Below are 60948 nucleotides of genomic sequence, written 5' to 3' on the forward strand. Positions count from 1 at the left end.
TGAAAATTAAAATTAAGTTGGCAGAGACTAGCAAGCAAATGTGTGCCTTTGTATGTATGCGTGTATGATGTTGGGGTTTAATTGATGCAGAGGAAAATAATGAAAGCAGGATTTCTTTCTCCTTGATTCTCAGATGGGGGAGAATGTAATTTTGTATGGGATGACATGACCAGGAAGGTAATGTTTGAGCAAAGACCTACAGGAGAAGCACAGTTTGTACAGATTACATGGGTTGGGGGAGGGCAGTACTCCAGAAAAAGGGAACAGCAAAAATACTAAGTCAGAAGCATGTGAAGGGGAATCAAAGAAAAACATTGAATGAAAATGAGTGAGCAAAGAATGACAGATAGTAGTAGAAACTTAGACTAGAAAAAAATAAAAGTATAGGTCTTGGAGGACTTCAGCTAATTTTAAAGATTGTTTTTGCTCTAGTTAATATTAGACACTAGGTTGCAGGAAGTAAAGGTTAGAATTTTGAGATCAATAAAGAGGCTATTGTAATAACTCACAAGAGAAATGATACAGGTTTGGACTAAAATGATAGTTTGGGATGTAGTTAGTCATGGTCAGATTCTGGCTATATCTTGAAGAAAGTTCATTTGTTAACTGTATTAATTTGTTGTCACATTGCTATAAAGATACTACTTGAGATTGGTAATTTATAAACAAAAAAGGGTTTAATTGACTCAGTTCTGCGTGGCTGAAGAGGTCTTAGGGAACTTACAATCATGGCAAAAGGCAAAGGGGATGCAAGAACTTTCTTCACATAGTGGCAGGAAAGAGTGTGTGCAGGGGAAACTGCCTCTTTTAAGCCATCAGATCTCATGAGAACACCCTCACTATCATGAGCACAGCATGGGGGAACAAACTTCATGATCCCAACATGTCCCACCAAGTCTATTCCTTGACACATGGGGATTACAATTCCAGATGAGATTTTGGTGAGGACACAGAGCCATACCATATCATTCTGCTCCTGGCCACTCCAACATCTCATGTCCTTTTCACATTTTAAAATCAATCATGCCTTCCCAACAGTCCACCAAAGTCTTAACTTATTCTAGAATTAACTCAAAAGCCCAAGTACAAAGTCTCATCTGAGACAAGGCAAGTCCATTCTGACTATGAACCTGTAAAAACAAATCAAGTTACTTACTTTCAACATAAAATGGGGTTACAGGCATTGGGTAAATGTTTCCATTCCAAATGGGAAAATTTGGCCTAAACAAAGGGGCCACAGGCTCCATGAAAGTCAAAAACCAGGCTGGGCAGTCATTAAATCTTAAAGCTCCAAAGTATCCCTTGACTCTGTGTCTCACATCCAGGACATGCTGATGCAAGGAGTGGGCTCCTACAGCCTGGGAAGCTTCAGCCCTGTAGCTCTGCACAGTACAGTTCCTGTGGCTGTTTTCATGGGCAGGCATTGAGGGTCTGCATCTTCTTCAGGTGCGTGGTGCAAGCTGTCAGTGGATCTAACTTTCTGGGTCTGGAGGATGGTGTCCTCTTCTCACAGCTCCACTAGGCAGTGCCCTAGTAAAAACTCTGTGTGGGGGCTCCAATCCCACATTTTCTCTCTGGATTCCCCTAGTCGAGGTTCTCCATGAGGTCTCCACTCCTGCAGCTGACTTCTGCCTGGACTTTCAGGTATTTTCATACATTCTCTGAAATCTAGTCAGAGGCTCCCAAAGCTCAACTCTTGTATTCTGCACACCCACAGGCCCAACACCATGTGAAAGCCACCAAGGCTTCAGGCTTTCACCCTATAAAATCAATGGCCCAAGCTGTACCTTTTCCTTCTTTAGCAACAGCTGGAGCTGGAGTGGCTGGGGTGAAGGGTGCAATGTCACAAGACTGAACAGTTCAATGGGGCCCTGGGCCCAGCCCCAAAACCATTTTTTTCTCCTAGGCCTCTAGGCTGTGATGGTGGGGGTGGGTGCTGCTGTAAAGGTGCCTGACATGCCCTGGAGACATTTTCCCCATTGTCTTGGCTATTAACATTCGGTTACTCTTAACTTTTGCAAATTTCTGCAGCCAGCTTGAATTCCTCCCCAGAAAATTGGTTTTTCTTTTCTACCACATGGTCAGGCTGCAAATTTCCAAAGTTTTCTGCTGTACTTTCTTTTTATACATAATATCCAATTTCAGACCATCTCTTTGTTCACAATAATATGAGCATACATTTTTAGAAACAGCCAGGCTACATCTTTAATGTTTTGCTGCTTAGAAATTTCTTCCTCCAGATACCCTAAATCATCTCTCTCAAGTAAACAGTTACATAGATCTTTAGAGCATTGGCAAAATCCCATCAATCACTTTACTAAAGCATAGCCAGAGTAGCTTTTTATCCAGTTCCCAATTAGTTTCTTGTCTCCATCTGAGACCACCTCAGTCTGGACTTCATTTTCCATATCACTATCAGCATTATGGTCAAAACCATGCAACAAGTGTCTAGGAAGTTTCAAATACTTTCACATCTTCCTGTCTTCTTCTGAGCCATCCAAAATGTTCCAACCTCTACCTGTTACCCAACTGCAAAGTCACTTCTACATTTTCAGGTTACTTTTATAGCAGTGCACCACTCTTGGTACCAATTTTTCCTGTATTACCCTGTTTTCACACTGCTATAAAGATGTTACCCAATGCTGAGTAATTTATACACAGAAGAAGTTTAATTGACTCACAGTTTCCCACGACTGGAGAGGCCTCAGAAAACTTACGATAATGGCAGCAGACAAAGGGGAAGCAAGGACATTCTTCACATAGTGGCAGGAAAGAGAGAGAACACAGTGGAAACTTCCATTTTTAAACCATCAGATTTTGTGAGAACTCTCTCACTATCAGTAGAACAACATGGGAAATACCACCCACATGACCCCATCATCCTCCACCAGGTCCCTCCCTTGACACATGGGAATTACAATTCCAGATGAGATTTTAGTGGGGACACAGAACAAAGCCATATTAACTGACTGATATTGATAATTATATTTTTTGAAAGAAATCTGCTAAATTTCTAAATAAATTAGATTTCTATTTAGGGAAATATAAGCAAAATTTAATTTATAGTTTTCTGTAGTCATCTCTGGGTTATATATTCATATGCAGATAAAAATTGAGGTAAATAGACCAGAATTGTAGTGTTATTAAATTCTTAGGATCAACATAAAAATATGTCAATTAAAACAACATATATTAGTTGCTACAGTATGTATTAAGGCATTAATAGTTTCAAAACTGAAGTATCATGACAAAATATTTAAATTTTAATTTAAAAACACAGTTAAATCTTATTTTAAAGGTTTTAAACTTTCATGATCATCTTCCTGTAAGGTATTTGGATACTTTGTTTATTATGAGTATATTCCTAATCCACAAAATTTGAACAGATTAACATTTACTTAAATACATTTACTTAAATACATTTTTCTCACTATGGATAAAAAAAAATTTAAGGATACTGCTAAGTAGACTATAACCATTGTTATGCAGAAGACTTATTGTAGAGGCAAAACAATAGGTAGACAAAACTGTTGCTTCTAAAATATCTTTCATGTCATCAATAGCAAGTTCACATCTACCCTTAAGAATGTCACTATTTATACAAGAGATAAGTTGTAAAAATAACGAATACATTTGTAATATTTACCGGATTTCATGAAGGACCTACCTTTTTGACTATGAAATAATATTTATACCAACACAATTAGAGCAAATAAGTGACCAGTATATTAAATACTTGAATGTTAGAGTGAAAATGACACCCAGTATCAAGTATTTAAATCAAATATTGATTTGAAATTTTAGTCAGTAATTTTTACAAAATTCAATTAGATTTGGTAAAAGAATAATCAATTCACACTTTGTATAATATCAGGAATTTTCCAATAATAAATTATGTAATATCAAATTATTACCCTTGTGTTTATTTAAATATTGAAATTGATCACTGTGTTGATCAATATGTTGACTACATTGTGATCAATTTGTGCATATTTTATCACTGCACTGAATCTGATTCAACTATAGATGGCTGTAAATGTGAAACAATTATCATCTTAATTATTACTTACAGAACTCCTTTTTCATATAATCAGGACACAATTCAAGCATAGAAATATAAATAATGAAAAAACAATTTAATTTTTGTTCTATTTGTGTTTAACATGTATCAGAAATTATAGATACTTAGCCAATAATTACAAAAATAATAATAGAATTGCAATTGTGATGGGTGCAAGAATGTAAAAATCCAGTGGCCTGAATACCTTATTTTGAGCATGGATGTTGAATAGCTTATGAGTTCTGAGGTTAAAGAAGATTTACATAAGAAAGTGTCAGATATAAAATCAGATATAAAAGCTGATTTACCCAGGTAAAAGAGAGAAGAGTGTAGCAGGAATATGGCAAAGCACAGTAACAAAGTTAGTTTAGTAATGGGTCTTGAGATAAGGATATGAACAATCTTGATTTTCATTATGAGGGTAAAGAAATCTCTCTATTAGATTTCAAGTCAGGAGATGAAAAAATCTGCTATTCAGTAAATGGTGCTGGGAAAACTGGCTAGGCATATGCAGAAAACTGAAATTGGAGGCCTTCATTACACCTTGTACAAAAATTAACTCAAGATGGATTAAAGACTTAAATGTAAAACCCAGAACCATAAAAATGCTAGAAGAAAACGTAGGCAATACCATTCAGGACATAGGCATGGGCAAGTATTTCATGACTAAAATGCCAAAAGCAATTGCAATAAAAGCCAAAATTGACAAATGGCATCTAATTAAACTAAAGGGCTTCTGCATAGCAAAAGAAACTATCATTAGCGTGAACAGGTACCCAATAGAATCAGAGAAAATTTTATAATCTACCCATCTAACAAAGGTCTAATATCCAGAATCTACAAGGAACTTACACAAGTTTACAATAAAAAAAAAACCTCATCAAAAAGTGAGTGAAGGATATGAACAGCCACTTCTCAAAAAAAGACATTTATGTGGCCAACAAACCTACGAACACAAGCTCATTATTAATGGTCAATAGAGAAATGCAAATCAAAACCACAATGAGATACCTGTTAGAATGGCGATTATTAAAAAGTCAGGAAACAACAGATGATGGAGAGGATGTAGAGAAACAGGAAGACTTTTACACTGTTGATGGGAGTGTAAATTACTTCAACCATCGTGGAAGATAATGTGGTGATTCTTCAAGGATCTAGAACCAGAAATACCATTTGACCCAGGAATCCCATTACTGGGTATATACCCAAAGGATTATAAATCATTCTGTTATAAAGACACATGCACACATATGTTTAATGCAGCACTATTTACAATAGCAAAGACTTGGAACCAACCCAAATGCCCATCAATGATAGACTGGATAAAGAAAATGTTGCACATATACACCATGGAATAATATGCAGTCATAAAAAAGAATGAGGACATGGGTGAAGCTGGAAATCATAATTCTCAGCAAACTAACACAGGAACAGAAAACCAAACACTGAATGTTCTCACTCATAAGTGGGATCTGAACAATGAGAACACGTGGACACAGGGAGAGGAACATCACACACTGAGGCCTGTTTGTGGGGGGTGGCAAGGGGAGGGAGAGCATTTGAACAAATGCCTAATAAATGTGGGGCTTAAAACCTAGATGACAGGTTGATAGGTGCAGCAAACCACCATGGCCCATGTATACCTATGTAACAAACCTGCACGTTCTGCACATGTATCTCAGAACTTAAAGTAAAATTAAAAAAAAATTACTCAGAAGGCAAAAGTGACTGTGATTCAGACACCTGTGAAGAAATTAACTATTGAAAAAAGGTGATTCTTCTCATTAAAACGGAAGTATAAAAATGGGAAGAGGATGTTTGTATGCACTTCTTCTAGCCATTTCGGTACATTTTCAATTAGTGATATTACTTTTTTGTTTTGGATGCTGCTTTTTTCCCTGTGTTTTTGAAAAAGCCCAAAGTAACTCTATCGTAAGAATATTTCAAGTTGATAATTTCAGTTGAGAAGGTAAATGGACAATCTTTCTTATGTCATATTGTAGATAGTTTCATACACTCCTGATACTAAATTTATGCAAAACTGTCTAATTAAAAAATACATAGATATGTCTTCATTTTCCTATATGTTGATGTCAAAATGTTGGAGTGTATTAAGAAGTTAAAGACAGACAATCTTTTCTCAATAAATTTGAAAATTCTACCAACAGTTTTCACTGCTTCTCAAAAACTTTAAAAGTAAGTTTTCTAAGCTGAATTTCTGAGCTAAGAAATACAGGTCTCATAATTTTTACAGGTATATATATTTGTAATTTCTGATGCCTTTCTCATGCCTTAACATGCTCAAAAGATCATTTTGTGAGAGATAGTCAACCTGATAAGCAGCAACAATGTCCTAAATCTCCACTACAGAATAAGCCATTCAAAAATTAAAAAATAACATTTACATTTTAAAGTTTCCTTTGTTGGGAGGCAGAGCAAGATGGCAGAATAGAAAGCTCCACCCAGTGTTTCCCATGCAAGGACACAAAGTGAACAACTATCTACAGAAAAAATAAAACAGCTTCATAAGAATCAAAAATTAGGTGAGCACTCATAATAGGTGATTGTAACTGAAAGAGGCACTGAAAAAATTGTTAAAAAACAGTCTTGAATCACTGATGCATCCCCCTCCCATCCCGCAGCAGCAGTAGCAGCACAGTGCAGAGAGTCTATCTGGACTCTAGGGGAGGGAGAACACAGCAACCGTGAGACATTGAACTAACTGCTGTCCTATTAGAGCCCATAGAGGGAGCATTAAAAACCATCCTTAGCCAGAGGGGAATCACCAGTGCCAGCGGTCCAAACTTGAGTGCCTCCAAACCTTGCCACCAAGGGATACAGCAGTTTGAGTCTCCAAGCAAACTTGAAAGGCAATCTAGGCATAAGACCTGCAACTCTTAGACAAGTTCTAGAGACAGTGCACTGGGGGTGGGGACATGAAATATTGAGACACCACCTGGGCAGCAAAGGGGGTGCTGGTACCACCCTCCTCTAACCTCAGGCTGCACCACTCATGGCTCTCAAAGAGACCCCTATCTTCCACTTGAGAAGAGGACAAGGAAGAGCGGGAAGGAATTTTTCTTGCATCTAGGATACCAGCTCAGCCACAGCAGGATAGGGCACCGATCAGAGACATGAGGCCCCTGTTCCAGGGTCTATCTGCCAGATGAAATTTGTAGACACACCTGGGCCAAAAGGAAACCCACTGCCTTAAAGGAAAGGACCCAGTCCTGGCAGCATCTATCATTTGGTAACTGAAGAGCCCCTGGACCCTGAATAATGACAACAATACCCAGGTACTACATTGAGGGCATTGGATGAGCCTCTGAGATTTTCTGGCTTCAGGTTAGACTTGGCACATTACCAGCCTCAATGGCAATGGGGCAAAACTCCTTCTGCTTGAGAGAAGCAGAGAAAAATGTAAAGGAATCTTTGTCTTGCATCTTAGGTACCATCAGAGCCACAGGGTGTAGAGCACCAAGCAGGCTCTTGGGATCCACAATTCTACGACATGACTCTTAGACAGCATTTCTTAGCATGCCCTGGGGCATAGGGGATCCCACTGCCCTGAAGGGTGAGTCCTGGGGCAAGCAGCATTCAGGACAAGCTCACTTAAGAGACTTAGAGCCTTAAGCAAACATTGGTGGTAGTCTGGAAATACTTTCTATGACCTGTGGTGGTGATGGCTGTTGGGTGAGTCTCCTCTGCCTTTGGAAAGGGGAGAGAAGAGTGGAAAAGACAGAGTCTGATGCCTACAATCAGCAGGCATCAGAGCCAACTCAGTCCCAATACACAGAATATCAGGTAGACTTCTAAGGTTTTTGACTCTAGTCCCTGACTTCCAGAGGGCACTTCTGGGCCCACTGAGGACATTTGAGACCTTGCTGTTCTGAAAGCAAGGTCACAGGCCTGGCTGGCTCTAATGCCTGCTGATTGTAGAGTCCCATAGCCTTCAGCAAACATAGACAGTTGCCAGAGAGCAGTTATAAAAGGCCTTGTGGAAGTCCCAGTGCTGTGCTGGCTTCAAGTCTGACCTAGCTCAGTCACAGTAGTGGTAGCCACAGGGGTGCTATTGTCACTCCACTACCAGATTTAGGTGACAGAGAGAGAGAGAGAGAGAGAGAGAGAGAGAGAGAGACTCTGTATGTTTGGAAGGATGTAAGGGAGGAGAACAAGAATCTCTACCCAATAATCCAGATAATTATCTGAGAGAACAAGAATCTCTACCCAATAATCCAGATAATTATCTGAGATCTGGTCCAAGACCATCAAGGTGGTACTTCTACAAGTCTACAGAAATCACAGCATTACTGCACTTCAGGTGCTCATTAAAGCAGATGCAGCTTAGATCACCACACCTATGTCCTTTCAAATAGTTGAAAAGCCTTCCCAATGAGAATGAGTAGAAATAAGCTCAGACAGTGAAGACTACAATAAATATCAAACTCATTAATGTCCAGACACCAAAGAATATCTACCAGCATCAACATCATCCAGGAAAAGATGACCTCACCAAATGAACTAAATAAGCCACCAGGATGCAATCCTAGAGAAACAGAGATATTCAAAATAGCTATTCAAACAGAGAAGAGAATTCAAAATAGCTATGTTGAGGGAATCCACCCAAAATCAAAATAACACAGAGATGAACTTCAGGATTGTATCATAAATTTAACATAGAGATTAAAATAATGAAAAAATCAGGAAGAAATTCTAGAGCTGAAAAATGCATCAGAGTTCTTTAATGGCAGAATTGATCAAGCAGAATAAAGGATTAGTGAGCTTAAAGACAGGCTATTTGAAAATACAGCCAGAAGGGGGGAAAAAAAAAACAAAGAATAAGAAACAGGCATGTATACAGAATCTAGAAAATAGCCTCAATGGGGCAAATCTAAGAGTTATTGGCTTTAAAGAGGGAGCAGAGAAAGAAGTAGAGGTAGAAAGTGTATTCAAAGAGATAACAACAGAGAACTTCCAAACCTAAAAAAAGATATTATCCAAGTACAAAAAGGTTATGGAATAAGAAGCAGATTTAACACAAAGAAGACTAGATATTTAACAATCAAACTCCTAACAGGTAAGGATTTAAAAAAAAAAGACTCTAAAAGCAGTAAGAGAAAAGAAACAAATACTATACAATGGAGCTCCAATATGTCTGGCAGTAGAGTGTTCAGTGGAAATCTTACAGGTCAGGTCAGAGTGGCATGACATGTTTAAAAAAAAGAAAAAAATAGCATAGAATATTATATCTGGCAAAAAAAAATGCTTCAAGCAAGAACAAGAAACAAAGATAGTCCCAAACAAAAAAATGAGGGATTTTATCACTATCAGACCTGTCCTACAGGAAATGCTAAAGATAGTACTTTGATGAGAAAGAAAAGGATATTAATGAGCAATAAATAATCACTCAAAGGGTACAAAATTCTCTGGTAATAGTATGTACACAAAAAAACAGAATATTATAACACTGAAACTGTGTTGTGCAAATTATTCTTATCTTAAGTAGAAAGACTAAAGGATAAAACAATCAAAATAACTACAACAAGTTTCCAAGACATAGTTGGTATTAAAAGATATAAAGAGAAACAACAAAAAGTTATACAGTGGGGTGGCAAAGTTAAGGTATAGAGTTTTCATTAGTTTTCTTTTTGCTTGTTTGCCAGTCTATTTATGTAAATAAACTTGTGTTTGTTATTAGGTAAAAATAATAGATTATAAAATAGTATTTGCAATCCTCATGGTAACCTCAAACCAAAAATATACAATAGATACACGTAAAATAAGCAATAACTTAATCATATCACCCAGAGAAAATCACCTTCACCAAAGGAAGACTAGAAAGAGAGAAGAGATTGTAAAACAACCAGAAATGCCATAAAAAAAAGGCAAAAGTAAACCTTTACTTACTGATAATAACGTTGAATTAAATTCTCCAATAGAAAGACATTGGCTTGCTGAATTATTAAAAAAGACCTCTGGATCTGTTGCCTACAAGAAACACTCTTAACCTATAAAGCCATACATAGACTATAAATAAAGAGATGGAAATAGATATTGCATGCCAACCAAAACCAAAAAGAAAAGGAGTCACTATCTTTATATCTGATGAGATAGATTTCAAGACAAAAACTATAAGACAAAAAGAAAGTCATTATATAATGATAGAGGGAGTCTTTTCTGCAAGAGGATAAAACAGTTTTAAATATTTATGCAGCCAGCATTGGTACACTGAGATATATAAAGCAAATATTATTAGAGCAAAGAGAAAGATAGGCCCCAACACAATAATAGCTGCAGATTTCAACATCCCACTTTCAGCATTGGACAGATCTTCCAGACAAAAAATCAACAAAGAAACATCAAACTTCACCTCTAGGGGTCTGCCTGGCTTTAGTCTAGTTATGGGTCTAGAAGCAAAAAGGAGCCTTGGGGCTCCTGATGAGAATCAACATTATCTTGCCTGGCAACTACCCTAGAGGAGGCCATCACTCTTGCCTCAGGCAGTGCAGGGTTTTTCTCCTCAGACAAAGGTAGAAAGCCTAATGGCAGCATGGGTCAGGGAGAGGATGTTGCCACTACTGGGGATGGGGAAGCAGTTTCTTCTGGCAAAAAAGTTTCATCAGAGTTCACAAGCTCATTTTCTCCAGCTTCATCAAGGTCCTCCCACACATCTCTATTCCAAGTTGCAGGGTCTCATTCTTTTCCAATCAGTGCCCTCACATTAACAGTAGACACCTGGCAAGACTGTGCATGCACCTTTTGTTGAAGTTCAGCCACTCACATAAGAGCTTGTGCCAGTTTTTCCACAATTTTAGCTCTTTCTCTACAGGAGATAAGACTCTCACTCAGGGCAATATTAGCAGATTTGAGGCCCACTGTCTGCTCTTGAAGCCAGGTGTTAGAATCTCTGAGTTCATCATTTTCTTTCATCACTTTGTCCAGTGAACTTAGAAGCAAATACCCAACTTCGTTGTGTTCCTTGGTCTCCACATATGGTCAAAGGTATTATGTGTAGACTCACTAAACTCCTTGGCTCTCATAAGCAGTAAATCAGGAGTGTCAAATGCATTTATTTTACATAACTCTCAAAACAGTTCACATCAAGAACTATCAATGTTCTTCATACTATTAGAAGTAGAGTCCTTAGCATTTTGAGGTCTAGTCATATTAAGCAGCCAACTTCAGAAGCCCCAAGACCAATGAAAGAACTCCATCTTTAATATTCTGCTTCTCTAGAACCACTCCTGGTAATGGTACCAAAAATCCGTATTAGTCAGGTAGTCAGGATTATCTAGAGGGACAGAACTAATTTTATATATATATATATATATATATATATATATAGAGAGAGAGAGAGAGAGAGAGAGAGAGAGAGAGAGACAGAGAGAGAGAGAGAGAGAGATTGAGAGAGAGAGAAAGAGAGAGAGAGTTATTAAGTAGTATTAACTTCCACGATCACAAGATTCAATAATAGGCTGTCTGCAAGCTGAGGAGCAAGAAAGCCAAAGCCAATCCAAGTCCCAAAGCTGAAGAACTTGGAGTTCTATGTTCAAGGGTAGGAAACATCCAGCACAGGAAAAATATGTAGGCTGGTGGGGGGCTAAACCAGTCTAGCCTTCTCACATTTTTCTACCTGCTTTATATTCTGGTCATGCTGGCAGCTGATTAGATGGTGCCCACCCAGATTAAGGGTGGGTCTGTCTTTCCCAGGCCAATGACTCAAATGTTAATTTCCTTTGGCAACACCCTCACAGACACACCCAGGATCAACAGTTTGCATCCTTCAATCCAATCAGGTTGACACTCCGTATACAATCACAATATCAATCCTATTTAAACTATTAAAAATATATGCAGGAGTATGAAATACTTTCAAACTCATTTTACTAGGACAGTATTACCCAGATACCAAAACTGGACAAAGACACTTCAAAAAAAAGACTACACACTAATTTATCTGATGAATATTGATGCAAAAATACTCAACAAAATAGCTAGCAAACCGAATTCAACAATACATTAGAAAGATCATTCATCATGACCAAGTGGAATTTATGCTGGTGATATGGTTAGGTTTTTTGTCCCCTTCCAAATTTCATCTTAAATTGTAACCCCCAGATGTTGAAGGAGAGACCTGATAGGAGGTGATAGGATTAGGGAGGCTGTTTCCCCTATGCTGTTCTTTTGATAATGAGTTCTCTTGAGTTTTGATGGTTTTATAAATATTAGTTTTCCTGCACTGTTCTCTGTCTTTCCTGTCACCTTGTGAAGAATGTGCCTGCTTCTCCTTCTGCCATTATTGCAAGTTTCCTGAGACCTCTCAAGCCATGTGTAATTGTGAGTCAATTAAACCTCCTTTTTCTTATAAATTACCATGTCTCGGATAGTATTTTTATAGCATTGTGAAAATGGACTAATACACCCTGGGTTTGAAGGAGGGCTCAGCATATGTTAATCAATTATTGTGATGTATCATATTAATATAATGAAGAATAAAAGCTGTACAATCCTTTCAATTGATGCTGAAAAAACATTTGTTGAAATTCAACACCACTTTCATGATAAAAACCCTCAAGAAACTAGAGATGGAAGGAACATACCCCAGCATAATAAAAGTCATATATGACAGACCCACAGCTAGTATCATACTGAAGGGGGAAAAACTAAAAGCCTTTTCTTTAAGATCTGGAAAGCAACATAGATGCCCACTGTCACCTCTGTTATTCAACATACCACTGGAAGTCCTAGCTAGAGGAATCTGACAAAGAAAGATATAAAAGACATTCAAATTGGAAAAGAATAAGTCAAATTATACTTGTTTACAGATGATAGGATCTTATATTTGGAAATATCTAAGGATTCCATAAGAAAACTATTAGAACTGATAAACAAATTCAGTAAAGTTGCATGATACAAAATCAATATAAAAAATCAGTAGCATTTCTATATGCTAACAATAAACAATGTGAAAAAGAAATGTAAAAATAATCACATTTACAATAGCCACACCTAAAATTAAAGCCCTATGGATTAACCAAAGAAGTGAAAAATCTCTATAATAAAAACTAAAAAAACACTGATGAGATAAATTGAAGAGGACACCAAACATGGAAAATATTCCATGTTCATTGATTAAAAGAATCAATAATTTAAAACATCCTTATTGCATAAAGCAATCTATGATTCAATGCAAACCTTATCAAAATACCAAGGACATTCTTCACAGAAATAGAAAAAACAATCCTACAATTTATATGGAACCACAAAAGACCCAGATTACGCAAAGCTATTTTAACCAAGGCAAGAACATCAGGAAGAATATCGAATGGACACTAGGCTTAAAACTTAGATGAAGGGATGATCTGTGCAGCAAACCACCATTGCACACATTTGCTTATGTAACAAACTGCACTTCCTGCACATGTAACCCTGAACTTAAAATAAAAGTTAAAAAAGAAAAAAAAAGAACAAAACTACAGGAATCACAATACCTGACTTCAAATTATACTACACAGCTGTAGTAACCAAAACAGCAAGGTACTGGCATAAAAACAGACACATAGACCAAGCAATGGAATAGGGGAACCCAGAAACAAATCCACAGATATACAGTGAACTTATTTCTGATATAGTTACTAAGAACATATAGTGGAGAATAGACAGGCTCCTCAATAAATGGGTTTGTTAACTAGATATCCATATGCAGAAGAATGAAACTAGACCACTATCTCTTGCCATATACAAAAATCAAATTAAAATAGATTAAAGACTTAAATCTAAGACCTCAAACTATGAAACTACTATAAGAAAATTTTGGGGAGATGCTCCTGGACATTGGTGTGGGCAAAGAGTTCTTGAGCAATACACCACCTGCACAGTCAATCAAAGCAAAACTTGACAAATGGAATCAAATTGGGTTACAAACCTTCTGCATAGCAAAGGATACAGTCAATAAAGTGTAGAGACAACCCACAGAATGATAGAAAATGTTTGCAAACTACTCATCTGACAATGGATTAATATACAGAATATATAAGAAGCTCAAACAACTCTATAAGAAAAAATCTAATAATCTGGTCAAAGAAATGGGCAAAAGATTTGAACAGACATTCCTCAAAGAAAGACAAACAAATGGAAAACAGACATAAAAAAGTGCTTAATATCAATGATGATCAGAGAAATGCATATCGAAACAATGAGATATCATCTCACATCTCACCCCAGTTAAAATGGCTTATATCCAAAAGACAGGCAATAACAAATGCTGAAGAAGATGTGGAGCAAAGGAACCCTTATACACTGTTGGTGGTAATGCAAATTAGTACAGTCACTATGGAGAGCAGTTTGAGACTTCCTCAATAAACTAAGAATTGAACTACCATACAATCCAGCAATCCCACTGCCGGGTATATACACAAAAGAAAGAAAATCAGTGTATAGAAGAGATTTCTGCACTCCTATGTTTGTTGCACTGTTCACAATGTTTAAGATTTGAAAGCTACCTAAGTGTTCATTAGGAGATTACTGGATAAAGAAAATATGGTATATATACAAAATGGAGCACTATTCAGCCAAAAAAATAATGATAACCAGTCATTTGCAACAGCATGGATGGAACTGGAAATCATGATCTCAAGTGAAATAAGCCAGGTACGGAAAGGCAAACCTCACATTTTCACCTTTTGTTTGATCTCATGGACAGTGAGCATAGAAGGATGGTTACCAGCATCTTTGAAGGGTAGTGGGAGGCTGGGGAAAAGGTGAGGATGATTATGGGTACAAAATAAAAAGTGGAAAGAATGAATAAGACCTACTATTTGATAGCACATCAGGGTGACTATAGTCAATAATAATTGTGTATTTTAAAATAAAAAATAAGAGAAAATGGGCAAAATTTTCTTTGTGTATTTAGATAACTTGACGTCACATAGCTCCTTTTGCCTTAAGGAGATCAGCAGATTCACTATGATTGTCACCATTTGTATGCTTTGCTGATGACCTGAAAACAGTAGATACACTCAGAAACCAGAAATAGCTTTTCATTGGTAAATACTACATGTTTTTTTGTAGATTATGACTGAAGAACATGTACAAATATTTTTTTAAAAAATGGATAGAATAGATATACTGCAAATGGTTTACTTTTACTGGGATTCTGTTCCTGTCTCTGTGTCCATATGCCCTTTCTTAGTGAAGACTCACAAAATGGCAAATACCAATATAATGGTGAAGACAAATTCACCCAAGAATAGAACTGACCTTAATGCACTGACAAATTACTGATGTAGATATGTGAACAGACTCCGTTCCTAATTAAAAAGCCATGACTTTTGACTCCCAGGAACAAATACAACGTTTGGTTGGATGATACTTTCCTCCACCTTACATTCTTCTTCACTTTTTCTAGGTTCACCGTGGAATAGAAAGTCTGAGTGGCAACTTGCTTATTTGGTTTATGATCATAGCTGCATGTATGGAAACTTAAGAATTCTGGTACAGGTTAATAATTTGGCACCTTTTCTTAGTAATATTTTTAATATTTGTCCAACATTTGCTTAGCAAAGACTAGGAAAAACTCATTATATATCAATAATTACATATTGCTTTATATTAAAATAAGGATTTACTACATGCACTGAATGGAACACATAATTAAGTAAAATTGTTATATTTCTTGTCAGCTTTGTATCATTCCTAGGTGGCATTCCTAAGTAGCATTACTCTCTTGCCTAGAAAAGACATAATCTAGATAGATCTGTTTAGAGTCTGATGTTTAAAAAGTGGTTAATATTTTATTTTCTGACTTTCATGTTACTGAAATAGCACCTTTCTAAATTTACTGTTTCTGCTGACGGCAACTATCAATTTTAGTTGAATGTGAACTGATGCTTTTAGGATTATTGCCATTTCCTTTATTTCAAACCAATGAAAACTTAAAAGAAGTATCATCTCTCTCCTTCTTAGAGTATTCTGGGCCAATTGACTTATCCCCTTAGCTCTGTTCTTATAAATACATTTACTTATTAACATCCACAATTGATGTCTCCCAGATATCTCAAATTTTACATGCACAAAGTAGATACTTGATTTCAAAATTTCACCAAACCTCACTTTTACTAATTTCCATCTCTGTCAATTTTACATTTTCTACATTTTCAATCAAACAATAGATCTAGAAGACAACTCTAATTCATCTGCTTTACTATTATTTAATGCATCAAATTCATCTGTAAGCCCTGGAATTCTACATCAACAATGCTTCTTTACTGCGTTTTTTTTTTTATTTTGTATTATACTTAAGTTCTAGGATACACGTGCACAATGTGCAGGTTTGTTACATATGTATACGTGTGCCATGTTGGTGTGCTGCACCCATTAACTCTTCATTTACATTGGGTATATCTCCTAATGCTTTCCCTCTCTCCTCTCCCCACCCCACAACATGCCCCAGTGTGTGATGTTCCCCTTCCTGTGTCCAAGTGTTCTCATTGTTCAATTCCCACCTATGAGTGAGAACATGTGGTGTTTGGTTTTTTGTTCTTGCTATAGTTTGCTGAGAATGATGGTTTCCAGCTTCATCCATGTCCCTACAAAGGACATAAAATCATCCTTTCTTATGGCTGCATAGTATTCCATGGTGTATATGTGCCACATTTTCTTAATCCAGTCTATCACTGATGGACATTTTGCTGGTTCCAAGTCTTTGCTATTGTGAATAGTGCTGCAGTAAACATACGGGTGCATGTGCCTTCATAGCAGCATGATTTATAACCCTTTGGGTATATATCCAGTAATGGGATGGCTGGGTCAAATGGTATTTCTAGTTCTAGATCTCTGAGGAATTGCCACGCTGTCTTCCACAATGGTTGAACTAGTTTACAGTCCCACCAACAGTGTAAAAGTGTTCCTATTTCTCCACATCCTCTCCAGCACCTGTTGTTTCCAGACTTTTTAATGATCACCATTCTAACTGGTGTGAGATGGTTATCTCATTGTGGTTTTGATTTGCATTTCTCTGATGGCCAGTGATGATGAGCATTTTTTCATGTGTCTGTTGGCTGCACAAAGGTCTTCTTTTGAGAAATGTCTGTTCATGTCCTTTGACCACTTTTTGATGGGGTTGTTTGTTTTTTTCTTGTAAATTTGTTTGAGTTCATTGTAGATTCTGGATGTTAGCCCTTTGTCAGATGAGTAGGTTGCAAAAATTTTCTCCCATTTTGTAGGTTGCCTGTTCACTCTGATGGTAGTTTCTTTTGCTGTGCAGAAGCTCTCTAGTTTGATTAGATCCCATTTGTCAATTTTGGCTTTTGTTGCCATTGCTTTGGTATTTTAGACATGAAGTGCTTGCCCATGTCTATGTCCTGAATGTTATTGCCTAGGTTTTCTTCTAGGGTTTTTATGGGTTTAGATCTAACATTTAAGTCTTTAATCTACCTTGAATTAATTTTTGTTTAAGATGTAAAGAAGGGATCCAGTTTCAGCTTTCTACATATGGCTAGCCAGTTTTCCCAGCACCACTTATTAAATAGGGAATCCTTTCCTCATTTCTTGTTTTTGTCAGGTTTGTCAAAGATCAGATGGTTGTAGATGTGTGGTATTATTTCTGAGGGCTCTGTTCTGTGTCATTGGTCTATATCTCTGTTTTGGTACCAGTACCATGCTGTTTTGGTTACTGTAGCTTTGCAGTATAGTTTGAAGTCAGGTAGCGTGATGCCTCCAGCTTGGTTCTTTTGGCTTAGGATTCACTTGGCAATGGAAGCTCTTTTTTGGTTCCACATGAACTTTAAAGTAGTTTTTTCAATTCTGTGAAGAAAGTCATTGGTAGCTTGATGGGGATGGCATTGAATCTATAAATTACCTTGGGCAGTATGGCCATTTTCATGATATTGATTCTTCCTATCAATGAGCATGGAATGTTCTTCCATTTGTTTGCATCCTCTTTTATTTCATTGAGCAGTGGTTTGTAGTTCTCCTTGAAGAGGTCCTTCACATCCCTTGTAAGTTGGATTTATTTTCACATCCACTGCTATCCTATTTCACTCTACTATCGTCTCTGAACCAGATAAAATGATGTTTTTGTACCTTTCTTAAAATTAATATCTATTACAGAAATACTTGCTTACACCTAATCAATGGTCTTTTAGGCCTTGTATTATCATACCCTACCTATTTCCTCTACCTGGTTCCAAGGTATTTTCTCCCTTGCACATTCCACTCGAGCCATACTTTATCTAAACAAATTAAGTTCTTTTTTCCTTTAGAAAGTCCAGGAAGGAGGAATGGTGTTTATTGTGTTCACTGCTTTGCATATGGCTTAGCAAAGTTAAGTCAATTTCAAGAATATTAAGCAGAAATAATTACAGCTACTACTAGGTGTTCTAGTGTGTAATCTTGCTTTTGTTCCACTGCAAAGGCAAAGCGTGTAACCAGGAATTGTTTGTAGGTTGTTTATTTAGGAGGTCATCCCAATAAGTAGTAGTGAGAGAGTTAGATGTGTTGGAGAAGTGAATAAAAAAGCCAAAAAATAGATGTATTAAATAACTGGTTCTTTTTGTGGGCAACTGCTCAGGACTTCTGAGTAACTACAAAATGTGCTCAGAATTTTTACTATAAATGAAGACTGGCCCATTTATGTGCTAACTCTTATCCTTCTTTGTGTGCAGATAGGTCCAGAGGGCTTTATTTTTATGCATTTTTAGACCACACATGCAGGTAGGTTTAGCAAGCTTCCACGGTTTCAGAAAGAGCATCCGGCCAAAAAAAAAAAAAAAAAAAAAAAAGAAAGAAAGAAAGAAATACCAACCATGCAAACAAACAAAAGCAAAGAGCGTTGAAAGGCACTTGAGATGAGATATGCCCACTTGCTCAAATACTGCCCACCAGAGTTTGACTTAAATCAGAACAGCCCTGAGGGAATGTCACATGTGGCACCAAAAGAACGTTCTATAATGTACCCTTTGCACCAACAAAATATGTCCACTGTTTCTTCAAGTTTACTCTGGCTCTCACTCTCCAAACTGGTGTTCACCTGTTGTCTTTAAAAATGAATAATATGGAGGCTAGTGAAACAAACTACAGTGTTCACTGATTTAGCTTGTCTCAAGGTGATAATTCATTATCTCTCTCTTTTATCCATCTTTCTAAAATTTTATCACTCCTTGTAAACATGTCAGCTGGACCAGGTGACTTGCTTGGTGGTATGGCACAGATTTTTATTACAGAGTATCCCAAGTCCTTGCTCTTTGTTCTTTTTTTGCTTGTCAGGTTGTGGCTGCTGCAGTTTTCTGTTCATTGTTTTCATCAGGCATGATAACAGCAAAAGACATTCATGTGGATTTTAGGCCTATTATACCTTGACCACATTATGTAGCAACACCCCTAATTCCTCAACATGATCAGAGTCAATTATACCTACCAGCATAGTAACTCATTTCTATGTCTATAGTCTACTGTCTTGAAGACCCTAAAATGCCCTCACCGCCATGGTATTATATCGGATTTAATGCAATCCTTAACCTACCCACTGGTGGAAGTGCCCACCTGCTGGGATCTAACACCAATAATCCAGGATTCCTATAGTAATAAATACAGATAGGACAAATTCCATAGGAGAGTCACTGGGAGTGATGGTGGAATAGTTTATCTCTAACTTCTTGTTTCCTAGACCCATCTAGGCTAGCTGTTGAAGGCACAGCAATATATGTGGCCCTTTGGCTAAATAAATATATAATAACACCCTAAAGGAAAGTATTTTTAATTAAGATTTGTACATTGTTCTTTTAGACATAATGCTATTGCACACGTATTCAATTATGTCATAGTGTAAACATCATTTTTATATGCACTAGAAAATCAAAAAATTTGTGTGACTCACTTTGTTGTACTATTCACTTTAATGTGGTAGTTTGTAACTGAACCCACAATATCTCAGAGGTATGCCTGCATTATATTTTGCATATGGTTTCTTATATGATCTCCAAATACCCTCTAAAATTAGTATTAATATCACAATTTTACAGTAAACATAATTTAGGCATGTAAATATTTACCAACAAACACATTAATGAGAGGTTTGTATAGGGAAGAAGGAGTAATATTTTTTCTTCCTGTTACAAAGTTCATGGCTAATGTTCCTATGGCATAGACAGATTAACAAGAGAATATTACACTAATTTATTTAATAATACAGGTGATATGGGAGCCTTAAGAAATGAAGAAACAAATACAGGGGAAACTGTATTGTTATGGACAATGATTGAGAAGTGTTATAAAAGTAAAACAGCTATAAATTTCCCTCTACACACTGCTTTGAATGTGTCCCAGAGATTCTGGTATGTTGTGTCTTTGTTCTCATTGGTTTCAAAGAACATCTTTATTTCTGCCTTCATTTCGTTATGTACCCAGTAGTCATTCAGGAGCAGGTTGTTCAGTTTCCATGTAGTTGAGCGGTTTTGAGTGAGTTTCTTAATCCTGAGTTCTAGTTTGATTGCACTGTGGTCTGAGAGACAGTTTGTTATAATTTCTGTTCTTTTACACTTGCCGAGGAGAGCTTTACTTCCAACTATGTGGTCAATTTTGGAATAGGTGTAGTGTGGTGCTGAAAAAAATGTATATTCTGTTGATTTGGGGTGGAGGGTTCTGTAGATGTCTATTAGGTCCGCTTAGTGCAGAGCTGAGTTCAATTCCTGGGTATCCTTGTTAACTTTCTGTCTCGATCTGTCTAATGTTGACAGTGGGGTGTTAAAGTCTCCCATTATTATTGTGTGGGAGTCTAAGTCTCTTTGTAGGTCACTCAGGACTTGCTTTATGAATCTGGGTGCTCCTGTATTGGGTGCATATATATTTAGGATAGTTAGCTCTTCTTGTTGAATTGATCCCTTTACCATTATGTAATGGCCTTCTTTGTCTCTTTTGATCTTTGTTGGTTTAAAGTCTGTTTTATCAGAGACTAGGATTGCAACCCCTGCCTTTTTTTGTTTTCCATTGGCTTGGTGGATCTTCCTCCCTCCTTTTATTTTGAGCCTATGTGTGTCTCTGCATGTGAGATGGGTTTCCTGAATACAGCACACTGATGAATCTTGACTCTTTAGTCAATTTGCCAGTCTGTGTCTTTTAATTGGAGCATTTAGTCCATTTACAATTAAAGTTAATACTGTTATGTGTGAATTTGATCCTGTCATTATGATGTTAGCTGGTTATTTTGCTCATTAGTTGATGCAGTTTCTTCCCAGTCTCGATGATCTTTACATTTTGGCATGATTTTGCAGCAGCTGGTACCAGTTGTTCCTTTCCATGTTTAGTGCTTCCTTCAGGAGCTCTTTTAGGGCAGGCCTGGTGGTGACAAAATCTCTCAGCATTTGCTTGTCTGTAAAGTATTTTATTTCTCCTTCACTTATGAAGCTTAGTTTGGCTGGATATGAAATTCTGGGTTGCAAATTCTTTTCTTTAAGAATGTTGAATATTGGCCCCCACTCTCTTCTGGCTTGTAGAGTTTCTGCTGAGAGATCCACTGTTAGTCTGATGGGCTCCCCTTTGTGGGTAACCTGACCTTTCTCTCTGGCTGCCCTTAACATTTTTTCCTTCATTTTAACTTTGGTGAATCTGACAATTACGTGTCTTGGAGTTGTTCTTCTCGAGGAGTATCTTTGTGGCGTTCTCTGTAACACTGATGCAAAAATCCTCAATAAAATACTGGCAGACTGAATCCAGCAGCACATCAAAAAGCTTATCCACCATGATCAAGTGGGCTTCATACCTGGCATGCAAGGCTGGCTCAATATATGCAAATCAATAAATGTAATCCAGCATATAAACAGAACCAACGAAAGACAAAAACTACATGATTATCTCAATAGATGCAGAAAAGGCCTTTGACAAAATTCAACAACACTTCATGCTAAAAACTCTCAATAAATTAGGTATTGATGGGACATATCTCAAAATAATAAGAGCTATCTATGACAAACCCACAGCCAATATCATACTGAGTGGGCAAAAACTGGAAGCATTCCCTTTGAAAACTGGCACAAGACAGGGATGCCCTCTCTCACCACTCCTATTCAACATAGTGTTGGAAGTTCTGGCCAGGGCAATTAGGCAGGAGAAGGAAATAAAGGGTATTCAATTAGGAAAAGAGGAAGTCAAATTGTCCCTGTATGCAGATGACATGATTGTATATCTAGAAAACCCCATTGTCTCAGCCCAAAATCTCCTTAAGCTGATAAGCAACTTCAGCAAAGTCTCAGGATACAAAATCAATGTACAAAAATCACAAGCGTTCTTATACACCAATAACAGACAAACAGAGAGCCAAATCATGAGTGAACTCCCATTCACAATTGCTTCAAAGAGAATAAAATACCTAGGAATCCAACTTACAAGGGATGTGAAGGACCTCTTCAAGGAGAACTACAAACCACTGCTCAATGAAATAAAAGAGGATACAAACAAATGCAAGTACATTCCATGCTCATGGGTAGGAAAAATCAATATCATGAAAATGGCCATACTGCCTAAGGTTATTTATAGATTCAATGCCATCCCCATCAAGCTACCAATGACTTTCTTCACAGAATTGGAAAAAACTACTTTAAAGTTCATATGGAACCACAAAGGAGCCCGCATCACCAAGTCAATCCTAAGCCAAAAGAACAAAGCTGGAGGCATCAGGCTACCTGACTTCAAACTATACTACAAGACTACAGTAAACAAAACAGCATGCTACTGGTACCAAAACAGAGACAGAGATCAATGGAACAGAACAGAGCCCTCAGAAATAACGCCACATATCTACAACTATCTGATCTTTGACAAACCTGACAAAAACAAGCAATGGGGAAAGGATTCCCTATTTAATAAATGGTGCTGGGAAAACTGGCTAGCCATATGTAGAAAGCTGAAACTGGATCCCTTCTTTACACCTTATACAAAAATTAATTCAAGATGGATTAAAGACTTAAACGTTAGACCTAAAACCATAAAAACCCTAGAAGAAAACTTAGGCATTACCATTCAGGACATAGGCGTGGGCAATGACTTCATGTCTAAAACACCAAAGGCAATGGCAACAAAAGCCAAAATTGACAAATGGAATCTAATTCAACTAAAGAGCTTCTGCACAGCAAAAGAAACTACCATCAGAGTGAACAGGCAACCTACAAAATGGGAGAAAATTTTCGCAACCTACTCATCTGACAAAGGGCTAACATCCAGAATCTACAATGAACTCAAACAAATTTACAAGAAAAAAACAAACAACCCCATCAAAAAGTGGGTGAAGGACATGAACAGACACTTCTCAAAAGAAGACATTTATGCAGCCAAAAAACACATGAAAAAATGCTCACCATCACTGGCCATCAGAGAAATGCAAATCAAAACCACAATGAGATACCATCTCACACCAGTTAGAATGGCAATCATTAAAAAGTCAGGAAACAACAGGTGCTGGAAAGGATGTGGAGAAATAGGAAGACTTTTACACTGTTGGTGGGACTGTAAACTAGTTCAACCATTGTGGAAGTCAGTGTGGCGATTCCTCAGGGATCTAGAACTAGAAATACCATTTGACCCAGCCATCCCATTACTGGGTATATACCCAAAGGACTGTAAATCATGCTGCTATAAAGACACATGCACACGTATGTTTATTGCAGCACTATTCACAATAGCAAAGACTTGGGACCAACCCAAATGTCCGACAATGATAGACTGGATTAAGAAAATGTGGCACATATACACCATGGAATACTATGCAGCCATAAAAAATGATGAGTTCATGTCCTTTGTAGTGACATGGATGAAATTGGAAATCATCATTCTCAGTAAACTATCACAAGGACAAAAAACCAAACACCACATATTCTCACTCATAGGTGGGAATTGAACAATGAGAACACATGGACACAAGAAGGGGAACATCACACTCTGGGGACCGTTGTGGGGTGGGGGGAGCGGGGAGGGATTGTATTAGGAGATATACCTAATGCTAAATGATGAGTTAATGGGTGCAGCACACCAGCATGGCACATGTATACATATGTAACTAACCTGCACATTGTGCACAAGTACCCTAAAACTTAAAGTATAATTAAAAAAAAAAAAAAGAATTCATTTCAGGCCGGGCATGGTGGCTCATACCTGTAATCCCAGCACTTTGGGAGGCCGAGGCGGGTGGATCACTTGAGTTCAGCAGTTTGAGACCAGCCTGGCCTACACAGTGAAAACCCATCTCTACTAAAAAAAAAAAAAAAAAAAAAAAAAAAAAAAAAAGTACAACAGTATGCTGTGATGGTAATAAATCAAGGGAAACTTAGCACCGCCTGTTTGTTCAGATTCTACTTGTTTTCAGGGTATAAGAGTATAAGGTAGGAGCTCTCTGGAATGAAGGTCTTATGATCTACTTTCTCAGGAGGAAAGACAGAGAAGGTCAGAGAGTTAACTTCCTGCTTTGTGTTTTTCTCAATTCCTTCAGTTTTAAAAACTCAGTATGGCAAGTTGTCATATGTTGAGGTATTGTGTTCTGAGCTCTGAAACTTGGCTGTTGTTCAAACTTATGAGCATTTTACTCCAGTGCACATGTTCTTGCTGAGTGTAAGACACCATATACAAAGGACTTAAAACTGTATGATTCTCTTTATATATAGATAAATATATATTTTAATAAAATGCAAATTAATATATAAAAAAAGAAAGCAGACAGGGAGGCAGGGACATAAAGAGTGATAGACTGTGTGGAGGACCAAAAGCCTTCTGAGGTTGTTGGAAACATTTTGTACTGATTATGTTGATGGCTTCAAGGACGTTTATATCTGACAATACTCAAGAAGCTATACACTTTAAACATAATTATTTACATAGTGGTATATAAATTATGCCTCAATAAAACAAATACATTTCACTAATTATAAAAATAAGACACTCCTTGTACATATAAAATACAAAATAGTATAAATATAACAATAAAAATTTTCCATCAATAGTTTTCATTTAGTGCTGGTTTTCTTTTACATTTTTCTGCTACACACAGATATGGGTGCATATTTGTATAAATGGAAATTTTTACTACATATATACTCAATGTAATAACAGTTTTTATGTTCCAGCAAATTTTGCTTATGTATACACTCTTCTTTGTAAAGCTTCAAGTATTGTAAAATTATTGGAAATAAAAATACATGAAGAAAAACAAACCCACAAACACATATCGCAAATACAAAGCTATTCTCTTAACAGAGATGGATATTTTAAGCAATAAGGTAATATTGTGCTATCAAAATTTGAAATGGTTTTATTGATGAAGTTATACTAAGATAGACCATGCATATGCATAAAGTATGAACTATTAAAAAGAAAACAAGAAAATATGGGTAGAAGGAGCTTTTTGACAGCAATTTATCTATACTTACAAAAAGCCATAGCAAAATTCATACTTTCTACATAGTTGTTTGACTAAGAATTATTCATGAGGAAAGTAATCAGTAATTCAGTAAAAATCTAGGTACAAAGATGTTGAAGCAATACTTTTAAAACTGACAAAATTTTTACATAACTTAATTGTCTAACAGTAGAAGAATAATTATAAAGAAGAAAACAGCCTCAATAATAAACAGAACTTCATGTCATGTTAAAATCTCAACTAATACTAAAAAATTTGTGATATTTACCTCCCTGTGTTAACATCAGTCATAGATCTAAAATACATACTGGACAAATCATGTAACCTGTTATGAGTATTACATTTATGCAGCTTTAAAAAATTAATTAATGAAGATAAATTTTTCTCTCCCTTTTTTAGTTGAGGATACAATCTTACCTCCCTGACCTTTGGTCACAAAAATCTTTCTCACCTCTTGACTCAAACAATTATAAGGGAAGGTAATTTATTATATTTGTCTATGAAGAAACTTAATATATTCAGTGTGGAAAGATAGTAATGTGTGGCTCACTTATTACCTTCTCAGAATTAAGTTTTTATAGAAGGTAAGGATCTATTTTTATTGTTAATTGGTGGTATTTTTTACAACTTTTATGTAAATTATTTACAAAAACATAATATGATATGAAGGCATTTAAATCATAATTTCAAATAACAAAATAATTACAAATATTTTGATATATATCATAAAACATTATATATTATAATATATAATTCTGAGTTCAAAAGACAGCACACAATTCTGGATCCAATCTAAAAGGGGAAAATAAAGAATACCTCAAGATTGAATTAAGAATATGCAGTGTAAAAAATCTAATTGTCAAATATAAGCACAGCTGACAAAGGCAAAAATAGACAATGAGATTGCATAAAAATTTTTAAAAAGCTATGCACAGCAATAAAAAATAATTAACAGAGTCTAAAGGTAACTTATGGATTGTGAGAAAATATTTGCAAGACATACAGACAATGTGTTAATGTCCAGAATACATAAGGAACTCAAAAAGCTCTATAAACGAGAAACAGAATGGGAGAAAATATTTGCAAACTATGCATCTAATGGTTAATATCGTGAATCTACAAGAAACTCAATCAAAACAACAAAAAATCAAATACCACCAAAAAGTGGTGAAAGCACATGAACATTTTTCAAAAGAGGATATACAAGAGGCAACAAGCATATGAAAAAATGCTCAACATCACTAATCATCCTAGAAATGCAAGTTAAGACCACAATGAAATACCATCAGAATGGCCGTTACAAAAAAGTGAAAAAACAACATAAGTTGGTGAGGATGTGGAGAAAAGGGCACACTTACACTCCGTGGCAATGTAAATTAGTACAACTTTCATGCCAAACAGTATAAAAATTTCTGAAAGAACTAAAAATACAACTATCATTGATCCAGCAGTCCCACTGCTGGGCATCTACCCAAAGGAAAAGAAATTATATCAAAAAGTTACCTACACTCATATGATTATAGCAGCCCTATTCACAATAGCAAAACTACAGAATCAACCAAAGCATCAATGAATTATTGAATAAAAAAATATGGACTATATACACCATGGAATACTACTTAGCTGTAAAAAAATAAAAACACGTCTTATGCAACAGCATGGATATTGCTGGGGCTCATTGTTCTAAGTGAAATAACTCAGAACCAGAAAGTTAAAAACCACATGCTCTCACTTATAAGTGGGAAGTAAACAATGAGTACATATGGACATTCGGAGTAGAAAAAATAGATACTAGAGACTCCAAAAGGTAGGAGGGTGGGAGGGGGGTGAGAGATGAAAAACTACCTATTGGGTACAATGTACACTATTTGGGTGACGGGTACCGTAAAGGCTCCTACTCCACCATTATGCCATATATCTATGCAACACAATCTGCACTTGTATTCCATAAATGTATAAAAAATACACATTTTAAAAAATCAATTGGAAGGAAACAATCTAATTTAAAAAATGGGCAAGTCATCTGAACAGACACTTCTTAAAAGAAAATATGCAAATGGCCAATAGATATATTAAACGATGCTCAACTTCACCAACTGTTAGAAAAAATGCAAATTAAAACCATACTCTTTTTGAAATGGCTATCATGAAACAGATAAAGATAACAAGAGTGACAAGAATGTGGAGAAAATGAAACACTTATATGCTATTGTTGAGAATGTAAATTCATACAGACATTATGGAAAACAGTATGGAGGGCCCTCAAAAGAACTAAAAACACAGCTATCTTATTATCCAGCAATCCCACTTCCACATATTTACCCAAAAGATTTGAAAGTAGTGTATCAAGAGATATCTATACTCCCATTTTCATTGCCATATTATTCACAATAGTCAAGTTATGAAATCAACCTAAAAGTGTGCATCAAAAGTTGAATGTCAAGATACTGTGGTATATACAATTGTCCCTTGTTATCTTTAGGAGACTGATTCCAGGAACGCTACCCCACATCTGCACATACCAAAATCCACAGTTGCTTAAGCCCTTTAGGTAAAATGGTGTTGTATTTGCATATAACTTAAGTGCATCCTTCAACATAAATTAAATTATCTCTAAATTACTTATAATAACTAATGCCACATAAATTCTTTTAAAATAGTTGTTATACTATATTGTTTAGAAAGAAGTCTATACTTGTACATGTATATACATGTACAGGTGTAACCATCACTTTAAAAATTATTCCAAATATATTCAATTCACATTTTCTTGAATCCAAGGAAGCAGAAACTATGGATATGGAAAGCCTGCTTATACACAAGGAATACTATTCAGCCTTTATAAAGAAATAAATTTTGTCACATTGTGACAACGTGGATGGAATTGGAGAACATTACACTAAGTGAAATAAGCCATGCACAGAAAGACAATAACATGTTCTCAGTTCTGTGTGGAATCTAAAATAATCAACCCCAGAAGCAGAGAGCAGAATGGTGGTTTACCAGAGACCAATGGGAGTTAGGGGTTTGGGAGTGGGTGATGGAGAAAATAGGGAAATTATGGTCAAAGGGTAGAACGCTTTAATTAGACAGGAGCAATCAGTTTATTTATTTATTTTTTGAAGCTATGTTGAACAGCATGGTGAATGTGGTAAATAATAATGTATTGTATATTTCAAAATCACTAAGTAAATTTCAAATGTTGTCACCACAAAAAAAGATAGGTATTTGAAGTGACAAATGTGTTAATTAAATTAATTATTTCACATTGCATTCATATCACTTTGTACTCCAGAAATACATACAAACATAATTTTTCAATTTACAATTAAAAAATAAGAAAAAAGAAAAAAAGCAAATATAATAATAAGTAGGCAAGTAGTATATGGTTGTAACCGTACTTTTGAATTTCTGTGGTTTTTCTTTCTTTTCTATTTTTTAATATTTTTAAGCACACAAGGAGAGTTGGGTAGTGTATAATACCTTCGTGTCTTCTTCAAGTACTCTTCTTAAACCCCTACCCCAGAGTCTAAATTCTGTTCTTCCTTAAGGTTAATGTGTACCTTCTAGTTTAAAAAGTAAAAAGCCTTTACCAGTGGCTTTGGCTCATACCCTACATGTGTGAAGTTCTAAGAGAGTATATATTTAAAGTAATTGCATTATGTATTATTACAACAAAAATTTATCAATGACTTTTTATGTGGTAAATTCTGAAATTTTAAGATAAAATACAGAATAATTGTGAGATAGCTCATAAATTAGTTGAGAAACAAAGACACCACTTCAACCAAATGTAAAAATGCTTTAAACAAGTAAAAACACTTTTATGTTGGGGGTCCAGAATACATAAAACATAGATGGGGATAGGGAGGGTTAGAACATTTTATGAACGATTGATTTTTGAAGGATGAATTGAATTTTACTGTTAAAGAATGCAGTATAAAAGGCAGAATAAGTGTAATGTAAAAATGCATTCTTTTAGAAAAAAATAGAGTATCGAATGAGATACGAATTTTTCCATAGAACTAAAACATAAAGTTCAAGATGGCAAGTAGAAATAGATGAGGCTAACGTGACAGGAAGCTGCCAAGTCACAGAGGGATGGAAATGTAAAAATAATTGTAACTTCCTTTTAAGGAAGATGGAGAAAATTGAATAACTTTAATCTGTGGATATAACTAGCTCAAAATTTTGATATATGATATAATGGTATAACCAGCTTAGCATTTTAGCAAGGTCAAGCTGGCAACTGTGTATGAACTTGAAGTGGATGAAGAATAGAGAAAAATGCTAGATAGGAGGCTGTTGGAATAATTTAAAAGGAAGATGATAAAGGTTTGACTGAGGTGATAATGGAATGGATAAAATAGAGTAAATTATAAGGACTGTAGTAATGATACCTAATCCTGTGTGTATAATAAAGTGCTCATTGTGTGCCAGAGTTTATTCTAAGTGTGTGTGTGTTTACTTATTTAATGTTCACAAAATATATGCACTAGGTACTGTTATTCTTCACAATTTATAGATGAGAATACTAAAGCAAGGAGACAATTAAATCACTCAGGATCAAATAGCTAGAAAGAAAGATCTGGAACCAAGATTTGAAGTCCAACATTTTTGCTCCAGAGTCCTAAGAACTACTATGCCATATTGACTTGCTTAGTAGTGGAGACATCGGACAAAGGACAAATAGAAAGAGTTTATTCACTAATTAGAATGGATTGCAAAAAAAAGAGACAATTTATCACATACATTTAGCTTGTGGAAGAAATTAGGTCATTACTTTATGTTAACTACATATGTGAAGGAAAAGCCTGTTTATTTAAGGGTCATAAGGCCGTAACCAGGAGCTGAACCTTTCTGGTGGTAACTTATTCCAATTCCTGAAAGAGTATATGTGAAAAAAAAGAAAGAAATACTCAAAGAATTGCTTAGAATTACTTTACAAATTAAAGACTACAAATGACTGTAATTATAATTGCTGCCGACCAGTACACGCAAAAAAACATTATTCTTTTTCATTGATACTATGAAAATAGCTGACTCCCTTAAATCATATTTCCCTTGATTCCTAGAAAAATGACTCAAAAATGCAAACACAATGTCATTCTTGCCACCTTGTCCGTTTACTTAGTAACCAGCGAATAACTGAAGAAGGGCATGTAGTTAACCGTTTCTCTAAATTAATTCATGTGTACAAACAGGGTACAGATACACTTTAAACTGGTGCTCTGATAGTCAGTGTTCTCACAGATTTTTTATTAGAGCCTGAGGTGCTAATGTTAAACATCCCTAACACCTACAGTTGGGAAAGAGACCAGCAAATACTGTGAAATTCACAGAAATACAAAATTTCTTGTAGTAAAATAACTCTGCAAGAGAGATTTAAAAAGAATGTTCACGTCCTTAAAATAATTTGAGCACAAACTTGGCTATATCTGTGTAACTGTCATCTATGCTAGAAACAATGATATCATAACCTGTTTCCAGCGGCCCTCTGATTCTAAATTCTACCTATGAGCCGACCTAGATTTCCTGAGAACGCCCTCCGTGTGCTGGTTTGCCTGGCTGCTCCTCCCTCCAGTTTCAGAGCTCCTTGTTCATCAAACTTACCTACCTGCTTACTCTGAATTTTCTCCCCCCAGTTCAGTACTTTTCGGAGAACTAGGTTACAGGTACATGTCTTATCAACACTCTATGCAGACAGCTATAGTGAACACTACTTTTGTACTGGTTGTAACTGTTTGCCATTTAATTTTAAATCTACCTTCTGGCCTTTAGGACCTGTCTAAATCTGTCTGCCAGGAAGGACAAGGAGCATTATCACCTCTTCACAGCCTTCATCACAGTGAAGAGCTTGAGGCTATGTGGATATCGTATTCTTTCAGCTTGTCTCCTAAAAACCCAGTCTGCCTTTGCTGTTTTCATTTTTTTCTACTTTTTTAATCTATCAGAGCAGTGTTGTACAGGATGTGGTTTGTGAGAGACCCAAGTCTGGGGCTCCAATTAGAAAGAGTTGAATGAAACTATAAGCCAGGATAACTGCAATCTGTCTACCATTAACGTCTTAGACTCCCAGTGTTGTCAGTGTTGAATAGGTGAGGCGTATAGGGAAAAGTAAAAAGACTTGTTTAGTCACTCTTGGTATGTAAGTTAGGCAAATTCAACTGCTTCCCCTTCCTGCTTCACAAGTAAGCTTTGGCATAGATCCTCCCTCATAACTATCATACTACAAATATGGCATATTTTACAACACTGCTCTCTTATTACTATTTAAAAAAATTAAAACAGTTTAAATTTTTTAACTGTAATAAGTAACACAAATGAGGTCACATTGGATAATATACCACCTTTAAAACAACAGGAAAATTATATTTTATGTCTATGAATCCAAATGAAACCTATTTAGATGCTTTTCAGTTGTAATCCACAAACTACACAGTAAGAAAAACGGACTAGGGTATTTATTTTTATTTAATTTCTCATTATCCTTTGTTTGAATGACTTTGATTTTTTGTTTAGATAATGCTTTAATACGATATTTTTTTACTGCCATTACAGCCACCTGTTCCTATTTGCTAAGATTCAATGAGAAAATATTAGCACTGTTTTAGTCAGGATATTCCCAAGAAACAGGAGCAATGGGGTGTGTGTGTGTGTGTGTGTGTGTGAGAGAGAGAGAGAGAGAGATTGTGTGTGTGTGTGTATATGTGCATAGAAAGAGAGAGAGAAAGATTAAGATTTATTTTAAGGAATTGGCTCCCATGATTGTGAAAGTTTGAAAGTAAAAACTGTGGAGTAGGACAGTAGGCTGGAGACACAGGATGAGCTGCAATGGGGGTTCAAAGGCAGTTTTCTGGCAGAATTCTTTCTTGTTCCAAGGATGGGGTGGGCTCTTTGTTCTATTAAGGATTTCAACTGTTCAGATGAGGTCCACCCACATTATGAAGGCAATCTGCTATACTCAAAATTCACCAATTAAGATACTAATCTCTTCCACAACACACCTTCACAGGCACATCCAGAGTAACATTTAACAAAATATGTTGTCACCGTGATCCAGCCACACTGACATACAATTAACATTATAGTCACCATGTAGATTTCAAAAATGAATAAATAAATAATAGCATATATTCATCTGTCAGAATTCTTAATTATACTGTTTATTAAAATATATGGTACAGTTAGTTTCCCCTTACCTTCTAGAATTTTTTTCCCTTATGGAAACATTTTTGGTCACTTTATATTCTATGGCTGTTTCAGTTCAATTCAACTAAATTAAACATATGCCCACAAGCAATATAGGGTAAAGTCAGAACTAATATTTTTCTTTATTAAGAAGGGAGACGATGTCTCTCTCTCTTTTCTTATAATTTTTAACAATTTGCCAAATTGCAAAGTGCATTAAAACATTCTTAGATATTGCCAAAAATTCCTAATTTACCTAGACCTACTAACTCTGGCTGAATGATGATAAATTTAATAAGCTGTGGAACACATCGGTTTCTCTCGTGAGATGATTTTTAAACATCCTATCCTTGTTAATTTTCCTGAGAAATAACCTACATTGTCTACAGATTTTTAACATAATTTAGTAAATGTATAAAAAATGAACACAATTTCCTAAATATACTGTATTTATTTTAAATTTTAGTTTATTTTCTGAGAAAATGGAGAGGTTCAAATGATTATCTCTAAAGTCCCTTATGTTCTCAATGTTCTATCCTTCCCTATCTTCAGCATCATCAGACCACATATGAGGCCAGAGGGTGACCTGTGTTAAGTCCGAGGTGTATGGTAATAACAGCTGCCGTTTACTGAGGACGTTAGTAAGTGTTTTCCATACACATCTCTCATAATCTATTCAGCAAATCTATGGAGCAGATATTATTATGAAGCAATATAAATTATTGTTGTCATACAGCTACCATTTTAAAGGGTAAAGGGAAAACAGGCACCTTAACCAAGAAAAGTAAATTCTATCTCTAAGGTTACTAAAACTGCCGAAGACTTAGTTACTGTAACTGTGAGAAGTTACTTTTTTATATAAGCACTTCTTAATATTTTCTTCATTACTTGACTAACTTAGATATTGCCCATCAAAGTAATTGCCCATTTCTGGTACTAAATTGATCAATCACATCGTGTAAAAATTATTATTCTCAACTTTTCTCAAAGACGTTAATCTCTGCTTGATATTCAGGTCTTTTTACAAAATATAACACTTCAGTTTGTCATTTCTTCATATGCTTGCTGTGGTAAGTAAGCTGATTTATTGCTGAGGAATACTAGGATCACTATTTGTAAAATAATTGATAGTTATAAATCTCATAATAATTAACTTTTACTTGAAAGTTCAAGCCACTCAGAAGTGTGAGAAGGAATTGCTTTAAAATAATGATTAAGTCATTTAGTTTTTAACAATAAAAATAGTCCTGCAACAAGTTGAATGCTCACATATAATTAGGTCAAGATAAAACAATCTGTCTCCTCTAGGGATGACTGATTCCTCTTCAGCCTTCTTAATTAGTAGTTTTCTAAATTTTCTGCTTCCGGGCTAACATACATTGGGGAAAGGGCACCCTTTTCAATAATTGGTTCGGGAAAAAATGGAAAATCCGATGTGGAAGACTAAAACTGGACCTCTATTTCTCACCATATACAAAAATAAACTCAACATGGATTAAAGACGTACACATATGACTCAAAACCATAAAACTTCTAGAGGAAAACATACGGAAAGCACTTCAGGACGTTGGTCTAGATAAAGATTTTATAGCTTAGACCTCAGAAGCACAGGCAACAAAAACAAAAAAATAGACAAATGAGACTGTATTGAACTAAAAATCTTCTGCAAAGCCAAGAACACCATCAATACAATTAAGAGACAACTTGTTGAATGGGAGAACACATTTGCAAACTATTCATCTGACAAGAGACTAATATCCAGAATATATAAGTAATTCAAACAACTCAATAGAAAAAAACACAAGATATCCAATAAAAAGTAGCCAAAGGACATGAATAAACATTTCTCAAAAGAAGATCTACAAATGACCAACAGGTATAAGAAAAAATGTTCAACATCACTAATCATCTGAAAAATGCTGAGTCAAAACCATAATGTGATATCATCTCATCTCAGTTAGTATGGCAATTAAAAAGACACAATTAACAGATGCTCGTGAGGATCCAGATAAGAGGGAACTCTCATACTTTATTGATGGGAATGTAAATCGGTATAACCACTGTGGAAAAAATATAGAGATTTCTCAAAATACTAAAATTAGCAGTACCATATGATCCAACAATGCCACCACTGGATATTTATCCAAAAAAATAAAAATAAAACATTCCATAAAGGGATACCTGTACTCTCATGTTTATTGCAACATTAGTCACAATATGAAATATATGGAATCAACCTATATCAGTTCATGTGCCTATCAGTTGATGAATGAATAAAGAAAATCTGGTGTATATACACAATGGAATACTCTTTGACCATAAAAAAAAGAGAAATCATCTTATTTGCTACAGTATGGATGGTACTGGAACTCATCATATTAAGTAAAATAATACAAGCACAGAAGGACAAATATAGCTTGCTATCACTCCTAAGTGGCAGCTAAAAATGTTTATCTCATAGAACTAGAGAATATAACGGTAGATAACAGAAGTTGGGATGGTTGTGTGGGTGGGGATGGAGGGGATAAAGTGAAGGTGGTTAAGAGGTATAAACATACAGCTGGATAGAAGGAATAATTTCCAACGTTTGATAGCAGAGTAGAGTGACTATAGTTAGCAATAATGTATATGTATTTCAAAACTGGAAGAGAGGGCTGAAATGTTCCCAACACACAGAAATGATAGATACTTGAGGTGATGGATACCCCCAAATACCCTGACTTGATCCTTACATGATGAATGCATGTAACAAACAAAATATCACATATAGATATCATATATCACATAGATATATATGTAGAAATATGTATTGAAAGAAAGAAAAAGAAAGAAAGGAAAGAAAGAAGAAAGGAAGGAAAAAGGTGGAAGAAGTGAAGAGAAAACACGAAAACATTCTGAATACAAAAGTAAGTAATGGCATTATAAAATAAATTTGAAAATTAATTACTTAAAATAAGGAAAGAGTTCTAATGCACTGTGAAAATTATATTCTAACTTTGTACAGCAATCAAATAAATATATAATGGGAGACAAAAAAGAATTTTAAAATGAGATATGAAACTTGGAAGAGATGACAGATGAGAAAAAATCATCACCAACGTAAGTACCATTTATGTTTTTATGGGTCATTTGAATAAAATAATTACTGGAGGTAAATTACAAATAAATAAGCAGACCAACAAATCTAGGAGAAAAAGAAAGCAAAAATTTAAATCACAAAATAATACAAATTATTAATAGGCAAATGGGAATATCACAGACATTATAGAAGTTATAATGTTTTAGAAATAATTCAGTATTCATTTTTGTTTAAAATGAAATCTTTAAAAATTAATGTAAATCCCATAAATGATTTAAAGCTCTCTTTAAGTCAGTAGAGAACATTTTATTTAATGAAGAAACATTAAGGAATCTCAGTAATATCTGAATTACATCAAAAATAATCATTCTCACAATTATCACTTTTTCTGGAAATTATAGCTGAATGCAATACATGACAAAATTGTATATATAATAATATATATAGACAAAAACATACACATATATTTATACACACAGTAAAAGAAATGTGTGTCTTTATGTGTGTGCATACAGGAAATAAAAATCATCATAATTTGCAAATGATATTAGAGAAAATAAAATACAAAAAAAAAATTGAAAAACTCAAGATGGTCTCTAGTATGTAACCAAGTATTCCCAAATCAGTTATTCCAATATTACAGTAAATATCTGTTTAAATATGATATTTTTTAAAAGTATGAAACAATGAAAAAATGTAAAATAAATAGAAATAAAATTAGTAGGAAAGGCTCTGGATCAGGATAAAGAAAACTAAAATTTTACTGAAGTGCATAAATAACAATTTGATAAGTAAAGAAATACACAAATATCCCGATTTGAAAAATAAATATATTTGAAAAATAAATATATTAAAAATGTTCATTATTTTAAAATAAATTTATAAATTACAGTGCATGATTAACAGAATCTATAACAGAGTACATAATTATGAAATATTCCTAGAGCTTATATATAAAAAGGTAGCCAAGATATTGTTGAAAAAAATAGAATGATTCACATTATCAACTAAAAAAAGTACTATAAAACTTCCATAAGGAAAAGGTTTTAATAGTATCAAAATAATTGTCTTAAGATAATTTTAAAAATAGACAAAAACATGTAAATCTATCTTTTTATATTACTAAAGTAGGAAATGTTATCATTGAGGATAAAATGAATTATTGTGTAAATGATTAGACAACTGTTTAAATATTTAGAATACAAAGTTTCATTTCTTATCCTCCCATGCCTGCTCCCCCACATGTAAATCACAGAACTAAAGTGCCAAAACTTAAAAAAAAGTATGAAATGATCATAATTGAATATATATCTCATATCAGTCTTACATCCATAATATATTTTCTGAAATATCGTATCTATTATAATTCTGTTTCAGAAAAATATTTAGTTACATAGAAAGTTATTTGCAACATGTTAAAGAATAGTTTATATAAATATATCAATAACAATTATTTATCAGGGATCGAATTTTTAGACATTTTTACATTCTTTAATTTCTTCTGTATTTTGTAAAATTTTTACAATGTATATATGAAATTTTAAAAAATTGTAAATGAATATATTTGCTTCTTTAAATAGATAAAATATTTTTCTTTTGCACTACACTATGTCATAAAATGTATATATATTACAGGTATAGTGATCTATAACTAGCCTTCTATTTAATATCTGTTCCACATAATAGATGAGTAAATAAAAGCAAAAAAAGAAACAACACACTGATGAACTGAGTTTTTATTACACTATCTCTAAAGCAATCATCTCTTCTCTAGTATTTAATCTTTTAGCCCCACTTGTAAGGTCAAGTCTTTTTTGCTTAGTCTCATTTATTGTTTGATATCTGTCAAATTCTGAGAATGTGAGTAGGTTGCAAGGTGAAGCAAGATTTTTGCAGGAGAAGCAAGATTTAATGACACTAGTGTTGTACTCTAACTATTAATGAACAAATGATACCCTGGCTGAGTTAGACACATTCTGACACCCAGAAGGAGATGATGTAGTCAACAATTCAGAACATATTTAAATATAAAGAAATAAATTTGAGAATATTTATTTATTTTTATTTCAGGATTTAATACAATTACAACATTTTCATACAATATAGTATAAAAATTATTTTTCCTATAAGGTCCTTTAATGACCCTCTTCCTATATCAGAAGTATTTAGGTAAATACATATTAGGTAACTGGAACTTTTCAAATTTAAAATTCCATGAAGTATTCATTACATGAACTTTCTATGTAAGATACAGGATAAAATATTCTCTTGTATATACTTGATCACTTCTATATACCTTTTGTCCCACAATGGAATGTAAGCTTGTTGAGTTTGCCTATTTTGTTTTTGTATTCTACAACAATGCCATTAGAGACATTTAAGTATTTATTGAGTAAAATAGCTAGTTAGTAGCATAATTTAAACAGCACAAAAAGGAATTTCATGTGCAATCGATTTTTTTTGAGGGAATATCTGCAAAGGATAAAAGAAAGAAGAGTATGCAGGGAGAAACAACAGCTTATGATACTGTTCTGTTACCAGTGAAATGGACAGAAAGGGAAGCATTGGGTAAGAATATTAGACTACAACACATTTCTAAGAAAGTTTCAGCTAGGCAAACAAGCACTCCCTGAGTTAACATTGCTCAATTGAGAAGTTCTGAATCCCATCCTAATGGGCTGGCACTAGTATCTCCATTGGGCTTAGTTATTGGTTGAGAGCAAGCCAGGTTATACATGGCCTTGAAACAAAATTATGATTACTCCAAAAGAAAAGTGGCTGGGGCTATGAATCAATTATGCTCCCTGTAGCAGTTTCCCGTGAAGGAGAACTTAAATGCTAATTCTGATAGCAATAAAACAATATTTAAAAAATACATATTAACAGGTGAACATTTGATCAATGAAGAAATAAACAAAAGTCAACTTTCTATGATATATACATATATCAAAACATCACATTTACTTACCCAGTGAATATACACAACAATTGTCAATTAAAAAAATAAATACATGTATTTTTTAAAAGTTGACTTTCTGATGGCACCAAAATTCCATACACTGTGGTTAGGCTTTGTGTCTCCACTCAAATCTCATCTTGAATTTTAATCCCCATAATTACCCAAATCCCTATGTGTCAAGGGAGAGACCAGGAGGAAGTAATTAGATCATGGGGGCAGTTTCCCCCATGCTGTTCTCATGATAGTGAGTTCTCATGAGATCTGATGGTTTTATAAGTATTTGGTACTTCCTCTTGTGGTCATTCTCCTTCCTGATGCCTTGTGAAGGTTGTTTGCTTCCCCTTTGCCTTCCACCATGATTGTAAATTTCCTGATACCCCCACCCCCAGACATGCTAAACTGTGGGTCAATTAAACCTCTTTCCTTTTTATACCCAGTCTCAGGTCGTTCTTTATAGCAGTGTGTAAACAGGCTAATAGAGTAAATTGATACCACAGAAAGTGGGGTACTGCTATTAAGATACCCATAAATATGGAAGGGATATTGGAACTGTAACAGACAGAGGCTGGAACAGTTTGGAGGGCTCAGAAGAAGACAAAAAAATGTGGGAAAGTTTGAATCTTTGTAGAAACTTGGAGGGCTCAGAAGACAGGAAGATATGAAAACATTTGGAACTTCCTTGAGACTTGTTGAATGGCTTTGACCAAAATGCTGATAGTGATATGGACAATGAACAGCTGAGGTGGCCTCAGATGGGGATGAGGAACTTGTTGGGAACTGGAATAAAGGTGACTCTTGCTATGCTTTTGCAAAGACACTGGTGGCATTTTGACCCTGCCCTAGAGATCTGTGGAACTTCCACCTTGAGAGAGATAATTTAGGGTATCGGGCAGAGGAAATTTCTAAGCAGCAAAGAAATCAAGAGGTAACCTGATGCTCTTAAAAGCATTCAGTTTTATGTATTCACAAAGAGATGGTTTGAAATTGGAACTTATGTTTAAAAGGGAAGCAGAGAACAAAAGTTTGAAAAAATTGCAGCCTGAAGATGTGGTAGAAAAGAAAAATCAATTTTCTGGGGAGAAATTCAAGCCAGCTGCAGGAATTTGCAAAAATAACGAGGAACAGAATGTTAATCACCAAGACAATGGGAAAAACATCAGGGCATGTCAGAGACCTTCTCAGCAGCCCCTCCTCTCACAGGCCTGAGGCCTAGGAGGTAAAAATGGTTTCATGGGCCTGGGCCTTGCTGCTCTGTGCAGCCTAGGGACTTGGTTTTCTGTGTCCTAGCTACTCCAGCAACAGCCATGGCTAAAAAGGCCAAGGTACAGCTTGGGCCATTGCTTCAGTGGGGTGCAAGCCCCAAGCCTTGGTAGCTTCTGTGGTGTTGGTCCTGCCAGTACATGGAAGACAAGAATTGAGATTTGGATATCTACACCTAGATATCAGAAGTTGTATGGAAATTTCTGGATATCTAGGCAGAAACTATCAGAGGTGGAGATCTCATGGAGAATTTCTGCTAGAACAGTGCAAAAGGGGAATGTGGGATTGGAGCCCCCACACATAGTACTCACTGGAGCACTGCCTATTGGAGCTGTGGGAAGTGGGCCACTGTCCTCCAGAACCCGGAATAGTAGATCTACTGACAGCTTTCCACCTGGAAAAGCCACAGACACTGACCACCAGCAGTGAAAGCAGCTGGGAGGGGCATTGTACCCTGCAAAGCCACAGGGGTGGAGCTGCCCAAAGTCCTGCGGTGCTCATCTCTTGCTTCAGCATGATCTGAATGTGAGACACGGAGTCAAAGGAGATCATTTTGGATCTTTACAATTTTATGACTCCCCAGATGGATTTCAGAATCGCATGGGACCTGTAGCCCCTTTGTTTTGGCTAATTTCTCCCATTTGGAACAGGAACATTTACTCAATGCTTGTACCTGCATTGTGTCTTGAAAGTAACTAATTTGCTTTGGATTTTATAGGCTCCTAGGTGGAAGGGTCTTGTCTTGTCTCAGATGTTACTTTGGACTTGAACTTTGGGGTTAATGCTGGAATGAATTATTCCCCAAATCCCCCAAAGAGTTTGGGGGACAGTTGGGAAGGCAGGATTGGTTTTGTAATGTGAAAGAGACATGAGATTTGGGAGGGGTCGGGGCAGAATGGTATGAGGAGGCTTTGTGCCCCATGAAAGTCAAATCATGAATTATAATCCCCATAATCTCCAAGTATGAAGGAAGAGAATAAGTCGAGGTAATAGGATCATGGGGACATTTTCCCCCATATTATTCTCATGATGGTGAGTGAATTCTCATGAGATCTGATGGTTTTATAAGTATTTTGTAGTTTCTCTTGTGGTCATTCTCCTTGCTGCCTTGTGGAGAAGGTGCCTTGCTTCCCCTTCGCCTTCTGCCATAATGGTAAATTTCCTGAGGCCTCCCCAGCCAGGCTAAAATGTGAGTCAATTAATCTTTCCTTTACCAATTACCCAGACTCACGCAGTTCTTTATAGCAGTGTGAAAATGGACTAATGCACCATATTTGATAGTCTGATTTTTAAAGATTACTGTTATGTAAAACACATGTTAAGTGTTATGTGTCATCGTAACTAGACTGAGCTAAACTTTTGAGAAGTTCCTATCTTATATGTTTCTAATGTGGACACATTAGAAGATTGTTAGGAGAAGGTTCTTGGGAGATTTGGAGGGTAAATGGAAGGTAGCAACCATTTTCTCTCTCTCTCTCGTGTGTGTTCTCTGTGTAAGTCACACACACACACAGACACACACGCATGTTTGTTGATCTGATGACTCATTTCAATGCCATGAAGCAGTAGCTGGATGTGTAACTGCTCTACCTATTCTTGTGTTTTCCTTCAGCATGTTTGACTCCTTGGAAAGGTTCAGTTTTCTAACACAAGGCCCCTGCTTCTGCATGATACTCTTAATGCCAAAGTCAAAGGCAAGAAGAATGGCTGGTTTCAGTTTAGGGTTCCAGTTTATTCTGTCATTGCTGCCTGCCTTTGATATTCCTCCTTCACATCTATCAGCTGCTTACCCTGCAACTTCAAGATTACACATCAGATGTGGATACAAAAAGCATTATAAAGGCTTTTTAACAACCTCCTGTGATTGTATGAGGCTGATTTCCTGCAACAAAAATATGTAATATATAACCAAGTGGTTTTGCTCTTCTGGTTGAACAATGGCTGCCGGCTGATACAATAGGGATATTGTTTGGGCCACAATGCTTTATTATATAACAAAATATAACTTGAAACCTGGGACGAAATAGAAGACAGAGATGATTACTTATTATGTGTTTTTCAGGAAGAAAAAGCTGATATGCCTTTAATAATTTCCTATTATATTTTAAGAATATTCTTTGTCATGTTTCATTCTTGTCTTTTGGTACCTAGCCCACATTTAGTAATAAGTAATAACCCAGAAACTTCACATTGCACTGGAACATCAAAATAACAAAGTCCATGACAAGATGAAGGCCACACTTTGTTTAACATCTGTTATACTACTATTTTCTCATTCTTCACCTTTCTTTCACTTGGTGGCCCTCTCCTAAAGACACACATATTCCCCCAGCTGTCTATTCTTTTGTACCTTCTAAAACATATAGGCAAAATATTTAAATCTGTTGAATTTAGGCAGAGAGGATTTTTTTTAATTCACATCTTAAGGTCATTTTATAATACAAAGTAAGAGTAAAGAAAACACATCTAATTTTATTTCATACATCAAATACTTCAAGAATTGTGATGTTTTTCTATGAAGTGTCTTCTCAATAAAAATGATTCAACAAGTGACAAGTTACTTTTATTTTTAGAGATTCTTACAATTTATAACACATAAAAAATTTATAAATGTATTAACTTTCATCTTCAAATCAGCTGTTTTGGCTGTTCCAGGATAATGGAGGTAGGTTTCATAAATATGTTTCCTTTGCTAGCTGACATTGTGTTAAGCCATGTTAGTAGAGGGTGCTCAAGAAACACAAGAGGAGGAGGGGGATTTTTCTTCCTGATGCCACTGTGTCTCACTTTCCAGATTTCTAAGGAATGTGCTTTTTCCAGCACTTGTCTCCTTAACCTACACAGTTTTCTCTACCTCTAGGCACCTGCAATGCACACTTCCTACAAAACTTGGCTTATGCAAAGTGCATAGCTTCTTTTCTGCTAGTTTCCTGAAGGGCACAGCTTTCTCTAGCACCTGACTTCAGCACAGTGTATTTTCTCAAGCATCCAGCCCCTGAAGATATGCCCCCACTATCTGGTTTCTTCTGATAGCAGCAGAAAGAAACACTCATCAGCCTGCAAATTCTCCCTGTCATCTCTCTTGGAAGCTTTGCAGTGGAATGCCACAGATGAGGCACATTCACACGAACAGACTCCCCAGCATCCATACAAGGGACAGTAAAGTGAGGGTTTTTTTGTTTGTTTATTTTTTTGTTTTGTTTTGTTTTTTATACTTTAAGTTCTAGGGTACATGTGCACAACGTGCAGCTTTGTTACATATGTATACATGTGCCATGTTGGTGTGCTGTACCTGATAACTCATCATTTACATTAGGTATATCCCCCAGTGCTATCCCTCCCTCCTCCTCCCACCCCCTGACAGGCCCCGGTGTGTGATGTTCTCCACCCTCTGTCCAAGTGTTCTCATTGCTCGATTCCCACCTATGAGTGAGAACATGCAGTGTTTGGTTTTCTGTCCTTGCGATAGTTTGCTCAGAATGATGGTTTCCAGCTTCTTCCATGTTCTAGTAAAGTGAGTTTTAAGGCCCATCCCCTCTCCGTGGATGAGTTTCTCTTACAACCCAGAAAAAAAAAAATGTAGCAAGTTATACCACCGAGTCACCTCCGTATCTTATGTGGCATCTTGTGATTTGAGGATATGACTCCTCCAAAAAGATCTCAGTTCCAGTCTTGACATGATGAGGAAGTCTCTTTCTTAGGTCCTTTTATTCCAGCCTCATGAGCAGTAGCTAATTCCTACACCTGCTTTTTCTGTGTTCTTTAATGCTCTTTTTAACTCTTGTTAGCCAATTCACCATTCTCCAATCTCCTGTCAATTATTCTTTATATTAAAGATTTTATATTCAAATTACCTCATGGTTTCTCCCCACTACTTAACCTTAACAGATACAGAATTGATACCTAGATTAGTTTCAGTACATTGACTCACAAAGATGGAAATTCGTGATTGGCTTGTTTGCACCCATAAATGCAATGTTGGCCTTCATATCCATGGAAAATGGGATGTTAGTAATCACATCATGTAATAACATCACAGTTCATGAAGTTATCATTTGTGGTTACATGTAATAAAATACAAACTGAAGCACACGCTTTGGAAGTGCAACTGGATGCTTGCACTTGATGTTTATGGTGGTAGTATGGCCACACACCATGTGATAATAGATGGATTTTTTGCATAAATTTGAGTAATTATACAAATAGAATGACAAGAACGGGTACATTAACTCTCAACTCTATTCACAGTCTGAGGACCAGAGAGTTTTCATGACCACCCGAAAACAATCTCTTATTTTTTGTTGGCCATAGAGCTAATATTGCTGAAAATTGAAAAGAAAAATTAATGTGCATGCTACTGATATATAATATGTAAATACACAGCTTTGCCAAATTTTCACATGAAAGTTAGGCATTCCTTTCTTAATAATGTGATCCTGAAACTTGAAATAAAGGTATATATTTTAAAATACACATATACATATTTGTATACCGATTCATAGATTTTAGTAATTTTCTTAGTGCAAATAGTTCTTTCAGAGCTGATTTCAAGCCACTAATGTGAAGTCACTAAAAACAGAGTTGGAATGAGTTGTGCAAAATCAGCACTGTCTGGCTGGTATGAACATCTCCTGCACATCAAGGATTCCACTCCAACAATGCATGTTAAGAGACTCCCAGGGTTGATCTCAATGGTACGGTTATCAAATATTTGTGTAAGGACTTGCTAAACTCTAAGGTTAAATACGCATAGCCACAAGACATTTTGTAAAATAGAAGAAAATGAAGAGAAATTCTCAATATAAAGAAAGAAAAATAGTATATATATATATATATATTTGATAAAATACAAAAATTATAAACGAACTAATTGTTTGATAACTGACCATAATTCTTAGATGTTTGGACCTGCTTTAATTTACATGTTGACCACAATGTTTGATATCATTTCAAGCCACGGGTCAGACAGACATATAAATGAACACTGGCATATGTACAGACTGTTGGTATTGATATGAAATGTAGGATAATATAATTTGATGTAGAGATATAAAGATTTAGAGAGCTGAAATCACTCAACCCCCAAAAGTATATCATACGTGCTGAAATTTATATTTTTAGTTCGTACTCTGTGATTTGACTTAAGCAATCCACTTCTATTTTAATTACCACCGATTTTAATAACTTACAATTCAATCTAATTTCAATCTACATAGAACTATCATATATTTTACCTTAAATTAAAAATATTATACCCCAAACCAAATCGATCTAAATTCCCTTTGAAAATAGAAAGAAGTGTGCATTATTTAAGAATAAAGAAAAAGCCTGGAAGCTTATGGTAAGCAAATATGTAAATATATCAATAAATAAAAAATAATGTTCAACAGGCAATATAGGGGATATACAAAAGATAACAGCCATGCCACATCTTTGTGCAACTCCTGCTGTGGATAAATACAAATTATCCAACAGTCAGAAAATCAAACATGTACTTTAATCATCTTTTACAAGAATATTTGTGCATTTCTAAGAAAGATTTTCTGGAAACATACAAACTAATGCCTGCAAATTAATGTTGTATAGAGTCTTGAGCTCTCTCTCTGTCACAAGATTATAAAAGCTCGATTAAATAACAAACAAGGGGTTTTGCCGGGGATGAATTTAATCTGAGAACTACAAGAGAGAGCACTGTCTCTTCTGAGTATATCTTTACCTCAAATAATTTCAAATTTCCTCAAAGAATTATGTTGTGTTGGCATATTTTGATGTACTAGAAGAGCTCCAAATTGAATGTGCTAGGGAGTTTTAGGAAAAAGAAAAATAATCAGAAACACATGCAACAAAGGGAATTGTGAATGGAAAGCCAAGCATGACCTTTCACTGTGGCTGGTACGTCCCCTAATGCTGCACTTTGGATGGCATTCTTCAGGGCCATTTCAAGTGCTCCAGTTAAAGTAGAACAGGTCTAAATCACTGGCACATAAAGTTTCTTTTAAAAGTGAATTTTCTGGTCACTAAGCAGGCAACCTTTAAGACCAGACTAAGCAGGTTGTTTTCTTCAATATGCAGCACACATTGAAAATGTGAAATATGAGGAAGACAAAGCTAGGGTTTATTTACTCATGTGGAAAAGGACAGGAGAATTCACAATAGAATTCTTATTATTCTATTTTCTTTTTATTGTCTATGTTTCAAGTACAGAAACCATCATTTTATTCCTAAAATCACCTACTCTGATCTTTTTTCTCTATTCTATTGTAGGGCTTTCTAATTTTTTTCACTCTTAAACAATCACCATGGACACATACCCTAGTTCTGTCGGTTTTTTATCTGATCTTTGCGTTTTACTGAATGCATTTTCAGATATATTTAAGAAAAGAAAAAGATTAATTTGTCAACTAATTGATTTGATTAACTGTAAGCAAGATTGATGCCTGTGATCTGCTTAAATAATGACAAACAGAGGCATAACCTGGAAGTCACCTTAGAGTTTAGAGTCTAGTGAAAAAGATTAATATTGCTCATATAGCTATTCAAGTTAATGTAACATTGCAAAATTAGCAAGTGCCATGAATAAGAGATAATTGGCACCATACAAGCATCTGTGAGGGTATTGATGCACTCAGGGAGGACAAGGAAGTTATCCCTTTGGAAATGGGTTATTGGCCTTGGGTGTGGATATGAATATGTTAACTGGAAGAAGAAGGAAGGTAAGAAACGCAGAAGTAACCACAAGTACAAAATTTTCATAGTGAGAGGGAGCAGGAGTGAAAAGAGAAAGGAGGCTTGAGAACTTAGTGCACCCTTTTGCATAAAATTTTAAATTGTGTTTAAAGAAATATTTTTTTCTTAAAAGAAAATGGGATACCATGGAGATCTTTTAATAAGTAAATACCAAATGATCATATGTTCGTTTCAAAATTATTTATCTAGCTGCAATGAGGATGAAAAATTTAAAGAAGGGAAGAACTGATACCATTTCATCACTTAGAAATTGTCAGGTAGTCTCAGAAAAGAGTATGTTTGCATGGAGCCCATTAGATTATGGAGATGGGGAGACATGTGTGGATTTGAATAATTCTTTTCTTGTGAAACCACAAGTATTAACATTTTGTTGATATGCAGTTAAAATGTATCTACTTATTTATTATCTGCCTACTTTAATATGTGGATGTGTGCGTTCTTTTTATCTATATTATCTACACCCTCAATTAGACAACACATGACTTAATGAAAATTAAAAATATATATATTTCATTTCATTCTGTTGTAAGTAAAGAAGGAGCTACAGATCTCTGTGTGTCAGGAAGCAAGTCGATTTCCATAATATCCACACCAATACCAACCCAATCTGCCTAAAATATCATCAGGAATATCCCCCCAGGATTACCAAATAAACTGCCTTCCCTAGACTTCCACGTATGCTAATATGTCTCCAATCCTAACATCTTTCCAGACTCCCAAAGATTTCCACTATGCCCTCTGAAATTCACAGTCTGTCATCTCCTATATCCTCAACCTCTTCTATGAACTTTTTAAAACATGTCTAATTAAAACCTAGCTTTCCACTAAGCAACTCGTCCTTCAGCCATAAAGTCTTCTAACTATTGGCCCTGACTTTGGAAAAGGTGTCCTCTTTGTTCCTCCAAATCATTGTTTTTCCCTTCTCTCTACAGTCCATCAGGTTTAAAGATCATGGATTGAAATTCAATATTCAGTATTCAAACTATAAATCTTGTTATTTTAAGTATAAGTAAAATATCTTTCAAATAATCTGTCATTTTGGAAATCTGACCTCTTCTCTCTTTTGGTCTTGCCCTTTATAGTACATGTCTTTGCTTGTAACTTATGATTCCTCTTACAAATAAAAGCATTTTCTTTAATTATGATCTCTGATGAGACCATTGAAAACTCTGTCCTTTTTCTCCCCTTTGCCCACTTGCAATTTTCAACTATTGACTTAGTTTCCAGCATTGTACAGCCCCTTTATATCCTCACTTGTTTCCTCATCCAGTCTACATGAATTATTATTATATTCATCCTTATTCTCTGTTATTCTGGCCTGGAAAAACAGCAGCCTTTCAAAATCCCATTTTCTGTCTACTCTCAAACTTCTCTAGGACAGCTAAACACAGTTGGAAAAAAATGACAACCTTGATGACTGTTCTCACTTTATATTCATGACCACCAACATCAAATAGACACCAATTCTATTTGATCCATCAATTCTAAGATATTTACAGAATATATATCTATTCTTATACAAACTCCTCTCTCTCTTTAAACTTTGATTATCTACCCTCCTTTCTTAAATCACAAGAAATAAAGGTGTTATCTATTTTCAAGGAGAAAATATATTTAATCAAGAGGCATTCCACCATCTCTCTCCAAAAATATATTACTATATTTGCATCTGTAAACATGCCCTCTGATACCCATTTTCTTAGAAAAGATGGCAGCTGGGTTTGACTTTTTCATAAACCCCAACCCCATCTTCCTCTTTTCTCCTTAAGGGTATCCCAAGAGCAATCCTTGCTTCTCTTTTTTTTTTTATCATTAATGTTAATCTATCTACTGGATTATTTCTATCAGCATACACACAGTACATAACACCTTCCTTCTTTAGTTACAGTCTCTCATCTCAATATCCTTCTGTAGCTATTGCTTCACTCTATACTCCGTTATATAGTTAATTGCTTTATAATTATGTTTTAAACCTATTACAACCAACTTTACTTGTCTCATTTCCTCTTGACCTCAGTTGAATCAAGGTTTTCTCATCATTCTATCAAATTGTTCTCATCAAGCTCAGCGTAACTTGCCACAATAGCAAATTATGGCATAATAATTTAGAATTCTTTCACTGATTATTTTTTCTTAAATTCCCAACCACCTTAATAAAAATCAGCTTAGATATTTGATATTTGATATACATTCACAAAGAAAATCTACTGATCTCCCAAATTTTTACATCTAATTATATGGTTTCTTAATTCTTCCAGTTATATATGCAAAACCATACAGTCATTGATATTTCCATCAGTCTGTTGTGTTTATTTTTACAACAAAATACTTAGGATTTTCTCTATGCATGTTGCAGTATACATTGAGCAACTATTTCTTCATCATGGGGTTTATAATACTCTAATCAAGGCATATAAATTTCTATGATTTAAAGGGGAATTGCCAACTACATTGGTCATACCTAAATATCTATCTGTTTTTCTAATTTTAAGACATATTTATTAGTTAATATCTCTATATATCCTAAGTGCACAAAAGTTTTAACTGTAATTAAAACAACCATGAAGAACACAGGTTTATGGAAGTGCTATAAATATAAAGCACACAAATTAGAATGCACAGACAAATACATTATTAAGAATAAAAATACTAGGAGAATTTTTTTTTTTTTTTTTTTTTTTTTTTACAGAGTCTCACTCTGTCACCCAGGCTGGAGTGCAGTGGCACAAGGCAATCAATCTCAACTCACTGCAACACCCCTCTCCTGGGTTCAAGTGATTCTCATCCCTTAGCCTCCCAAGTAGCTGGGATTACAGGTGTGTGCCACCATGCCTGGCTACTTTTTACTTTTTAGTAGAAATGGAGTTTTGCCATGTTGTCCAAGTTGATCTTGAACTCCTGGCCTCAAGTGATCTGCCCTCCTCAACCTCCCAGAATGCTGGGATTACAGGCGTGAGCAATTTATTAACAGTTGTGTGACCGTGAGAAATTAGCTAACTTTTAGAAAACTGAAGTATCCCATATTGAACATATAAATACTTATATTTGGTGGTCACTATCAGAATCACAAATGGTAATATTTTAAATAGTGAGCCATAGCTTTTATGCCTGCTAATATAGTTTGGATATTTGTCCCTACCCAAATCTCATGTTGAGATGTAATCCTCAATGTTGGAGGTGGGGCCTGATGGAAGGTGTTTGGGTCATGGGGGCATATTCCTCATGGCTTTGTTCTGTCCTTGCAAAAGTCTTTGTGAGATCTGATTAAGAGTGTGTGGCACCTCCCCATCCCCCTCTCTTCCTACTGTTTTTCACCATGTGAAGTGCCTGCTCCTGCTTTACCTTCAACCATGAGTAAAAGCTTCCTGAAGCCTTCCTGGAAAAAGATGCCAGCAATATGCTTCCTGTACAGCCTGCCACTCAGACCTCTTTTCTTATAAATTACTGAGTATCAGGTATTTATAGCAACTGCAAGAACTATCTAATATAGAAGATTAGTACCGAACCCAGTAGGGCATTGCTATAAAGATACTTGAAAATGCGGAAGTAACTTTGGAACTAGGTAATGGACAGAGGTTGAAAGACTTTAGATGGCTCAGATGAAGAAAGAAAGTTGAGGGAAAGTTGGAACTTTTAGAGACTGGTTAAATGGCTGTAACCAAAATAGTGACAGTGATATGGACAGTGAAGTCCAGGCTTCTGAGGTCTCAGATAAAAATGAGAAATTTATTAAGAATGGAGAAAAGGTCACATATGTGATGCCTTAGCAAGGAGCTTGGCTCCATTCCATTCATGCCTTAGGGTTCTGTAAAAGTTTTTACTTGAGAAACATATTTTACAATATCTGGTGGAATAAATTTCTAAGCAGCAAAGCATTCAAATGTGCCTCACTGCTTCTAACAGCCTATGCTGAGATACAGGAGCAAATAAATGACTTAAAGTTGAAATATCTATTTAAAAGAAAAACAGAGAGTAAAAGTTGGGAAATTTCACAGACTGGACATATGGCAGAGGAGGAAAAAGCTGTTTAGGGAGAGGAATTCAATCAGGTTGTGGAACAACCACTTGATAGAAAAATTTGCATAACTAAAAGAGAAAGTGTTAATATTCAGACAATGGGAAAAAGGCCTTGAAGGAATTTCAGTGCCCTTCACGGCAGCTCCTCCCATCACAGGTCCAGAGGCTTAAGAAGGAAGAAAGATTTCATGGGCCAGGCTCAGGGCCCTACTGCACTGTGCAACCTTGGGACACTGCTTTCCACACCCTGGCCACTCTGGCTCCAGCTTCAGCTCAAAGGGGTCTAGGTACAGCTTGAGATGCTGCTCCAGCTCCAGAGAGTACAAAATGTAACCCTTGGCAGCTTCCACATTATGGTGTTAAGACTTCAGGAACACATAATGCAAAAGTGAAGGAGGCTTGGAAGCCTTCACAAAGATTTCAGAGCATGTAAGGAAAAGCCTGTATGTTCAGGCCAAAACCTGCTGCAGAGGTGGAGCCCACACAGGGAAACTCTAACAGGACAGTGTGGAAGATAAATTGGGGTTGGAGGTTCCATAAAGTCCCCAGTGGGTCACTACCTAGTGGAACTGCGGAAAGGGGGCTGCTGTCTTCCATACCCCAGAATGGTAGATCCACTGGTATCTTGCACTCTGCACCTAGAAAAGCTGCAGGCGTTCAATAACCTGTGAGACCAACCACAGGGTCTGAATGCTGCAAAACTTCAGGGGTGAAGCTGCCCAAGACCTTGGAAGTCCAGCCCTTGCACCAGTTTCCCTAGGATGTAGGACATGGAATCAAAGGAGATTATTGTGTAACTTTAAGATTTAATGATTGACTTGCTGTATTTCAAACTTGCATGGGGCCTACAGCCCCTCTTGTTTGACTTATTTCTCCCTTTTGGAATAAGAATGTTCTTTTCCAATGCCTATACTCCTGTGAAAGGAAAATAAATCTCAGGACCCCCAAATCACTAAGTCAAGAGAAAAGTCGAGGTGGGAACTATGTCAGCCAAACCTGCCTCCCATTTTATTCCTAAATAGGATAGCTACCAAGATAAGAAGCTACATACCTCTCTCACATTTTGCCCACAGGAAATTTCTTGTGGACAAATGACAGACAGAACTCAAAAGTCATCCCTCTAAGTTTCACCTGAGACAAATACATATCTGATTGCTTCCTCTGCCCTATTGTTTATGTAAAGATGCACATTTACTGAGCCAGACTAAATTTTGAATTGAGTCAAAGACTGAACAAGAACTCAAAATACTGCAACCTATTGTCTCTTATCTACTTCTAACCTGAAAGCTCCCACTTCGAGCTGTCCCACTCTACTGGATCAAACTAAGGTACATCCTACACATATTGATGGATGTGCCATATCTCCCTAAAATGTATAAAAGCACACTGTACCCATGACCACCTTGGGCACATGTTGCCAGGACTTCCTGATGCTGTGTCAGGGTGCATCTTTAGCTGTGGCAAAATAAACTTTCCAAATGGAGTGAGACCTGTTGTAGATATTTTGGGTTAACAGTTTCATTGTATCTTGGAAGTAGATAACTTGTTTTTGATTTTACAAGCTCATTAGTAGAAGTCTTGCCTTGTTTTAGATGAAACTTTGGACCTTGGACTTTTGAGTTAATGCTGAAACAAGTTAACAATTTGGGGAACTTTTGAAAAAGCATGATTGTATTTTGGAACCTAAGAAGGACATGAGATTTTGGGAAGACCAGGGGCAGAATGATATAGTTTGGATATTTGTCCCTGCCTAAATCTTATGTTGCAATGTGTCCTCAATGTTGGGGGTGTGGTCTGGTGGGAGGTGTTTGGGTCATGGGCGAAGATTGCTCGTGGCTTGGTGCGGTCCTTGTAATAGTGAGAACTGGTGATATCTGGTTAAGTGTGTAACACACTCCCACTCTCGCCCCACTCTTAGTCCTTTTTTAGCCATGTGAAGTGCCTGCTCTTACTTTGCCTTGCACCGTGAATAAAAGCTTTTTGAGTCCTCCCCAGAAGAAGATGCTGACACCACGCTTTCTGTACAGCTTCAGAACCATGAGCCAATTAAACTTCTTCTCTTATAAATTACCCCGTCTCAGGTATTTCTTCGCAGCAATGCAAGAACGGCCTGATACACCTGCCACGTAACAAAGACTAAATAAGAGTTAGTAATCATTATTATTGGTGTATTTTTTAGATAATTTGCCAGATTCTTTTCTGAACTCTGTATTATATGCATTTTCAAAGTTTTATGTGTTTTTTGAAGTGTATGATATATATGCAGTATGGCCTTTGACTGAGATTGGAACTATTGCAGCTACATGCAAGAACTTAACTACAAACTCATAAGAAAACTTGTAGTATAAACAATAGACTAAGCCATTCCTGTGTAAGGAAATAAGTGCATATTGCTTTAAATTACTAACTTTTGTGTTAATTTCTCCTGCAGCAATAAACAACTAAAATATCAGATTTAAAAGGAAAAACGGAAGTTTGGTTTTGTACACTGTGGCAGAAGCCTGTAGTCCAACTCCACTTGGCCCAATTTATTTTAGCAAAGGTATGATGAACAATTCCATAGTTTACTGGTTTCCAACCAAGAATGTATCATAGTATTGCTCTGTTTTTTGTTTGTTTGTTTGTTTGTTTGTTTTTTACCAGATGTAGGCACAACTCTGAAGTGCAAGGGAGACAAAAAGGTTTTGCTTCAGATCGTGTTTCTAAGGTATACAAATTAAAAATATTATGTTTGAAATGCTGACTAGCTGTCTAAGTTGTAATGTTGAGTAGGCAATTTAATATAATGTCTGTAATTCAATATAGAGCTCTGCGCTAAAGACAAATTTGACAGTTGTCAGAAAATATATAATATTTAAAGCTAAAAGTCTGGATGATCTTCCAAAGGAGTAAAGGCAGAAAAACATATCAAGTACAAGAAGTATGTTATGAGGCACTTCAATAATTTTTGCTTCTAAATAAAACAGAAACTCCGATACTCTTATCTATTCTGCATTGTCAGATATTTTTCTTATGCTAGTAATATAATATATACAAACATGTGTATTAGAGATCTCCAGAATATTAGGCCAATAGGATGTGCAGGTAAATACATAGATAGGTAAGTAGATAGGTAGATAGATAGATAGGAAGATTACATAGATAGGTAGACATACAGGCAGATAGATAGATGATAGATATAGATAGATAGATAGATAATCATTATTGTAAAAAAAAAGGTTCACATAATTTTTTGGAGGCTGACAACTCTCAATATCTGCAGTAGGTAAGCTCAAGGCCAAGGAGAGCTGACAGCATAATGCCAGTTTAAGTCCAAAGGCCCGAGAACAAGGAGAACCAATGATGTAGTTCCATTCCAAAAGCTGTCAGTCTCAAGACCCAGGAAGGGGTAATGTTTGAATTTGAGTCCAGAAACAAATGCCTGTCCCAACTGAAAAGCAGTCAAGCAGGAGGAATTCCCTCTTATTCTGGGGATGGTCAGTATTTTGTTCCACTGATGCCTTCCACAGTGTGAATGAGACGTACTCATATTAGGGGGAGCAATCTGCTTTATCCAGGCTATCAATGCAAAGGTTAAATTCATCCAAAAGCACCCTCACAAAAACAAAGAACATAATGTTTGACCAAATATCTGGGTACTCCATGGCCCAGTCAAATTCTCATACAAAATTAACCATCACAACCTACATATATATGCCTTTACAAAGAGTTTACTTATGTATTTCTTCCATATTTCTTCAACCCCCCAAATTCTTAATCTTGAGTGCTTAAAAAGTTTTTCATTTCGAAACTAAGTTGGACATTTGTAAATTTTATTTAAAAATAACTTCAAACATAAAAAGTTGTACAAATACAAATATTTTAAGAAATATCATTATATCTTTTATTCACACTCAGCCATTGTTAATATTTTGCCCCATTTTCTCTATCACTTATTTGCTTGTACACACTCTCTCACACTCACTGTAAATAGACTTGTATCTGCATAATGTTTGAAATATCTGATGGTTAGTTGCATATATCATGGTGCTTTACCTATAAATATTTCTATGTGCATTTCCTAACAATTTGGATATTCTCTCATATAACCACAGTCCATTTAGAAAAGTTATAACAATATTTATATAATTACTCATATAAGTTGCTACTCATAATCCAAATTTGTTGACTGATTTCATGATTTTTTTATAGCATTTCTACCCCTTTAGTACAGGATCTAATTTAGGGTCAGGTATTGCAATTCTTCCTCATGTCTTTTAGTCTTTTTAATTTGGAACACTTTCATGGCCAATTTTTGTCATTTTGACATTGACATTTTTTCTGAAAACAGTATGCTAACATTTATTTCTCAAATAGAGTATTTCTCAATTTCTGCTTTTCAGATGTTTCCTCATGATTAGGTTGAGGCTATGCATTACTGATCAAAATACTACATAGATGATTGTGTCTTCTCAGGATATAACATCTAGAAGAAAATCATATCCATCTGCCACTCACAGTTGATGCCAGTCAGACTATTGAATTATTTTTCAGTTTTTAATTACGATTTTGTTTTGATGGTTTTTTTCCTTCCAACTAAAAAGCAGTCTGTTGGGACACTGGAATATCCTCCTCTTTATTCAAACCTGCCTCTTAATTTATCATCCAGTCTTTACTGTGTTTGTTATAAAATGATAGATTTCTTGGCCGGGCACGATAGCTCATGCCTGTTATCCCAGCACTTTGAAAGGCCAAGGCAGGTGGATCATCTGAGGTCGGGAGTTTGAGACCAGCCTGGCCAACATGGTGAAAACCCAACTCTACTAAAGTAAATATAAAAATTAGTCTGGTTTGTTGGTGCACTCCTGTAATCCCAGCTACTTGGGAAGCTGAGGCAGGAGAATCACTTGAACCCAGGAGGTGGAAGTTGCAGTGAGCTGAGATCACAACATTGCACTCCAGTTTGGGTGACAAGAGCGAAACTGCATCTCAAAAAAAAAAAAAAAAAGAAAAAGAAAAAAGAAAAAGAAAAAAAAAGATACATTTTTCAATTTCAGCATTCCCTCCACGTTTACAACTCTGATATCTTACTGTGCAAAAAAGCCCTCAGTTCTGATATGTGTTTGTGTGGGTATGTGTGTGTAATATAAAAATTGGCAATATATTTACATATATTTTAATATATATAACATTAATAAATATGTAAATAATTAAATTGAGGTAATTACATGAATTCTTATTTTCAATGTTTTATAATTAATTTAATTATCTGGGTCCTCAAATGGCCCCTATTTGCATAGTGAATCCTCTTCAAGCAAGGTAGCTCCTGTTTCCTTGTGACTTGCCTCCATTCTTACTTTCTTGCATAAATGATGTTCTAGATTTATCTCATACCTAACCTGCCACAGACCTGTAATCATCCATGTGTTCAAGAATCTCTTTTGATAGAGATCAAGATCTGAGTACTAAGTGTTCTCATGTCCAGTGGGGTATGTTTGCTTTGTTGCCGTTTCTTTGAAAAGGATTAGGAAATTAATGCACTCGTACACATATACATATCCACACTTGCAAATATAAACAGACATGTACATATACAGGCATACTGTGAAAGAAAAATAAATCTGGGGGTCCCCAAATCACTAAGCTAAAAGAAGCTAAAAGAAAAAGCCAAGCTAGAAACTGCTTAGGGACAAACTGCCTCCCATTCTATTCAAAGTCACCCCTCTGCTCACTGAAATAAATGCATATCTGATTTCCTCCTTTGGACAGGCTAACCAGTAATTCAAAAGAATGCAAACATTTGTCTCTTATTAACCTATGAGTTGGAAGCCCCCGCCCCACTTTGAGTCTTCCCGCTTTTGCTTCGAGTTGTCCTGTCTTTCCAGACTGAACCAATGTTCATCTTGCGTATGTTGATTAATGTCTCATGTCTCCCTAGAATGTACGAAAGCAAACTATGCTCTGACCACCTTGGGCACATGTCGTCAGAACGCCTTGAGACTGTGTCACGGGCACGCATCCTCAATGCTGGCAAAATCAACTCTAAATTAACTGAGACATGTCTTAGATTTTTGGGGTTCACAATACACTCACATATAATATATGCATATGCTTATAAATATATGTATATGTACATTTACATATTTTAAGAATCATAAGTTTGCAAAGGTACTTCCAGTTCTAATCCATTATCATGTGCTCTTTTATTGTTTTCCCCATTTGTTTATTTTCCACACTGAGAATGGAGAATCCCACCAACAATCATCAGCACGTTTGATTCAATTAATTCTATATTTCATGGAAATTAATTTCAGAACTTAAACTTCACTTACCACTACATATCTACTAAAACTACATCAGAGTGTTTTGCACTTTATTCCTTAATCCTCACAGCCCATCCTGCTCCAGACTCGGTACACAATCAACTAGTATCTATGTGTTAATAAGTCAACAGGAGAAGTTTTTTTTTCATTATTTCTTTCTCTTCTTTCTTATTTCCTTCTTTTCTTCTTTGTCTTTCTTTCTTCCTTCCTTTCTTCCTACCTTCCTTTTTTCCTTTCTATTCCTTTCCTTTTTTTCCTTTTTTCTCCCTCTCTCCTCCTTCTTTTCTTCCTTCCTTCTTTTCTTCCTTTATCTTTCCTTCCCTCCTTTTTCTTCTTTCATTTTTCCCTTTCTTTCTCTTCCTGCAGTGCGGTTAGTGTACTCACCTGAAATATAATTAAATTTATTTGTTGTCTTTTAAAGTGGGTTTCTTCCCCCTTTCATATTCTTACCGATTTAATTTCTTTTTATAACAATGATATTAATATGTTTTTAAAAGTCAAAGTGGTTTAAAAAGATAAACTTCAAGAAGTGCCTTGTCACTCACTCCCTTCAACCCATCCTTTGTACTAACTTTATTTATTTGTACTTCTAGTGCTTCTTTTTGTAATGAGAAAAAGACACATGTCAATTTTCATTTCTTTCTTACAAGCAAGGTAGCATACTATGTATATTCCTTTACATTTTTTTCACTAAATAGTATATACTGAAAATCACTCTAAATCAGTTTCACGTAGCTCTTTCTCAATTTTTGTAAAGCTGCATTAAAAGCCACTGCAATCACCAATACACTTCCTTTTCATGTCATTTTCATTGGATATTCAGTAATTACTTCAAACTCAGTATTTAAAACGGAGATCACCATTTTGTTCCACAAAATAACCTCCAAGGAGAAATTCAGTTTTTGTTTGTGGTATCTTTGTAACTTTTTAGGCCACTAAATAATTACTCCTGTTTTTACTCATTTACCTATCATTGTTATCATAGTTATACAACTATCATCCTTAAAATCATTTTATTCTTACAATACTTTCTACCTCATCATTGCTGCTACTTCAGTTCACAACATTTCCATCTTGTAGATATTTCATTGCCTTTGGGATTCTCCTTCTATTTTAATCTCATTTACATTTACTTGTCCATCTAAGATTTCTATAATATTATTTCCTGACATTCATCTGGGTTCAAAACCTACAACAGCCCCTCATTATTTACTTCTAGATGCTAAGAACCTTTCTATCAGTGCTTTTCTGGTTTATGCCAACTATTATTTATAATATCTCATATCTTGATCATATATTATGGGTTTACTTTGGCTTGTCTGCATTTGATTAAGCTGTTCATTTAAACTGGGATACACTCCTCATTCAGCCATCTAAATTTGTCACATTTCATGATTCTCCTGCGACAACTCTGGACCACATTCCTTTGAAACTCAACCACCTTCCTCATAATTCCTGAGATATTTTATAATTACATGAAAATCATTTATGTATCTATGTTCATCTTTATAACTTTATGAGATGTATCTTATAAAACAAAGCATAAATGTTAATAATTATTAAATATTTTCTGAATATTTACAATAAAACATAATTTAAAATATTCTGTTATATTTTATCATAATATTTTATAATTTATTTTACTTGTATATTTTCTTGATTAATTTTAATTTTAATTAGTATTTTTATTAATAATAAAGTCATTTTAGCTTACTCCAAGCCAAGAATCTTAGTATTTAAGATATTCTTTTACAGATTTACACTGAGCCAGTGTTGTTAATATGAAAATATTTTCCAAGATTGATGGACTTTTCATCTTAATTTAGTCAATGGTATGTTAGATATTATTATGACAGAAATAAATTAAGAGCAACATATCTGTACATTAGCCTATTCTATTTCAGCTTCTTAAAATAGCTGATAGTCCTCCTGCACATTGTATATTGTGTATTTATGTTAATTATTGAAGTAACCGGGACTGAAGTCTTTACTGGGGATATCAATTTAATATTCATGTGTAACTATCCATACACTCTTATTTAGTAAACACTGATGATTTTGTTTGAATTAAGACCTTCTAGCTTCAATAACCATTGTCATTATGGATGGTGTTCTTGCGATAAAAATGAAAAATATATCAGTTTAAACTGGGATGTTCTCCTCATTGGATCATCTAAATTTGTTATATTTCATGATTCTCCTGCAACAACTCTGGAACACATTCCATTGAAATTCGACTACCTTCTTCATAATTCCTAAGATATTTTATAATTGCATGCAAATTTCTTATGTATATTATGTTATGTTCTTATGTATATTATGGTATATTATGTTATATAAAATTTCTTATGTATATTATATTATATTATGTTCATCTTTATAAGCCCTTCTTTGCCTAATGGAGCCCCTTCAAACAAGATGGACCCTCTTCCTTTGTGACTTTCAAAGAGTTGTAAGCACCAGCTAGACTATTGCACAGTGCATTTTTAACGTCTTGGTTTATTTTCCCCATTGCTACCATTAACAACACGTTTGGATTACTGACAAGTCTATATAGTTTTTGTTGTAGCCTAAGAATGTAAGGATGTATACAACGTATGCCAAACGTTTGATTAGGATAGTAAATACAACTGGAGTTCAGGAAAAGCTATGGCATTTCCAGTGAACCAAGTGACAGGAGAGGTCATTTTCGGGAGACTAGAGGATAAAAGTTTAGAGAAGTCTTAAGAACAGATTTTCATCCGTGAATTCCAGACTCAGGAGTATGGGTTCCAATGTAGGCTTTCAAATCTGATCTTTCAGATGTAAAATATAATACTAACTTCAAATGATTAATATGTTTATGTGACTTACAATTCATTTTAGTGGCAATAAACGCGTTAAGAATTGGTTGAAACAGGCAGAAAATGTGAACTGCCTGGAAGAAGGGTATGTATTAAATTCTCATTACAGTTGCAAATTCAGACTCCATCTTTGGGTTTTCATTTACAGTAAAAGCACACTTTTGCTGCATTTATAGAAGATTATTAATCTGAACTCTTTTTCCTTTCAGTGCAGTTATTTGTATCAGATGAACATTAAGACCTTACTTCTATTACTTTAAAAAGGTCTTGACCACCAGATAAAATCCATTAAGGAAAATTCCACTTACATTGATACCATGTTGCCTCTTCAAGACTGGTAAAGTGCAAAAAATCTAAAATTCTCAGTACAGTAATTACAACTTCAGAGAAATTCTCAGAATGGATAATGTAACAAAGTAACTTCTTATCATTTCTGGACTTCGAATAAAGGACAAAAAGTTAATTGACTAAAATGATAACGTTTAGCTTTGGAATGAAAGCACATTAACCTGTAAAGTCAATTTATTTCATTGAAAATAAATGATTTTACCTCACTACATTTTCACTGTAGAAAGCAATTGTGGGAAAGAAACATCATTAAACCATAAATTGCGAATATTAACAAAAGTTATTAGTAATGGTTAAATAAATTCACTTTTATAGCATTCATATAAACATGGCAGGCACACAAATGTGTGTGATTATCTTAGAACAGTTGAGACACCATTCGAAGCATGCACTTATATATTCTCTAGAATCTGCTTTAATCAGAGGAGCACATAAATATGAGATGATGCATGATAAGCAATAAAGAGACATGGGTTGAGAAACTATGAGTTAACAATGTTTGCAATATATTGAGAACTATATAAATAAATAGATATTTCAAACTGCATAATTAAGGATGTCTCTTTAAACAAGGAGTGGTTTTATTTAAAAGTGTATTTCCATCCACAAAAAGCATATGGCAAGTGGAATAATTGCTGTGTTATAAACCCCATGTAACTTTAACTTAAACAAAAAAAGGAATCATTAGCCACAGTACTGAGCTTTGTTACTCAAAGAATAGCCTTCATTCTAAGGCTGTAGTTGG

General features: G+C 35.4%; 1 long non-coding RNA gene across 1 annotated transcript; it reads left to right on the forward strand.

Moving 5' to 3' along the window:
- The first annotated feature begins 31017 nt into the window (after positions 1–31017).
- Positions 31018–60133, forward strand: LOC105378883 (uncharacterized). The gene is made up of 4 exons (XR_947660.1): positions 31018–31132; positions 33201–33289; positions 53142–53252; positions 60065–60133. It is a non-coding gene; the product is annotated as an uncharacterized LOC105378883 (long non-coding RNA).
- The last annotated feature ends 815 nt before the right edge of the window (positions 60134–60948 follow it).

This window comes from Homo sapiens, chromosome 1, assembly GCF_000001405.40.
Source record: "Homo sapiens chromosome 1, GRCh38.p14 Primary Assembly".
Taxonomy (NCBI): domain Eukaryota; kingdom Metazoa; phylum Chordata; class Mammalia; order Primates; family Hominidae; genus Homo; species Homo sapiens.